At 31.8% G+C, this 72,089-nt stretch overlaps 3 protein-coding genes and 1 long non-coding RNA gene across 4 annotated transcripts; all 4 read right to left on the bottom strand.

Moving 5' to 3' along the window:
• Positions 1 to 4,935: 4,935 nt before the first annotated feature.
• Positions 4,936 to 8,746, bottom strand: LOC102665148 (zinc finger CCCH domain-containing protein 12). Its single transcript, XM_041018457.1, has 3 exons — positions 8,587 to 8,746; positions 7,209 to 8,458; positions 4,936 to 5,505 (listed from the first exon to the last, which is right to left on the bottom strand). Exons 2-3 carry the CDS (start codon positions 8,071 to 8,073, stop codon positions 5,222 to 5,224), a joined length of 1,149 nt encoding a protein of 382 aa, XP_040874391.1. The 5' UTR covers positions 8,074 to 8,458; positions 8,587 to 8,746; the 3' UTR covers positions 4,936 to 5,221.
• Positions 8,747 to 27,318: 18,572 nt separating this feature from the next.
• Positions 27,319 to 39,011, bottom strand: LOC100783579 (NAD(P)-binding Rossmann-fold superfamily protein). Its single transcript, NM_001255833.2, has 5 exons — positions 38,807 to 39,011; positions 38,358 to 38,512; positions 36,308 to 36,499; positions 28,648 to 28,982; positions 27,319 to 27,573 (listed from the first exon to the last, which is right to left on the bottom strand). Exons 1-5 carry the CDS (start codon positions 38,934 to 38,936, stop codon positions 27,492 to 27,494), a joined length of 894 nt encoding a protein of 297 aa, NP_001242762.2. The 5' UTR covers positions 38,937 to 39,011; the 3' UTR covers positions 27,319 to 27,491.
• Positions 39,012 to 55,960: 16,949 nt separating this feature from the next.
• LOC102665054 (uncharacterized) lies at positions 55,961 to 62,043 on the bottom strand. The gene is made up of 4 exons (XR_415650.4): positions 61,850 to 62,043; positions 56,699 to 57,097; positions 56,294 to 56,625; positions 55,961 to 56,159 (listed from the first exon to the last, which is right to left on the bottom strand). It is a non-coding gene; the product is annotated as an uncharacterized lncRNA (long non-coding RNA).
• A 3,298-nt stretch (positions 62,044 to 65,341) lies between these two features.
• Positions 65,342 to 69,479, bottom strand: LOC102667497 (uncharacterized). The gene is made up of 4 exons (XM_006586435.1): positions 69,263 to 69,479; positions 66,974 to 67,398; positions 65,835 to 66,232; positions 65,342 to 65,447 (listed from the first exon to the last, which is right to left on the bottom strand). The coding sequence occupies exons 1-4, from the start codon at positions 69,477 to 69,479 to the stop codon at positions 65,342 to 65,344; spliced, it is 1,146 nt and encodes a 381-aa protein (XP_006586498.1).
• Positions 69,480 to 72,089: the final 2,610 nt, after the last annotated feature.

Below are 72,089 nucleotides of genomic sequence, written 5' to 3'. Positions count from 1 at the left end.
TGGCGCCTCCTCTCACCTCTTCTCCTCTTTATCTTCTGCTACAACTCCATGGTTGAAAATCATCATTGAAGGACCTCATTGAAGCTCAAAGATCCAGCCTCCATAGAAGCTTCTCAAGAAAGTTTCCATCAGTAGGCCTCCCACACCTCTATGGATTGAGCCACACTATTGTGAATTAACCTCACATTCATTTTCTCTTCCAACGCGCCTCCCACACCTCTGTGGATGTAGCCACATCGATGTAGGGAGCGTCAGAATTCTATTTACAAATTTTTTATTGTTTTCATTAGAACTTGTAACTTGTTTTAGGTTTTAAAATAGACCTTTGAGAAAAGAATGGAGGCTAGACTGAACTCTCTTGTGACAGCTTAAGATTGAAGATCATTTTCCTATCGATTCTTCTGCTTTGTCCATTCTCAATTTCTATTTCTTTTGGGTTCTCTATCATGACTATATCTGAGTAGAACCCTATTTTCTAGAATTAGGGCTCAACCCTTGGGAACTAATTTGGTTTAACTGAAATTTTGTTTGCTTCTATTTGCTTTCCTCTCTTGATCTTTATCTTGTTGATTTATTGAGTACAAAACACTTTATCAATGCTTTTCATAATTTTATACAATTGGGGAAGAACTAAAACGTGAACCTAATTGTTGGAAACCCTTGATAAAGACTTAGGCTTTGAACCATGAAAGTAGGTTTGATCCTTCAAGGATTCAACAAATTATCATTGATAATAAAGGTTTTAATTGGACATAGCTACCACAAAAGTAAGAGTAAATTCAATTAGGCATGATTCCTTATCTTGAAAGAGAACATAGTTATTTTAGGTTAATTCACCTTTATATAGAACAAATCAAGCAATTGGTTAGTCGATTAAGCAAATTGGAACCCATTGTGCGAAAACCCCCAATCATGGAAGTTTTCTCATAATTGAATTTTATCCATTTAAATAATTGATATATCTTTATCTTTATCTCTTCAATAAAATTTCTAAATCTTTCCCAAATAAATTCTAAATATTTTCCCAATTGTTTGATTTCTATTAAATTGTGATAATTCCAAAGCCAAAAATGTGGTCCATATGGAAAGAATAATGATTTTATTACTAGAACAATATTGTGCACTTGTAGTATCGTATCAATAAAGAATCTTATAATCTCAATCAAATCTTCACATCATAGCTCAATAACCAATCATCATCACGATACATCAACTAACACAAAGTCTCATCACAAACTATAACCACAATAAATGTACAACAGAAGTGATCGAGGTCGTACCCGAATCAAATAAACATTAAAAATGCAGTATCTAGGAAGTGATCCTAGGTCGTCTCCCAAAGAGCAATGGTCAACCAACGTTCATAATAGATAGTGATAAAACAGTAACAAATTGGGGGGGGTTGTTTTTTTTTTTTGTAATTTAAACAACGAGCAAATTTTAATTAGAAAATAATAGAATTAAAACATGTTGTTTCCCCTTGATTCACAAGCAAGTCTCTTATCCTAGGTTACGAGGATTTATCCCTAACTAGTTCAACCACTTAATCCAACCTTAAATTAAATTACTAAGCGAAAATTAACATAAGGTTGTCATTATGTGATTAAGCAACACATACACCAATTAATCATGAACGAAACTGATCATTAAGCATGAACGTAAATTAAGCGCAAAGATAATTAATCAAGCACTAAGCATGCATGGATTAATAGCAACAAGTACAGAGTAATTGGTGAAGAGGAAAAACTGATCAGAATTCAATAGTAATAACAAAACCTCAAAGAGAGTTGTGTTTGATCCTCAAGAGAAAATAACGCTGGAGACTTAGCCTTCCATTAATCAGCAAAAAATGAAATTGTAGATTGAAGCAGAAACGAAATTGCAGAAAACGAATTTTATTCTACATGAACAGTGTGCATGAACAGTAAAAACTGGAATTCTAAAATCCTAGAATTCTTCTCCTCTCCAAAAAACTCTAAATTAAAACTCTAGTGTTGTTATATATGTCCTCTGCCCCAAAGCTTACAAATCTATTTTCCGTCCAAACCCATAAACGAAATAAAATAAAATCTGGACAAGATAAGATAAGATTGGATGAAATAAAATCTAGACGAAATAAAATCTAGATGAAATAAAATCTAGATGAAATAAAATCTGGATAAGATAAGATTTGATAAAATAAAATTGTTGCTCTCTTCAATTCCAAGCCCAATTTCGGATTCAAGCCCAATTGCTTATAATTCTCCTGAAATTAAATTAAAAACACAAAAGTAGTCAAGTAGGCCCAAATGATAAAACTGTATAATTAATTTGAGAATTAAGGCTAATTAGTAATTAAAATGGTGACAAAAAGGGTTAAGAAATAGCAGAAAATAATGACACATCAAGAAGTCACTAGGCAACCTCAATCATCAAACATTGACTCTACTCCATGGAGTTTCGACACCATATGGGTGCTCCTCATAGGCCTCATTGTTTAGGAAAAGTCCCACCAAAAGCTAATGTTTTAATGATAACAAGCCACTATGAAGCAAACCCAAAGTGGTTGAACTTAACTACTAATGGTTGCTTTGAGTGTTCTTTATTGAGCTAGGACATATTCAGAAGCATAGCACATATGTGGAGCATAGGCCTATAGTGGAAGATTTCCATGACATAGATTCTGCAATCAAAAGTAGGATTACCAGAAGGAGGGCTATTCAAAAGTTAAAAAGGTAGTCATGTTTTCCAGGTCAAATTACATGTATTAGAAGTTGTATATGATAAAAGGGATGATGTTGAGGATAACTTGAATCAAGGGATAGATTAGAAGCTACACATGACTTAATGATTATCAAAAGTTGCATTGCAATTGGAACATTAAAACAAACATGTCTCGAACTCCAGAAGCACACACCAGCCAAGAATGCATCAATGCTTAAACAACTTTGATTCTGAAGTTGTTTCTCTTTGTGATCCTTGACAAAGTTCAAGTCATAGGAACTCAAAGGAGACAATTGTCCTAGTCAAAGAACTAACAACCAAGTAGAAGAGAGATTTTCCTAAAGTACCAATGCATCTCTAGAAGACATGCTGCAAGAAATCTTTAGAAAACTTCCCATGATTCAAAATTTGAATTCATGTGGAAGCCACTGAGACAACAAATAAACCCCTCAATAATTACAAGGTGCAAGCTATCTAATAGTAGAGCAAGAGTAAAGATGTAAAAGACAACTCAAGAGAGTTGCATGGCAAAGGTTGAATCATAGCAAAAAGACTAGCTGTAAGAACATAGGCAACTCATGCAACATTTGAAAAATGAATTCAACTTCCAACTACCACAACAACAACTATCTCCTGATCAAGTCTATAAATTGATCAAATTCGAAGGAGTTACTTGCAAGGAAGGATTGTCAAAGTAGAGGGTAAATGTCAAGTGACAAATCCCTATCTAGAGGGATTTCTTTAGCCAAAAGCACTCTAGGTGGAGCCATTAGAGTCAAATCAGAAAAAATGTTAGTCCACCTCCTAGGTTTAGAGGAAAAGAACTCAAAAGGGAAGTCAAGAGACTGCTACTTTTGAAGTTAGTGGGAAGACAACAGATTGTTGTGTGTGTCCAATAACAGATTCTACTGAAGAGAATTTAGAAGAGTAATCAAGTAACTATTGCTTTTGAAGTTCCATGGAACACATCAAATAGTTGTCTATGTCTAATAGTAATTGCTACTGTGAGAAGAGCCTATGGAGGATTCAAAAAAGAAAGAATATCATAAATGTAAGAGCATGTTAAGGCTTTAGGAAAGAAAGAATATCACGATTGTAAGAACTTGTGGAGGCTTCATGAAAGAAAGAATATCACGGCTATAGGAGCCTATGGAGACTTCAAGAAAAAAAATATCACAATTGAAAGAGCCTATGAAGGCTTCGAAAAAGAAAGAATGACATGGTTAAAGAAAGAATACAACAATTGTAGGAGGCTTCAAAAAAGAAAGAATACTCCAGAGTAGTTGACCTTGGTGGAAAGTTTACAAGTATAGGTACCAAACGTAGCTCAAGTTAAGTAAACCACTATAAATTCTTGGTGTATTTTTTCCTTAGTGCTTATCATCTGTTGTTATTTTTGAAAAGCTTCATCTTGATCTTTGATCGAAAGATTTTATAAAACTATTTTATTATTTAGAGACAACACCTACTCTATGCAAAGAAAAGAAAAAAATATATATTTATTAACAGATTTTGTATCTTTGTGAAGTAGTAATAAGGAAAGATGTCGCTGAGATTACATTCTCACGTATGTAGTTGTCTCAAAACATACACACCCCCACCTCACACATAAAAGAAAAACTAATCATGATAATAATGTGTAAAATACACGTCTAAATGAGAAAAGAAAAAAGAAAAAATGTTTAATTTAAATAGTGAAAACAATGATACAAATTATGTATTTTAATTTATAACATAAAAATACATTTTACTTGAATTACGTTCCAAATTATACATTTTAGTTTACAATACAGGATTACGTCAAGTTAAAATGTAAGTCTAGTATTTCAGAAAGGACGTGTACTGTGTTACACAAAAAGACTACGAAATTACGAATCCAAAGGCACCATTATTTAGTACTTTTTGTAGTTATTAGATTACACCAACTCAAGTCCAACAAAAGGGAATTGAAGTATAAATTATACACTTGTCTACTGAAAACATCGTATCAATATCCACTATTTATTTATACTTCTCTCGCTTCTCTCTTCTTGATATCAAGTGTCCCACCATCATTTTTCAGCAAATATGCCAGAAATGGTTTGAACTAGTAAAAAAATTGAGTCAGTCCAATCCAGAAAACTATTTAGTTTGAAATCATTTCAGAAAATCGTAAAGACGAGATCCCCCCCCCCCCCCCCCCCCCCCCCCGGCCTCTTACGAGGTAACAAAACAATCCTAATGATCAAGTTCTTGCTAAAACAATTATGGGATACTATCATATGCAAATACAGGGGAAGAAGCTGTCGCTACATTCAGACGCCAGAGAACCACCGTATTAAGGAGAAGGTGAATACACCACCAAACATAAACGTAAAAAACAGTTATACATGAAACGATCTAAAGTGCTATTCCCGTTGGAAGTTAAGGATCTTAAGATAAATTACCGAATAAAATAGCGTGTGAATGAAAATTCTTGCGTTTTGATGGTACATAAGCCCTCCTCATCAGTCGTTTCCATGAATGGGAGATTATAACTCTATTCAATGTCTTCGATCCAATCACCATATATCCTACTGATTTTATCTGGACCTTTCCACTTCTGATGTGCTCTCTGTCCTGGCCTCTGAATAGCCATGGAAGAAGGCCTTTGTGAAGGGACTCCAATATGATACACATCAGAAATAGCAGCCAGAGTAACTGCTGCAACCACATTATCGGCGGAAGCTTTTGAAGGCCCTCCCTTATTTGTGTCGCTGGCAACCACAGAAGCAGCATCTCTATTTTCACCCTCCATAAGACCGCCTCCATATCTGTGCAATTCTGTGGTCACAATTATCAAAGTCAGTTGTGTATGAAAATGGCTGATATTTGCAACATCGGAAAATGTCCTCAAATAATCAAATGTAATACATAATAAGGCCAAGCACAGATCCACTGAAAGGTAAAAATGGTATTACAAGCATTCACAGGCAGACATTCACATAATGGGGATGAACATTTACAGGTGACAATAAGTACCACATAATTAAGCGTATGTTTTCCACACATTTTTGCATTCTCCATGAAACATTCCTAACAATATTTACTAAATTACTAAAAGGTTAATTGTAAGAGAGTTGCTAATGGTACCCAAGGAAATATAAGGATTTTGGAACCAGTTGTCTTTTGGCCAAAAGTTGAATGAGTTTGGGCATACAGGGGAGAGAGGGAGGAGAGTTTCTCAATAAAAGTACTAAAACCCTTAAATTTCTGAGACAGAGAGTACCATGGAATTTCTCTACTTTATAATCTTTGCCTTTGCTTCCAATTTTTTATATCATATCATTTGTTTTATTTAAAATCAGAAAGCAACACTGTCAAAATTTATTGATTCGGAAGCTAAAAATGCATTTGAATACAATATGCATGGTCCCTATATATGTTGATTCGGGGGAAAACAGATTTGTCCAATATAATTCATTGTTGAATTCATGGTTTCTGAACTATGTGTTGTACTGCCCTAGGGTATCTTGAGGGTAGTACTATTGTTTTAGTTGGAGAGAACCCAATGCTTGAGTAGTTACATAAATCAGCTTCTTCTCATTTAGGCCTTGCTCCATTTGTAAGTATCTTAAAGGACAGAATGTTAGCACGTGTATCTTTTAGAAAAGTTTCCTTTCTTTTAGTGTGCTTCCACTGTGAACAAAGCAATTACCAGAAATCGCATCTGTGTAAGACTTATTGTTTCCACTTTATCTACAAAGTTCTATCTTTCTGAGAGCTACAAGGATGTAAGTTGTGCCATTTATTCATTTTGAACCTGCTACTTAAAAAACTATGCTTTTCTCATCTCTCAGACTCTGTTTTCTAATAAATAAATAAAGCCTTGGATTTTGAAGCTTACAAGGCATAGAAAAAGTCACACAGTAATCTCAAATAGGGAAGCATGCAGTTAATGAGGGACACATGGAAAAAAGAGAAATCCAAATTTCAGCACTTCAAACTTAAAAGTTCTCCTCTTGCTGTAGATTTTGAGTTGTTAGTTATGCCTTTCATTGTGCAAAAGTAACCATGCATTTCCCTGATCAAAAACATGTTTCTCTGGCATGCAAACATGCTGTATCGAAACATTGCAAAGATTACTCAAGCAGCCACAACATACTTCATTGATAAGCTTAACAAAACACATGGAAATCAAATTATTAATTGATAAATGAAGTCATTCACTCATGCCATACTCCTTAAAATAAAATAAAAAAAAAAAAGAGTAGAAACTAAAGCTGTACAGACCATATTAACTAAAAAAAATTCAAGATTGAATGATACATAAACAAAAAGCAATCTAGCATCAACTGTCATAAACACAGATTTTATCCAAATAGAATACACTTATACACCCATAATGAGAAATGAGACAGCCACAACCTAAAGTCCCAAACTAATTGAGTTCCAATTCTATCAGCATTTTATACAACACACAACAATCCCTTCAATTATTATCACTCAAAAAATCTTATAAACAGGGAAAGGAAACAGGGTTGTACCTGTGGCACCATGAGCAAAATGACACTTATTGCCAAAGGGGCAATACCCTGTCATCTCCCACTTATTGCAAATCCTGGTTTTCCAATTCGAGGGCTTTGAATTAGGTCCATTCCCAGCAGCATTAACACCACCGTTACCACCACTGCCACCACCACCAACACCACCACCACCACCACCACCACCACCACCACTACCACTACCACAACCACCGCCACCGCCACCAGCATAACCACCAGGGCCCAAACTTATAGCAACACTCTCGCGATTCTTCGATTGCTCGTCGTGAAGAAAGGTGCAACTATCCCCATAGGGGCAGCCTTCCTCCGTGTAAAACTTCTTACAATGCCTTCCCTTGTAAGACCTCTGCATCATTTCTCCAGAGAAGGTGGAAGACCCCACAGTGGGAATCTGAAACTCCTCCCTCGGCTGTTGCGGCGGCTCGGTCATCACCGCCTTCTCCTCCTCGTGGGCCGCCACAATCTCCTGCCAATTCGGCGGCGGGCGGCGCAGCTCCTCAATGCTGTGAGCGAAATTGCAGTTTGTTATGTAAGGGCAGGTCCCTGCCCTAAACTTGCAGCACAGCTTCGTCTTGAAGAACATCTTCCCGATCGCCTTCGACCGGTTCGAGGAGCTACCCTCTTGCGACGAATTCCGTGACTTCTTACTCGGCGGCTCCGACGACCGCCCCTCGTAATTCGAGTTCGATGGCGTCGTTTCTGAGTCCCCACCGTTGTTGTTGTTGTTGTTCCAAAACCGGTACTCATCCTCCGTCGCCCAATCGGCTTGGTCGCCGGACCAGCTCTCTCCACCCCCGCCGCCGCCGGTGATTATTTGCACCACGTTCCCGTCCCGAGCGTAATCCATTGTCACAAACGAGGCAAAACCCTAATCACTAATCAGATTTGGACCTCAGAGTTCTGTCTTTTGTTCTGTACCAGGTTTCGGAAAATTTGAGTTCGCGGAAACTGACAGCTACCTAGGAGTGAGTGTTCGGACACAGCTGAGGAATTGGAGAAGAAAGATAGTTTTTTTTTTTTTTCTCTTGTTTAAGGCAAAATCTTATTCAAAACAATATTGTTCGAGACAATCTTGTTTGAAACAATGGCAGATAGATCCTGTTCGAGATACTGTGGTAGATAGATAGACAGGGTTGTAAGAAAATGACATGTTTGGAACGAAGATTCACATCGTAGAGAGAGAGACAGAGAGAGAGAGAGAGAGAATTTATGGCATCGAACTGAAACTAGATCTGTGGCAACAGTGGAAGAAAATGAAAATGAAAACTGTCACAAATCGTGCAAGAAAGAACTACTTTAGAGTTGAGAGAGGATCCGATTTTCAAAATGATGTAATATAGGATTGCAGAATTTTTCTTACCTGGTTGGTTAGATTTCCCGTGAACCGAAAGGAAGTGGAGAAAGTGAAACCGAGGTATTTATTTATTTATTTTTTATTTTATATTTTATTCTTTTTAAGGCTTAGATTGCCTCTCTAACGATGAAATGAGCTGCGAGTTGACGACTATGGCATTATTGCGCTGCTTAGTGTTTGTGCATTCATATGCATAAGCACATATCTGGCGGTACGTTTAATGCACATTTAATTTCAAATATTAAATGGAAGTAATTCAGTTATGCTTAAATTTAGAGAAAAGATAAAAAAAGAAAGAGAATGGGAAGAAAAAAATAAAAATAAGGCAATATCCGTTGCTCTTCTCTACCATTTATTTAAGATTATGACTCATTTAAGGTTTGTCTGCGCAATCAAAGAAAACCAATATTTTCCCGTACTAAAATAATAGTCGTGCCAAGTGTTTTACACAAATAAAAAAATATTAATAAATAGATGAATGAGAATGTTAATTTTGTATAATTAATTTTATAATTTTTAAGTTATTTATAAATAAAAAATTGTTCATAATTAATATTATAAGAAATATAAGTAAAAAAATATAATTAATTTTATATTGAAAAATTAAAATAATAATTATTTTAGAATATTTTTTTTCTTATACAACAATTTTTATAAGACTAAGGAAGTAATAATTTTTTAATTTTGATAAAATTGTTAGGCTTTTTTCTACTATATCCTTGTGAATTCACTTTTCCAATACACTTGTTTCTCATTTTACTAATACTCCAATAAAAAACTATTTATGTTCCAATGATTGACCAATAAATAACTATTTCATTTTGAAATATTCAATTATTTATTTAAAAATGAGTAAAATAATTAATGTTGGTAAGAGAATAATTGATAAAAAAAAATGTTACCTTAAACTTTAAAAATGATAGATAAATATTGTGAAGGCAAATATCAAACAATGAAATTAGACTTTTGCAAACAAAAATGTGTTTTCAAAACAAAATCAAACCCTAGATCAATTTAAAACACAGAGTGCAAAAGAATTATAAAACACAAGGATTTATACTCACTCGTCTCAACCATTAAGACTACATTCAGTTCTTGGTAAATCACCAAATTCCACTAACTTCTCAATATTACAAGTATTAATCATTATCACTTTTACCTCTTACAAACCAAGTTTTACATCAAGATTGAACAACCCAACATTTTTTGTCTTACCAAGTCACTATTGGCTTTAAAACATATCAAAGTATTTTTTTTTTTTTTGGCTCAGTGACTAGTTCTTAATCATCTCCCAAACAGATTAACAATCTAAGCACTTAGTTTTTTCTTTAAAGATGTTCAAAATGTTTCTAGAGCTTTTAAACTTTACAAAAATACACAAAAAGCTTTTTACATCAAAGAATAAGAAAGACGGCTCATAAGTTCGTAACCCATTTTTATTCACAACTTCTGGTATTTATAGGCTTTTTTCAACAAGCGTTTATTGTCTCTAAATAAATAGAAATCTTCACTTGAGCTCATATTAAATGTTTCTTGAGAATATTTTTAATCAATTTTTCATGCAAACTTTTTCATGGGGAGGTGAGTTTCTCATGTTTGATATAAATTTTAAAAAAATAACATTCCTAAAAAAGGATGTTTTTTGAGATTGTTTTTTAATCATTTTTCCACAAAAAACTTTTCCATGAGAGAGACAAGAATCTTATTTTTCCGAGTTTATTTTTTATTTTACTATGGTAAAAATATCATGTTATTCTTTATTAAATTATATAAAGTGGTAAATAATTAAAATAATTGACAAAAATATGTGTAACTCTTTGATTTCTAGAAAATTTATCTAAATATTCTTAATGATCAACCAAACAAATTTTATTTATTCCTAGGAAACATGATTCCTGAACATATAAAAATTTATCCCCTACCAAATGTCTCCTAAGCGTCAATGGAGAGAGATTTAACCATCCGACCAATATCATTTAATTCCAAAAAAAAATATAGCTGAATTTTAATTCTTTTAAGGCTTGATTTAAAAAAAAAAATTCATACATTATGAGGGTAATTTTTTTTTATAATTGCGATCAATTATTGCATCTGTTTCTTTTTAATTGTCAGATATTTTTGGAGAAATTTTGTTTATATTTGTTAAGTCAAAAGACATTTGTGACTAAAGACGAATAAAGATTCTTAATTATTTTGATTAGATGCAAATAAATACAAAGACTAAAAGTTGTGTCTTATGTGTTATTAGACTATGAATCTTGAATTTGTGTTTGAAGTTCCAAATGGAAGCAAATATATATCATGATCTAATACAACATTTAATAATGCATTTAACACTTAATTTAATACTATGTATCTAAGATTTGGTTTGCAGGAATTGTCTTATAAAATATTATCCTAGAATTTGTCGAATCCCATGAAGAACAAATTAAGTTCGGTGCTTTGGAGTTTCAAAAGAGTATTAAAAGACATGCTCTGTTGTGATAGACTTGCTTTGATGAAAAGCAGGTTGTTTCTTGTTGAAGTGTTTCTTCAAAGAAGCGAGAGTGATTTTTCAGCATAAAGAAGGACATGCATTTAATGTAGACATTAAATGTTCCAACAACCAAAATTTTTGGAATTACATGATATTGGTCGGATGGTTAAATCTCTCTCCATTGATGCTTAGGAGACATTTGGTAGGGGATAAATTTTTATATGTTCAGGAATCATGTTTCCTAGGAATAAATAAAATTTGTTTGGTTGATCATTAAGAATATTTAGATAAATTTTCTAGAAATCAAAGAGTTACACATATTTTTGTCAATTATTTTAATTATTTAACACTTTATATAATTTAATAAAGAATAACATGACGTTTTTACTACAGTAAAATAAAAAATAAACTTAGGAAAATAAGATTATCGTCTCTCTCATGAAAAAGTTTGTCGTGAATAACTGATTCAAAAACATTCTCGAGAAACATTCTTTTTCAAGAATTTTATTTTTTTAAAATTTATATCAAACATGAGAAACTCACCTCCCCATGAAAAAGTTTGCGTGAAAAATTGATTAAAAATATTCTCAACAAACATCATTTCCAAGAATGTTATTTTTTTAAAATGCATATCAAACATAAGAAATTAAATGTATATTTAGTAGGAGAGAAATTTTTTGTTTCCCCAAAATCATAGATTGAGAAACTTACGGTGTGTTTGGTTTGAGAAAATGTTTTTTATTTTTATTTCTTTTATTTTTAAATTATTTTGATTTTCAATTTTTCATCATGTAGAAAAATATGTTTGTTGGTTTTCTTTTCATATTTATTTTTATTTTCTGATTTTCTTCAATAATTTGTTTTCCACTCATTACTTTGAAAATTTATTCAATGGCATTCCAAGTACTGCACCGGTTGGCAGAGATTGCAAGTTTGTGTGCACGATCACGTTATTGGTATGGACAGTTACTAGCTTCAAAGAGATGACGCAAATGAAAAAAGGTCTAAAAAATTTCACACGTGTGCCACTGCACGATTAGTGAAAATGTAGAAAATTATTTATTTTCGTTTTCAAAAATTCTTAAAATACTGAATTTGTTTTCTAAAATTGAAAATAAAAATATCCAACCAAACATATTTTGTCATTAGTGTAAAAGTTGATCTGGTCATTGATCCAATAATGTGGGTTAGGGATCCAACCGGTGGACCAATAATTGGTTCGGTTTGATCCGATATATATTAAAATTTTAAAATTATATATGTATATATTATATATAAGTATATAACTAACATTATTTGACTAAGAAAAGTTCATTCATACCCTAAAATCCAGAGTGAATAGACAATTTAGTCCTTGAGATTGTATCTATTTTACATATTAGTCCCTAACTTAATGTTAAATTCAAAATAGTCTCTATCTTTGCATAAGTGTTGCAAAATAGTCCTTCCGTTAAATTTTAAAGTAACGCCGTTAGTGAGGTCAATTTTAGTGCCACGTGAACTATCCAACGTGGCACTAAAGGATGACGTGACATGACACGTGGACGTGCCTCCTAAAAGATGTCACGTCATTTGATGATAACAAAACGAGTAAATAGACAATTTAGTCCCTGACTTTGTACTCCTATTGCATATTAATCCCTAACTTAATGAAAAATTCAAAATAGTCCTTATCTTTTTTCATAAGTGTTGCAAAATAGTCCCTAACTTAAAAGATGCCAGAAATCGTGCTTAAAGTGTCCATGCATTGCAAAGGTTGTGCCTTGCATGATTTTTGGCGGCACAGATTCCTCCTTGGATTCCTTGTCATCTTTTGATTCCTCTGGTTTTTTCTCTTCTTCTTTCTTTTTTTCTTCCTTTGCTTTTTTCTCCTCCACTTTGTTTTCCTCTAGTTTTTTCTCTTCCTATTCAAAACACACACAAAAAAAATCAAAACCCGGAATGATACATTGATGGTAATTGAAGAAAAAAAAAGAGGAAAAGAGAATAGTTATGCATATCTTGCCCATTGGTGTTGACGACTACATAGATAAGGTTGTTGCTGTGGATTTTTGGTTCTTTTTATTTGTGCAAGTGCGTGTGGGTTCTTTTTCGTATATATGCCTCAATTGGTTCAGAACCATCAAATTTGAAGAAGCCACTCATTCTATCATCATTAAATGACGTGACACTAAAATTGACCTCACTAACAGCGTTACTTTAAAATTTAACGGAAGGACTATTTTGCAATACTTATGCAAAAGATAGGGACTATTTTGAATTTTTCATTAAGTTAGGGACTAATATGCAACAGGGGTACAAAGTCAGGGACTAAATTGCCTATTTACTCGTTTTGTTATCATCAAATGACGTGACATCTTTTAAGAGGCACGTCCATGTGTCATGCCACGTCATCCTTTATAATTAGTGCTACGTTGGATAATCCACGTGGCACTAAAATTGACTTCACTAACGGCGTTACTTTAAAATTTAACGGAAGGACTATTTTGCAACACTTATGCAAAAATAAGGACTATTTTGAATTTAATATTAAGTTAGGGACTAATATGCAAAATGGGTACAATCTCAGGGACTAAATTGCCTATTCACTCCCAAAATCCAAAATAACAATTGATAATAATGAAACATCAAAACGGTGTCATAGAGGTGATCCTTTTTTTTTTTGTAAAACTGACCGAGTCGGACCGGTTCAACCAAGATCCAATGACCTAACTGGACAAGTTTGGCCGGGTCATCCCAGGTCAATTGCATGATCGATCCAATAGTGGAACCAACTCGATTAGACCATCAAGTCCTGGTTGGACCAGTCCGACCGGCTGGGCCAAACTGGGTTTCACAACTATGTATTTTCTTACTTATTTTTTGTTTTCATTGAAAATGAAATGATAAAATCAAACAGAACCATAGTTTCCATGTTTGGTATGTGTTTTTAAAAAATAACATTTCTAGGAAAGAAGGTTTTCCAAAAATATTTTTTTAATCAGTTTCTCACAAAATTTTCTCATGGGAGAGGTGAAAATTTTGATTTCCCAAGTTTATTTTTCTTTTATTATAGTAAAAATATGTAATTCTTTATTAAATTATATAATATGATAAATAATTAAAATAATTAATAAAAATATGTCTAACTTTTTTATTCTTAGAAAATTTATATAAAGATTTTCAATGGTTAACCAAACAAATTTTATTCATTCTTAGAAAACACGACCCTAAAATCCATGATTTTAAGACATGAAAAAACTTCTTTTATAAGCTTCCCGACCAATGATTCCTCATAAACAAAAAAACATTTCTTCTACTAAACATCTCTTTAATGCATAACATTGACTAAAATATGGCCTATATGTGGTGACCGACAAATAATTTATGGTTATTTAATTATTTTTAAGGATCGACTAGATTAATGAGTTTTTTTTATCAATATACTAATGAGTTAAAATGCATTTTGATAGAAACTAAAAATAAATAAAAATACATGTGAGTGAGTACATGATTTCTTTTTTTTTTTTTCTCTTTTTCTCTCAAACATGTGAGTGAGGACCAGAGATGGATCTAGAAATTGGTCAAAGGGGGACTTAGTTTTTTTTTCTTTTATAATTAAACACCAGTAAATAATTATTTGATGAATATTCGTATTTTAAAAAAATATTATTTTATTAATATTTAATGCCATAATTTTTTATAATTTATTGAAATTTTATAAAATATTTAAATGCAAAATTCTAAACAGTTGTCATTATCGTTGTGATTAAACAAATTAAAACATTTAAGTTCGCAATAATTATAACAATAACCGGAGTTAGAATTAATTCTTTTAAAACATAAAATGGATAAATAAGTAAATAAACATTCAATTATATTATAATTATATTTTATTAAAAGAAGAAATAGGTTTCCTCATAAAATCATTCTAGCTATTACTAAAAGCCATATTTTAATTTAGTTTGGGTAAAATAAAGAAGGCCAGATTTAGTTTAGTTTAATTTAGTTATATTATAATTACTAGGGGAAGAAAGGTCTCTCAAAATTTTTTAAATAATAAAAAAATAGAAGTTAAATATAGTTAATAAAAAAATAACAAAATAAAAAAAACTAATAATATAAAAGTAGTAGGAAGTTAATGTAAGTTAGAAGAAAAATTTAAAATTTTAAAAGTAATTTAAAGATAAAATTATTCACTAAAATATGTACACCAAATAGGATAATTATCATTATTAATAATTAGGAGAAAAGAGGTACTCGGTGCCTCTCAAAAAAATTAAAATATAAAAAAATAGAAGTTAAATACATCTAAAAAAAATGAGAATAAAAAAACTAATAATATAAAGTGTCAAGTTTCCTTTTTATTCAAAAAATAGAAGTTAAATATACAAAATTGTATTTCCTTTTTATATTAGTATAGATTATAGACATTATTCCTAAAGTGTCAAGTTTTATTGTTAATCAAGACAACAATAATACCTTAAGACTAATATGTGAGGTGGACTAATGACTATATCTCATAAGTCATGGATATGAGATATCAGGTCGATGTACATGTATAAATATTAAAAGTAATACACATATTGGATTGACCCACTATGATAAGGCTTTATAATAGTCATTTAAGTGTTATAAGAGCTTCTCGTGACAACCATAATGTCATAGTAGTCCCTTGACTTAAAGTCATTGCACTACGAATCCTACATGTAGGATTTATAGGCTTTAATCCTATCAAACACCATTTGTAACAAGATGAACATAATGGTAGTTATTGGACCTACAATAATTCATGTTGAGAGATATGAGTGATGTAGGTAAGATTCATCTCTCCTACATAGTAGGAGTTATGTCATTGGGCCTCTCGATAGAGTAAGACACACAATATGTGTCCATGTGAAAATGGGTCAATATGAAATATTGGGCCAATTTGGGTTTATGTGTCTACTTGGGTATCCAGAAATGAATGATCGAACTTGATGGAGAGGACACATTTATGCCCATGTTCAATAATGACATATGGACGAAGGGAAAAAGGTCCAATAATGGATATGATTGCAAAAAGGTTACAATTAGATCACTGATTTTCTCATGGGTTAAGTAACAATGATGCATTGCTAGATGTCAATCACTATTTATAATATTCAATATTTTATTAGATATATTGTTTAATATTATTGTCAATCAAGTGGGAACTTATAGGGTCACACTCATAGAGTGAATATTTGGAGCAATTAATTAAATCGAGTCAAAGATTAATTAATTAATAAAAGGATTTATTAGATATGATCTAATCAATATTTTAATTCATCAAATATGATTTGAACTGACAAAATAATATTTGATTTGATTAGAAGATAATTGATTAGAAATAATTTAATTGATTGATAGAATATTAGATTAGATTTGATCTAATCAAATATTCCATGGGTTAGGTTGAGCTCATGTTTTCTATATAAGGAGGTACGCACCTCAAAATAGTATACATGAAAAAAAAAACACATTATTTTTGTGAGCTCTCTCTAAATCCATGACAGTCGACTAGTACGAGGCCCTGCTCTAGTTGTACCTAGCGTGGATTGAGTAAAGGCGTTGTCATGTTCGACATTTGGTGATCAAGAGGAAACTCTGTGAATTGAAGGTGCACTACAAAGATAACATCCAAACCCCCAGTGATTCATGCATAATGCATGGTCCATGGAATGTGGTTCTTTTTGCTTGTGGCCTCTATAGAAATTTTAAAATTATAGACCATGAAACCCAATAGTGGTGGTATCAAAGAATTGGTTGCATGATTGCCATAAGTCCTTAGGTGGTTTCTTTTGTGTAAAAGAATGTATGGCATGATTTAGATTCATATATGATATGCTTATCAAATAATGGTTTTAAATGCTTGATTTAATGATGTTATATATGCTTTTTCACACTGCAAGCCCTTTTGGGATTGTATTTTCGTGCTTTATTTCATTTTGGATGGAGAACATGTCTTTGGGAATGCAGTATAACCATATACATGTTAGGCTGGAGCACAACCCTGCTTGCCATGGGCACAACAATGTTGATGGTGCATTGCACACACATATGTGTGTATACACACACACACACACACACACACACACACATATATATATATATATAGACACATATATGTGTGTGTGTGTGACTGCATGCTTGTATGTTTTTTTAACGTTGTATGGTTATGTCCTTAGTTTCCTTTTGGTTTATTTTAAATATAGACTGTGTATCATGATTTATTTTATTCCTTTATGTGACCTGTGTGTTGTGGTTTAGTTTTTTGGGCGACCTACATGGTGTAATTGGTTGTAATTTTAAATACAACACGTGTGTCATGATTTAATTTTATTTCTTAAGGGTCATAACTATATCACTACAAGCTCGTATGTTTTATAGTTGGGATGAGTGAAATGTATGGGTTGTATGCTTTGTGTGAGTTGTATGTCTTATATATGAGATGTATGCATGCATATTGAGAGAGGCACCTTGTATGCTAAACAAACGTCAATGAGATAGCTTAATAAAGATTTCCCTAATTAATATTAAGTTTCATGCCTCCCTAATGTGTGGCACTCGTCAAAGCCTCAATTGTATAAGTGTGGGTTATGCCAAGGTTGCAATTGAAAATGAGTTTCCTACCTAAATAACTAAGTTTTGGGTGACTAGCCAAAGCTGACTCAGGATTAAGTGAAATATGAAGTGATCAAAATGTCACAAGAAGGGGGTTGAATTGTGAATTTACTAACTTTTTCTAAAATTTTAACCTTTCTGAACTTTTACTCAAGATTACCTTGGTGTTTAGAAAGCCTTGACATAAAAGTTTAAGAACTTAGACAACTAAGCTTGCTAAGGAGTTAGACATAACATTCATTGTTAAATGTTTGAGATGATTATGTGAACCTAATGTCAATGAAGATTTGTTCAAGTTCATAAGATCATTAATTAAACAAAAGCATTTCTAAGAATATTGTTATAATGAAAAACTAATTTTATGTTATGTAGATGCAATGTTAGAGATAGGGGAGCAACATGAAGATTAAGTAAGTTATGAAGAGTTTTGACTTTTACATGTCCAACTTCTTATTGAGTGGCATTTGTATTACTTGTTGCTTTTTATTCTTAGTTTGTTTGTGTGTACATCATGCATCATCATATAAAAGTAGGAAGATAGTTTCTTAGATAAGAAACATCTTCAATGCTATATAACTCTTTGTTTAATCGATTACCATATATCTGTAATCGATTACACTAGTTTTTTGAGAAGCTTGCAGAGAGAACATAGTTTTGGTTTAATCGATTATCATATATCTGTAATCAATTTCACAGTTCTTTTGAGACCATGTTAGTTTTCTTGGGTCTTTGGTTTAATCGATTACAAGAATATAGTAACCAATTACATCATTCTTGAAAGTGTTCCCAGAAGAGATCAAGAACACTTTAATCAATTTAATCAAGATTGTAATCAATTACATTGTTTTTGAATGTTTTCCAGAAGTGGGGATGAACACTTTAATCAATTAAAATCAGAATTTAATCGATTACTCTCTCAAGATAATCTACATTGCCAAATTAATCGATTAAATACAATTATAAATGTTTGGGTGATTGATTCAATATTGCTTTTAAATAGAAAGTTGTGATACGATCCTTGTGAAGCAAAAGTTTTTAAAACTTTTTATTTCTATTTGATTTTAAAACCAATTCAGCCCCCTTCTTGGTTTGGTGAATTCATCGTCTTTTTCACGCAATACTCAGAATGTTGTAGTTCAAAATATTGTGTTCAAAAAACTATTGTTCAAAATATTTTTTTTCCAACTTTTCATGCACAAAACTACTATCATGTTTTATGAAAAGCATTCATAATTTGATGCATAAAATTGAACCAGTTTAAAAAAAATCTTGTTATCACAAAGATTATCAAGTTCAAATATGTCATTTTATAAATTAGTTATACTTGTTATGAAAACCTTCTTATGTATGCATTCTGATGAAAGTCATTTTGATGTTCCGAATGTTCTAAAGTAGATGCAGTATATATGACAACAAATAACATATGTAAAGAGGACGAGAAGAAAGGATTTAACACAATAATTTTTATACTTGTTCACCCCAAACTTGGGCTACGTTCAATCCTCACCCTTCAAGATGAGATTTTCCACTAACACCACCAGCATGTTTGAATACAACAAAAACCACTTTCTCCCTCACCACATCACTACAACTTGGTCTTGGTTTAGGAACCTTTACAACACCGTCTCAACCACAACACCATGGGAGAGAAAAACCAAGTATTATTCACTTTTTTAGGTGTGTTTAACCCACAAAATGATTTAGTTCCTGGAAAGGAAGACATCTCACCACAAAACCACACTTATTCTTAGTAGGTAACCTTTACCTCCCACTAGGTGTCCCTCTCTACAAAAATTTCCTCACTCTTGGGAAGCAACTCATCTAAACCATAATGCTACTCTTGGTCATGGGAAAGACAATCCAAGTATTCTTTACCTCTCCAGGCTTTACAAGTATTATTTCACCCTAGCCTCTTTAGACTGCAATCTTAGAGTCTCTCTCTAAGCTACCAACCTTCCATGGGTTCTCCCTTTCACTTCTCTCACACCCAAACTGAACTCACTTGGTTAATTTGGGATATATACAAATTAAAAACAAGAAAAATGTGTATGCACTCCTGCCACAACTTTACAACACTCATTGAGGGTGAATCTTCTTTGAAGCTCTAAGTTGTATGCACTCCTGCTACAACTAATCTGATCTCAAAATGGATTTGGAGTGAAGAGAGGAGTTGAATATTCTTTTTGCATAATGTAGGTTATCTCCTACCTTATCTCTCATGTTTTGCAATCGTCTTCAATTCTTTTATATGCCCCACATGTCAAACTAGTTATCTAGTTGTTATGATAGTTGGGTGATTTCTTTTTTGAAGTAGACATATTACTTTTAGCTTTACAGTTGTCATGGATCCTTTTTTATTAGCCAATTATGATGTTATCATTTTGATGATTAGATTTTGAGTAGTTTTCTGATGGCCTCTCAAAAATACATTTCGATGTTGCTGAGGAAGACATATTCTGATGTAGGTGCCTTCAAATGAAGATAACATGATGACAATGTAGATAACTCTGCTCCATCAATCCAAACACTTCATCATAACACATGTCATTCTAAAATAACATACTTCAACATAGGTAACATGTGAAGGTTGTTGTTGTTGTGTTAGTATTTTGTCCTTGGTTCAGACTTCACAAAGTCTCTTCAGTCTTCATTATCATGTTGCATACTAGATCATCTTAAGGAAATTCTCTGCTTTCAACTTGTACATCTCATAATGCAATTAGCATTCACTTTTTGATATGTCCTCAATGTGTGTAGTAGCACATTGAAAGTGAGATGCTATCAACCTTAGTCTTCTAATGTGCCCTCTGCATGTGTGGCAACATATGAAAGATATTATGATGTCTTTGAAGTGCAGTAGTGAACCATTCTAAAGTTTAGTCTTCAGAGTCAAGATCTTCATCATTCTAATATAGACTCTAATGCAACTTCATTCTGATGTTGTCTGCTCATTGTAGCATTTGATAAATCTTACGTACAAGGTTTTCTTGATGTCTTTGAAACATGGTAAGATTGAGATATTCAAAGGGAAGCAATGACTTCATAAACAGATGGGCTTCTTTCAAATCTTATGAATCTTCTCACTTTAAAGAACAATTGAGACATTCATTTTGAGTTTGTTAAGAACTCATCAGAACACTTGCTATCTTTGTATATCTTTCATTGTATCATTTGCTGATCTTGCATAACTTTCCTCTATATGATGTTATGATTTGAGATAGTTCTCTGATGTAAATGGAAGACCACTAGATGTTCTTTTTATGAGAATACTTTGATGAGATGGCATGACAAATTTGTTTTCCTAACATTCTAGTGTGAGCTTGTTGTAGCATGTTGTGCTTGCTACTGTTTTTATTTTTATCTTTATTTTACCCTTTGAATGGCCAATATGGATTTCGATGTCTTCATGAGAGTTATATAAAATTTTATCCTTGACATTCAAGCACTTGTCTCATGTCATTTAGACCACTACAACATAAGAAATATGCAAAGCATTGCAGTTGTGTTATATTGTGAGGACATAATGACATCTCTATCTTCATGATTATTTTTTCCAAGATCCAAGATTTATTAGTCCACAACTTCTACATGAAATATGTTGGCCATCATCTTAGCTTTCAACATCCACTGAGATCATCTCAAATTCACTTTAATAGCTCAAGCAATATTCAAATTATTGCACACATATGAAGTTGCCCAGGAAGATCAGCGTTTACAACTTCAAACTCAATTATGTCCATGATCTAGGTTGTATCAAACAATGAATTGTTCATGAAAGTTGAAGATCTTTCTTCAAGATTTCCATAGCCACAAAGAAAATCTTAGTTGCATTCCTGGAACTCCAGATACAATGTCCAGAATGAACTTGTTTTGTTGATGAAATTTCATTCTAACTATGTTGCAACAATATTGCTGTTCATGTCATGTTTATTATGCAGATCTTCATGTCTACAACATTTTTCTTTTCCTTTAGTTGTTGATTAATTCTTATGGCTTGAAGTTTTTCTCTTCATCTAGTGAGTATGTTGACTTCTTCATTGTAATGCACAACCAAGGACACTTTGAGTCTTCTTTTGATCTTTCAAGCATATCATCATTTTTTAATGACTCATGACAACGTGAGTTTACTTTAGTTGTTGTTCTTTATAGAACTTGTCTTTTCCGAATACACTTAACTAAACTTATCAATAGGCGTAAACTCATAACACCTATGATTTATGTTCAGAAGGTTTGTCATAATTAAAACACCAAGGACTTTGGACTTAACAAAATATGGATCTTGGCCCACTAGAAAATCTTCTAACGGTATTTTTCGAATCAATTGTCAAGGGATATTGACTTGAGAAAAATAGTGGAGCGTATTTAATAAAATCCTTATTAAATATGTTTTAAAGTCATGATACTTAATATCTGCATGTTTAATGATTCAGAATTATCATGTCTACAAACATACCATTGAGATCGGTCCTCTAAAAAGATAAGTTGTCTAGGAATAACTTTCTAGATTGGTATAGGAACTTAAGGATTGTCCTCAAACATAAAGTAAGTTGTATGTACTTGACAAGCCGACTCCTATGCCATCCACTGCCTTCTAAATTCTTCACATTTAATTTTAGTTTGGTTTGCATGAACTCTGCACTTTTGCACTTGGTTTTCAAACAATAGTTTCTTTTGCAACAAGTTTTGTTCTTGTGTGATATTGGTTGCATGGATCAATCCTAGGTTTCAACCTAGTGTTGTTTTTAGTTTTTAATTTGTGTTTTGTGGCTATGCAGGCCAAGAAAAATGTCATCCTAATGTGATCGTAGCATGTTTTTCTTGCTTTCAAAAAAATATTGCATTTGCAAAATCATGATTTGAATATTTTTGTGGTTGCACCCTTCCTTAGCATAACTTGGATGTGTTTGTGTTCTGAGAAAAATTCAAGTATTGCATGACTTTGATGACAAAATTGTTAGACAAGTGGCCTCAAATATCTTAAGAAGGGGGGGTTGAATTAAGATATTGCAAACTATTTCCCCAATTAAAATTCTATTTCACTTTCTATGCAAGTTACAAATTCCCTTAAAAATGAACTCTTAAATAATGATTCAAATAGAACAATCTGAATATAAATATAAAGCAATAATAAATAAAAGAGTTTAAGGGAAGAGAAAATGCAAACTCGGATTTATACTGGTTCGGCCACACCTTTGTGCCTACGTCTAGTCCCCAAACAACCTGCTTGAGAGTTCCACTATCTTGTAAAATCCTTTTACAAGTTCAGAACACACAAGGACAATCCTTCCTTTGTGTTCAGAATTCTTTTACAACAAGAGGCCCTCGGTCTCTCAATCCCCTTTGAGAATTTAGAAAGAAGAGAAGAATGAATCTCTCTTGAAAGAGATAGATTGTACAATCTGAGTACTCAATTAATTCCTTATTGAATTGCAAATGTATTGGCCAAGGAATTCTTAAGAGGATAAAATGTTTTTGCTCTTTGAGAGAATAAGACTTGTTGTTGTTAAAAACTCTGAGCAAATTCGTGTTTCAAGTCACATATATATAGACCTTTGGTGGTCATGTAAAAACCATTTGAAAAGATGTGACTCTTAGAAATAATTATCTGAAAATCTCGTCTGGTAATCGATTACAGGTTTGTGTAATCGATTACAGGTTTTAAAATTTGAATTAAAACGTTTATTAACTGCTGGTAATCGATTACCAATATTGTGTAATCGATACACAGTCTAAAATTTGAATTCAAATTTTTAATAGCTGTTGTAAACCATTTTTGGCCACTGGTAATCGATTACATCCTCTGGTAATCAATTACCAGAGAGTAAATCTCTTGAAAAACACTTTTTTAACTTAAATTACTTGGCCAAACCTTTTGCTATATCAATTAGGAATTCCCTTCCTAAAATACTAGTGATCATCTTGATGTTGTGTCTTGTATTCTTGAATCATTGTCTTGAATTTAAACTTGAAAAACGCATTTGCATCATTTGCATCAAATCATCATGATCATCATCAAAACATCAAAGTCATTTGCTTCTACAAAATTAAGAATGCTTGAAAGAAATAGTTTATAAGTTGTGCGTTACCAATATAAATGATAAGTGCCACCCTTTGGGGCACAATTGATTTTGAATAATTCTCTTGTGATTAATGTTATGTGTCATTTTATACATGATCAAGGTATATTTTGTTGATGATTGTGAACCTTAGAGCCAAAAAGCTAACCCGTGAATTGTGTCCCTTGTACATAGCCCTTTGAGTCTTAATTGAATTCATTATTTCTTGATAACCCAATGAACCTAAAAGAAAAAAAATTTACCTTCGTTACTATAGGATAGGTAAGCAATTGTATGATTGAGTTGAAAGTAAGTTTGGGGGAGTGCATGTGAGGATCAATTTGGGTACAATCATATGTCACTTTCATCATTAATTTTGTTTCACAACCTTAATTGTTAAACTTATGTAAATTTTAGTCCTTTCCAATAAAATCAAATAATAAAGAGAAAAAGAAAAGAAGATTAAGGAAGTGAAAGAAAGGCAGGGTTGTACACCATCTCCACTTAGATGCCATAGCTTGCCATATAGCCCCTAAGGTGTTGATAATAAATTATGAGCTATCTTGCACAACACATCAGCATCTATGCTCACCATGGTTCTACAGCTCATAGACCACAAGAAAGCACCAAACCACATTATATTAATCTCCTTTTATAAATAATAATGGTAATGGTATCCAACGGAGTTCTAAATAAAAAAACAGAACCATATACTTGCCTTATTTCAAAAAGCAGAAACAGTTCGAAGGAGTGAGAATCCCCAGATTTTAGACAGCCAGCTTCATGTCAATCTTCTGGTGAGGATCATAGCCTATGAGCTTGAAATCAACAGCCACAAAAGAATCTATATCTTTCATTTTTGGATTTATCTCCAAAGTCTACAAGAAGTAGATTAGGGGGTCAACAAGTAAAAGAGTCAAAATATAAAGTAAAAGAAGTGCTAAACATTACACATACTGGAAAAGGTTTTGGCTGGTTATGGAGCTTCTCCTGCAAAGGCCTCACATGATTGTGGTAAACATGTGCATCCCTAATAACATGGATAAAATCACTTGGAATGAGATCTGACAAGAAAAACACAATATAAAGATTGATTATTTTGTGTTTAAATTACTTTTAATGTTGTATTTTCTCTAGTGATATTATCAAAATCAATAAGCTTCTGAACCCTGAATCTACCTAGACTGGAACTTCAATTAAAAACTTACTGATAAACTTCTGAAAACAACTCTACCAAAAAATATATAAAAATAATTGAAAAGTGCAAATAGAATACTACCAAGAAAAACAAAAGCTTTGGCCTCTAGTATGCAAAACTTTTTCAGTTACTAAAAAAAGGGAATATGTAGAACTGAATCGACCTCCACACGTAACTAAAGCCAACAATGAAGGTTTTGATTTAGATTGCGGAATGTGAAGCCAAGCTACGAAACCAATGACAGATACAGGAAGAAAAAGAAAGAGCTGAAACTTTTTGAGGAAAAAAATAAAGGAGAGGGTGAAAACATGCATTTTTAAAATACCACTTCTTCACCAACCGCAACTTCTTCACTGACGACCACGATAATGACTTCTTCTCCGGCGGCAACGACGACTGCTTCTTTTCCGCCTCCTCGCTGGCGACAACCACCACCACCACACCACCAACCTCCAAGGCCTCCATTTTGATGCAACGGCGGTCCTCATTGGAAGCAGCGAAAAACGGTGCCAAAACGGCCTCGCTCGAGTTCTTCAAACAGTTGGTATTCTTCTTTCTTCACAGCTACTTCTGAATCTAGAACCTTCGGAGGCACATATGAAGAGATGTAGGCATTATTTTTTAATTTTAATTAAACCAATTAAAGACGGTGTTTATAAAATCACCGTCATTGTCTCTCCTAGCTTCAAAGACGGTGCATATCCACACAGTCTTAAATTATTTTAAATAAAATAATTTATTTTATAAAATAAATGTCATTGAGCTTTCTACAATGGTATTGCAATACCCGTCGTTGAACAACTAATTTTAAGACGGGTTTGAGTAACACCGTCTTCGTACAGAAGTTTCAAATTACGAAAATGTCACTGCGTATATTTTTAAGATGTTTGTGTCCCAGCTGTCGTAAAAACTACGTCGTGGAAAAACCTTTTTTTAATAGTGTGGCTACCCCTGAGACATAAATCCCATAGGCAATTAGTTGATTTGAATCCAGAATTGTACATCAAATAAAGGAACATTTGTTGGGTTTTCTCCTTGTATGATAACTCCAAGGATGAGCAATTGGTTGTCGAAATTCCATGGGTCTTCCTTCATGACTTTTTGAATATCAACATGATGGTATAATTGAAAAAGGAGGGTGTCAGGCTTGATATCAGTGATGTAGACTCCTTGTAGAGGTCGCCAGATTAGAGACATCCTTTCTTTCATTATGAACGCTCGAAGAGGCTGATTAGTTAAGAAACGTCCCACCAAACACAATGCATGATAAAAGCCATCTTTGGAGATATCTTCAATGGGAATGTCAATTTCTAGGTCCTCTAGTGGTGGTATTCTTCAGAAGCCGTATTGAGGTGACTCTCAAAGGGAAACGTAGGATCAAATCTCGCTTAGAAATTGAAAAGGAAAGGGAAGATTGCTGCTGGAAAAGGAAGGATCAATCACGATTGCAGGAGGATAGTGCTAGACTTTTCACATGGAGAGAGCTTCTCATAGAGAGAATTAAAAATTGATATTATTTTTTAGACATCATTATTTAAAAACTTTTAACTCCCTAAATTTTTTAATGTGACTTATTAATAAATGCCTTGATCTTTTATTTCTATAATGTTAAGATTGAAAAAAAAATGTTAAGATAGATTTTAGACGAATGATTCAAAATAAACTTCAATCAAATAAGTTTTATTAAGCCTTTAATTTATCAAGATAAAAATATTACGTCTATTCTTGCATATTTGTGATAAACATGTTTAAAAATGTGAAAATATAAAACAATAAATGTTAGTTCTGAATTGATTTAGAATATTATCCTATCTAACTATTTAAGCTTTTTATTTGTCGTGCAAGAAAAAAAAAGTCGAAAAGAATTACTTCCTTTAGTCTGTTTTATAAGAAAAAATAATTTCACTCTTTAATTAATTTCATTAAATTATGTTAATCCTGAAACAAAAATAAATATTTTTTTAAAATTATTCTTCATTAAAATTGATATCAAATATAAAAAAGGTCTTTAATCCTATTAAATAAAAGATGCTATATAAAAATAATCTCATTAAATAAGCCAAAGTTAATTAACTTTTGTTTATATTTAGGACCAAAATATATGATTTTTTTTTTCTTATAAAAGAGACCGGATGAAATATGATTTTAATTTTTTAATGTAATATTAATTATTTTTTTCACTTATATTCCTTATGATATTAATTATGAGAAAAAAGTATATAAATGAATTAATTATGAGAAGGTTAATTTTATAAAATTATTTTTTTATTCGTTTATTAGTTTTTAGGGAAAATATTATGGGATGGAGAGAGTAATGTATGTATATCATATCACTAAACCAAATTTACATGTACATTAATATTTTAAATAGAAAAGGATAATTATCTCTAAAATAATTTTATTTGTAGTATTTTATTGCTATTATTTTTTCCCTTAAAAAGTTAAGATGTCTGAACGACATGCTTGTCCAATTACAGATTTATTTTTCGACTATATGCGCACAAATAGTTTCGCCGCGCACGGAAGAGAAAACCTTTCAAAGCGAAGACCATAGTAGTCAACTCACAAAATTGACCATCAGTTCGTTCAATTTCTTGTTGCTTATTCTTTGTTGGATAAACTCTTTCCCTGGGTCACAGCTGTAAATAAGGATAAAATAGAATTTCAGTTTCACAAACAACTCAAAAGTACGTACCAATAAGCTATAAATTTCCCTCTTTTTTTAATCCATAAAAATTGATTTATAACACTCATTTTTCTTGTTTAATCAATTAAACTACATTTTTTTATTGCCAGTCTTTAAATTCTTTTGGGATATTATTATTTTATGAATTTTTAAATGTTTATATTAATCATTAAATTTTATAATAAATACTTGGAAACAAAAAATAGTTTTAAGAAAATATAATTATTTTTCATATTAAAATTTTCAAGTAAAGACAAATTAACTCCTATTTTCATTATTCAGAAAAAAACATCCATTGTAATTAGTTCTAAAATAAATACTCTGAATTTCTTGAACGTTTGTTAATTCCGTGGTAACTCACAATAAACTATATGAAAAAGAGATAAAAATTCTCATAATAAAATTTTACAAAAAAATATATAATAATAAAACGAATTTTGTAATAAAAAAATAGACAAATTAACTCCTAGTTTCATTATTCTGAAAAAAATACCCATTGTCCTTAGTTCTAAAATAAATACTCTGAATTTCTTGAACGTTTGTTAATTCCGTGGTAACTCACAATAAACTATATGAAGAAAGAGATAAAAATTCTCATAAAATAAAATTTTACAAAAAATTATATAATAATAAACGAATGTTGTAATAAAAAACAATAATATTAAAATAATCTTAAATATGACTTTTAAAATAGTACTTATTTCGAAAATAAAAAAAAATTCGTTTAGAAAATTGTGATTAAAGACTTGTTTAGATAAATTTTTCAATAATCAGAAACAAAGAAAAAGTCAAATGAATTAATTAAGTTTTTATGCAAATTAAAATTAGTACGTATATACACAAACAAATTTATAATTTATTTATTTATATTTAATTTTGGAAAAACTAACTTTAACTTATGTATAAACTAGCTGTAATAATTTATAAGAAAAAAATGATTTTACTATATTTTATTTCCTTATTTTCTTTTTCTACAAAAAATTTAGGTATAACGCCAATGAAGCAGTGTGCGAGTGACATTGATCACCTTAGAGGGGTGGTAGTCTTGTGGGCGAGCTGAACGGCGTCGTGTTGGGTGTTGATGACGTGGTTGAAGCACAAGTAGCGACCATAGGATGAGATATCTTCGTAAACACAGATGTGGGTATCCACCAAGATTCCTAAGTCTACGGTCACCAACACGCCATCTTCGTACATCTCCGAAGCTCCTCTGAGGTAGGGGTTTTTTTGGATGCAGAGATCTTGGTGTTGGTCACTACTCATCAACAAGCCTGCGTTTATGGACACCATGTTCACCTCTCTGTCCATTGCTAGGGCCCACGCTGTCCTCTCTGCCATTGTCTTTGACATCCCGTGCCATAGCTGTTGTTGTACACTTGTGAGTTTGGCAGAATCAAAAGAAAAAAGAAAGAAAAGAAAATAAAAAAAATATTTGAACTAAAATAGAATAATAGAAAGGTAAGATGTACACTAATTGTTTTTTAAAAAAATCATTTTCATTGCTTTTCTTCTCTATCAAACTCACTAAAGTTTTATTCATTTTAATTTGAACTCTCTTTTTAGCTCTCATTATCTATTAGAGTATCTTAGAGAGTTATTTAACTTTAAATAATGTTGTTTAATTATTTTTTTTCATTAGAGCATATGATGATGTGGAATTGTTTATATAAGTATTGTTGCTTAATAATATTATACCATAAATATCATATCTTTAAATATCATAGGACTCAAATTAATTTAAACATTCATTTTAACTATCTTAACATTTGAATGAATTTTTACTTAAAATACTTAAATCTATATGGAATTGTATGACTAACAAAATTATTATGATAAACAACTTATATAAGCAATTATGTAGATACTCTTAGAACATCTCTAACAGAGTGCTTACATAAGTTGTTTAACTTTCATATCCTGTTAGAGGGGAAAAAATTTACAGAAAGAAAAGAAAATGGCTCTCTACATTTGGAATATCATACAACCAATCTTTTGATAAACCCTTTCATCATCATTCCATTATAGTTAATCAGTACGCTCCCCCGTAGTTCGTTTTCATCATCATGTTGAGTATGGGAACACAAAAGGGGTTCTATTCATCTCTCTACAGTAATTTCTCTCTACATGAATAGAAAACATGTGGTTAGGTTTAATGATTGTCTGTTATAATCAAATTAGGCTGATTGATTGAATCCCAACATTTGGAATTGAATCCCAACATTTGGTATCAGAGCCACCCATACTTGATTCATGTATAATGTTTGGACAACATACACACATTAGATACAATGTTTTTTGAGGAAACAAATATGATTATCACATGACTGCGGAATGAACAATGATATAAAGCATTTGGTATAAATTTAAGTGCATCATTTATGTGTTTGTTCTTACTTTTAGAGGCCGCTCCATTATATTAAAATAATAATCATGGGCCTCTAAAATTTAAAATAAATAAATAAAGTTAAAAATAATTTACTCAAGAAACATTTTAATTTTGGATTTGGTGTATCAATGTTCAAAATTCAGTTATGGTATATCATTTTAATTATTTAACATTTAAATGAGCTAATTGAATCAAGATATCACCAAAGCGACCTCTCTTGTGTAGATTGTTCATGAGAAACGTTAAATGTTAACGTGTGTGATTATTTATATGATGAATGATGACTAGCCCAAAAGAGAAGTTACCATTTAACTAAGTTACATACACACCTGTGATGTATTAAACTTGTGATAATCATGTGGTTTTGCATGTGGATGATAAGTCACATCAAATATGTGTTTGTTATTTGATATGTTTTTATTATCAATGTTTGAACATTACAACAAGGATATCACTAGCAATTAATATCACTGTCCAAAGACTTGATATTAATGGTGCACTAGATATCTTGAGATGAGATATACCATTATTTAGATGCATTGATGACTATTATGTGAGCTTATTTGTATTATTTGTTTTGATCTTTTCAGTTGTTGCTTCTATATCTGCTAATCTGAATTCGATTCTGATTCTTAATGGTACAAATTTTAAGGACTGGAAAGAGAACATGCAAATTGTTCTTGGCTACACAGATCTAGATCTTGCATTAAGGATTGAGAAACCCCCTTCTCCTACGGATTCCAGTACCTCTGAACAGAGGAAAATTCATGAGCAGTGGGATCACTCAAATCGCATGAGTCTTATGATCATTAAGCGTGACATTCCCGAGGTCTTCAGGGGCACTGTTTCAGATGATATAACTAGTGCCAAAGAATTCCTTGCTGAAATTGAAAAACGCTCTAAAAAAAGCGATAAGGCGGAAACAAGTACTCTCCTTCAGAACTTGATTTCCATGAAGTATCAAGGAAAAGGAAATGTCAGGGAATACATCATGGGAATATCAAATATTGCTTCAAAATTAAGGGCACTAAAGCTTGAGCTATGAGAAGACTTGCTTATTCATTTAGTGCTAATTTCTCTACCTTCACAGTTTAGTCAATTTAAGATCTCTTATAATCAGAAGGAGGAATGGTCTCTTAATGAGCTCATTTCATACTGTGTGCAAGAAGAGGAAATGCTGAAGCAAGAAAGGGCTAAAAGTGCTCATGTTGTGAGTACCTCTAAAGGCAAGGGCAAAAGAAAAAGAACTGAGGAGCCCAAGAATGAAGGTGCTAAGGTCCAACACAAAAGAAACAAAATCAAGGTGACAATTATTTCTTTTGCAGTAATCATGGACATGTAAAGAAGAAATGTACCAAATATCATGCTTGACGTGTAAAGAAGGGTATGTTTCTTACTTTGGTCTGTTATGAGGTCAATTTAGCTTCAGTACCTAGAAACACTTGGTGGTTAGATTTTGGTGCCACTACTAACGGTTGCCTAAGCTACCGGAAGCCAATTGATTCTGAAAGATGGATCTATGTTGGAGATGGTAAATCGGTGGAAGTGGAAGCTATAAGGCACTTTAGATTATTATTATGTATTAGTTTTTATTTGGATTTGAAAGACACTTTTGTTGTACCTTCATTTAGAAGAAATTTGGTTTCAGTTTCTTATGTGGACAAATTAGGTTATTTGTGTTCATTTGGAAACAATGTGTTCAGTTTGTCTTTTAATTTAGATATTGTTGGAACTAGTTCACTCTTGGTTAATGATAATCTATATTTACTTGATACTGTAGCTTCCTATCATGAATCCTTTAATGCAGAATTGCGTGGTACTAAGTGTAGAATTGATAATACAAACTCAGGAGCATTACGGCATAAGCACTTAGGTGACATTTCTAAGAACAAAATTGAACGACTTGTGTCAAACAGAATCTTGGATTCCATTGATTTCACAAGCTTTGATGTTTGTGTTGAATGCATTAAAGGTAAACAGACTAAAAGCAAGAAATTAAGTGCATATGGGGCTACAGATGTCTTGAAATTGATATATACGGACATTTGTGGGCCATTTCAAACACCTTCATGGAATGGTCAACAATATTTTATATCATTCATAGACGATTACTCTAGATATGCATACTTGTTTCTTATACATGAAAAGTCACAATCTCTGGATGTGTTCAAAACATTTAAAGTTAAAGTTGAAAGTCAACTCAACAAAAGAATAAAGTGTGTCAGATCTGACCGTGGTGGTGAATACTATGGCAGATATGACGGTTCAAGTGAACAACGTCCGGGGCCTTTTGCCAGGTACCTAAAGGAATATGGAATCGTCCCACAGTACACCATGTCGGGGTCACCTAGCATGAATGGTGTGGTTGAAAGACGTAACAAAACTCTTAAGGATATGGTAAGAAGCATGATTTGTCATTCTAACTTACCAGAGTCAAAATGGGGAGAAGCACTAAATACTGCAGCTTACATTCTAAATAGAGTGTCAACTAAGGCAGCTGCCAAAACACCTTATGAGCTTTGGGTTGGGCGAAAGCCTAGTTTGAAACATTTTCATGTATAGGGATGTCCAGTTGAGGCAAGACATTATAAGCCAAATGAAAGGAAATTGGACTCCCGGACAGTGAGCAACTACTTTATTGGTTATTTTGAAAGATCCAGGGGCTATAAATTTTATGATCCCAAATTAAAGACAATTTTTGAGACAGGAACTGCCACATTTTTTGAGGATATTGAGTATGGGGGGAAGAATAAGGTTAGAGACTTTGTCTTAGAGGAAGAATCAGTAACAATTCCAGAACTAATTCATATAGTTGTTTTTGATAAAAAAAATTCGGAACCTCTACAAGACATTGTTATTGAATAAATAAGGTTGGAGACTTTGTCTTAGAAGAAGAATCAGTAACAATTCCAAAACCAATTCAGACAATTGCTTCTGATAAAGCAAATTCAGAACCTCTACAAGACATTGTTATTGAATCTCCCACTCAAGATAATTTGGTCGTTCATGAAGAACAAACTCAAGATCCTCAAGAACCTATGCTTCATGAGGAAGTACCTTTGCAGAGATCTACAAGAGAAAGGAGAAGTGCTATTCCAGATGATTATGAGGTATTTCTCCAGGAACATGAGGAAAATAATGGTATGATGGAAGATGACCCAATCAACTTCCATCAAGCCATGCAAGATTCCAACTCAGAAAAGTGGATTGAAGCAATGAATGAGGAGTATAAGTCCATGCAAGACAACAAGGTTTGGGAACTTGTCCCATTACTAGAAGGTGTGAAACCCATTGGTTGCAAATGGATATTTAAGACCAAGCGGGATTCCAAAGGTAATGTGGAGAGGTATAAGGCTCGTCTTGTGGCGAAGGGCTATACCCAAAAGGAAGGGATTGACTTTAAAGAGACTTTCTCTCCAGTTTCATCAAAAGACTCTTTTAGGACAATCATGACTCTTGTTGCACATTATGATTTAGAGCTTCATCAAATGGATGTCAAGACGACATTTCTCAATGGCAACATCGATGAGACAATTTATATGGTGCAACCAGAAAACTTTGTGTCAGGAGACCCAAAGAATATGGTTTACAAACTGACAAAATCCATTTATGGGCTAAAACAAGCATCTTGTCAATGGTACCACAAATTTCATCAAGCAATTCTCTCATTTGGTTTCGAGATGAATCTTGTTGATGATTGCATGTATCACAAATTCAGTGGGAGCAAGTACATTTTCCTGGTCTTATATGTTGATGACATACTGCTTGCCACTAATGATATAGGCATGTTGCATGAAACCAAGAGATTTCTATCAAGAAACTTCAAAATGAAAGATCTTGGGGATGCCTCCTTTGTATTAGGAATTCAGATACACCGAGATCGATCTCGGGGTATTCTAGGATTATCACAAATAAGTTATATCAAAAAGGTACTTAAAAGGTTTGGCATGCAAGAATGTAAATCCGAGATACTCCAGTTGCTAAGGGAGACAAGTTTAGTCTTAAACAGTACCCAAAAGGAAATTTTGAAATTCAGGAAATGCAAAAGATTTCCTATGCATCAGTTGTAGGGAGTTTAATGTATGCCCAAGTATGTACGCGTCCAGATATAGCATACATAGTTGGGGTATTAGGCAGATATTTAAGCAATCCAGGAATGGATCATTGGAAAGCAGCTAAAAGAGATATGACGTATTTGAAGAGAACAAAGTATTATATGCTCACATACAAGAGGTCAGATCAGTTGGAGATCACTGGGTATTCTGACTTGGATTTTGCAGAATGCCTAGATAGTTTGAGATCCACTTCAGGTTACATTTTCATGTTAGCCGGTGGTGCGGTTTCTTGGCACAGTGCCAAGCAAACCCTTACTACTTCATCCATCATGGCGACAAAATTTGTGACATGCTATGAGACATCAAATCATGGAATATGGCTGAAAAATTTTGTCACAGGGCTGCAAATTGTGGAAGAAATTGAAAGACCACTTAAGTTATATTGTGACAATAAATTAGTTGTATTGTATTCTAACAACAATAGGAGCTCGACCAAGTCAAAGCATATTGACATCAAGTTCCTAATTGTTAAGGAAAGGGTACAGAGTGGACAAATTTTCATAGAACACTTAGGGACAAACTCCATGATAGTAGATCCTCTTACTAAGGGACTTCCACCCAAGGTCTTTCATGAGCATGTTGCTCACATGGGTGTTTTACAATTCGAGGAATCTTTGATTTGATGTGAGTTAGACACTTTTATGTATTTTATGTTCTATGTTAGATTTTATGTATGCATACATTGACTTTGGATATATATATATATATATATATATATGGCTTATTATTTAGTTATTACACTTTGTACATTAAGGTTATTAAATGATCTCATTGAGGTAAAGTAGGACCAATTGAAAATAGACGTGTATAGACCACCTTTAAGTAATTTTCTTGTTACACATTTCATGATGAGTCTATGTCATTTGATTCTGTCAGCATTAGTGATCATTGATGGGTTTAGTTGTGATTTGATACAATGAAAATTGCTTTGGTTCTACATACAAATGTAATCAATAGACAAGATTTTTGGAATATGTTCAAGGCATGTAATGACAAATTTTGAGCTCATAAAGTCTAACACATTCATAAGGATCGTAAGAATATATATATTTGTGACCAGTGGGAGATTGTTAGCAATTTTGGGTCATATATATATATATATATATATATATATATATATATATATCACATGATTGAATAAGTTAGGGCCATTATATAATTAGCCAAAATATTAAAGTGGTCTACTCAATATAAAAGTATGGTTAATTCTGTGTTTGAATTCCAACATTTAGAATTGAATCCCAACAATTATAATCGAGTCAAAATAGTTAGGGATGCTAATTAACCGTTCCTCACAACATTGATTTTATTACATGTGGAGAATTTTTTTAAAAAGAAAGCACTTTAAATTTCTTAAAGATAATTTTTTTTTTATCTTCAACTTAATATATATATATATATATATATATATATATATATATATATATATATATATATATATTTGATTTTCATAATAATTAATTAACTAATAAATTATAGTTCTGATATTTTTATTATTATTTAATTGTGTTAAAACTTTACAAAAATAGTTTATATCGATTAAACTTTTTCCTTTTTATTTTTATTTCTCTTACCCAAATAGATTATTAAATCCTTTTATAACAGATTTTTAGAATTAAAACAGTGTTTATAAAAAAAACGACATTGAATTATATTAAAAATCACAATAGGATATTTGCGATTTTATGATTTGTAAAATGTTTTACTTTTAATTGTTTAATCACTATTTTAAAGATACTTAATCATATGTTTACATTTTATTTAACATTTTCTTAATAAAATATTAAAAGGATATTATTGTAAGTGAATATTATATTAATTAGAAGTTACAACTAAATAAAGTGGTTTTTAAATGATCCTGCGACAGTTTGTAATGGGGGTTTACGAGAATAGAGTTTGACGTGTTATTATTCACCCTATTCATTTGGATCATTTTGTTTTCCAATAATATAATACTAGTAAGTTTTTTTTTTTTTTTTAAATCATGATGATATTGTAATGAAGTTTTTTTCCCTTAAAATATAAGATAAATATTTTGAATCCAATAAGATTTATTCTATATATAAGTATAAATTGTAAATCACTCGATTAAAAGATAAGATACAATTTATTATCACTTAGGCCAATTATTTGCTCTAATAATATAATAAGTTAAACAAAGGAGATCAGGGTATAATTAATTTTACCTTGAACTTCCGACAGAAATTGATATCACTCCAATGTTTCTCATCCATGTTCGATTCCATGGCTTTGCGATCCTCCCTCCAAACGACAGCTGTTGCAGATGAAGTGAAAACCACTTTATCTATTGTTTCTGTTTGAGCGCAAGCTTCAATCACATTGTGTGCTGCTCTGACCTCTACGTCTGCTATGTATTCCTACAATAAACAAAAGACAGTGTCATTTTTAGACAAAATTCTGAGATTCAATGAACAAGTAATAAATCTTCGCACAAGTACGTTTTGGTCAAACTTTCATAAAATAACATTATTAGGATGGACCTAATTAAAGTAACCATGCTATAACTTTTCTTCACCAAATTTTTGCTTTTGCTCAGAAAGTCGGGTCTAACATTGCATGGAAAATGGAAAATTCGTTCCTGGTGTTTGTGATACATATATAGATGAAATTAATTTACTAAAAGCCTAATATATATCAATATCACTAGCGAATTAATATAAATTTCAGTGGACAATATGTATTGGAATTATGTTGTTAATACCTTTCGTTCTAATATATGTTAAACAAATAAAACTATTTTAAAGTTATTCACACTAATTAAAATTAAATGTTGCTTAAAATTACTATCCAAATAAAATACTAAAACTCTGGTGTTCTATTTGAAAAATTGTTACATGGTTCTTGTTTGGATTAATTTATTTCGAAGTAAGAAAGTAATTTAAAAATAAAATAATTTTTTAAATAAATATTTTGCATGCTGATACTCTAGTAGCAATAACTAAACACGATTAAAACAACTAATAACTTCAATTTAATATTTGAGTAATTTGAATTATTAGATGCATTTTCATCACACGCAATTGCTAATCTCCCTGCTTTATACTACAAAAAATTGAAGTGACTTAAAGTGGTAAGAATATAATTATGGAAAATAAGCAAATAGTCGCCATGTTGATTTGGACAACCCAAGTGAATGACAATGACACATAAATTCGATATCATTCGACTACGGATGATTAACCAGCTAGCCCACTAGAAAAGAATCAATATTTGCTTCCTTGTCACGATCCTCGTGTTAGAGTCCGAAAGAAAAGGATTGGAAGAAGAGGAGTGGCGAACCCAGACTCAAATTAAACTGGGAAACAAATTGGAGTAACGAATGGAAATTTGTAAAATGAATCATGGTTAATATAAGTGGTGGCAGTGTACATTCATGATCAAGATTTCAATTTTAGGTGATCTTTTAGTATAAAATAAATATTTCAATTTTAGGTGATCTTTTAGTATAAAATAAATTATGTTGAGAAAAAAATATTCACTTTTCACCTTATATGTACCCTACAAACATTAATCACTTTCCATCAAATAAGAAACTCAGGCAAACTCTGGGTCTATGCTTATCATATCCACCACCCACCCATCCAAGGAATTACTTATAAGACTAGCATATACAAAGTCTAATATTTCACCCAAACCATCATCTCCGCCCAACAAAAAGTGCATGCATTAACTCTTTTTCAATAGCACCAATATTAAGTTGATTGTTTGATTAGAATGTGACTCAATCTCTTAAAAAAAAATATTAAATTCTAATTTTATGGATGAAAATATGTCCTTATAAAGAGACAGATATGAAATTAAATGTGATCAATTAAATTTTTTAATAAAAATTAGTCTTAGTAAATTAAGTTGATAAATACTTCACACTAATAAAATGCTTAAGAAAAAGAAACTCTTCGATATCACTTTTACAGTAATACAGGTTTGACATATTCTTCACTCACCATCAAGGTTTTAAGAAATTTCGCAATCAAATCACAATCCTAATTGTGACTGCATCATTGCATTGGTTCACCATTTTTCACAATATTAAAAATAATCGCAACAAAACTGTAATCATGGTGCTGATTGCAGTTTAAAATCATGGAGAGAAGATTAAAAGATTATGCAAAATAAAATCATCATCATGCAAGATACAAAATTAATTACGAACCCCCATTAGATACTAAATAAATAAAAAAAAAGCTACGAATTACAAAGAAGGGGGTTACTTACATCATAGTAGGGTTGGTCCTGAGGTGGTTCAAATACATAAAACAAGCCAGAGCAGCCTCTTAGAGCATCGGTTATGCTATGGTAATCAAATGGGTCTAAATGGAAAATCTTGAGCCTATTGGGGTCAGCAGAAATCCCATTGAGTTGCTCGTTCCCTGAGAAACAAAAGCAAAGTCAATTTCAATTTCAATGAGCCATGCAACACAACATATAGGAAATTTGACTAAATGGTTTTCTTTTAAACTAAATATTACTTTGGGTGATATTTAAACAATTTATCAAGTGTGCTGACTCACCACCAATTACATGCCTAACAGAAATTAATGAATCTGATAAATTATTTAAAGATTACTCCAAAGTAGTATTTAGTTTTTTTTTATAAAAAAAACCTATATTGGTCAAATTCCTGCAACATAAAGGTAGCAAAAGAGCCAAAAAAAAACAGCAACCATGTGATTGAACAGAGGCATGGACATGGTATCCCCGTAGAAGTAATTGTTGGACCAGACTGGCACCTAGCTGACCCGAAGCATCCATCACGCAAACTGTGCTTGCACTTTGATCGAACGAGGGCGCCATATATATTTCTTCTCCAAGAGATAAAAGAGAATAAAAATGAGGAACGGAACAGGAAGTGTTTCAAAGGTTATTTGTAATTGAAGATTGAAAAGGTGGGTTATAAATAAGGGAGGCCAACAGCAACAACATTCAACAGAATTGGTAATTGGTTTTATCATTTAACTAAATAAACTAAGATTCGGATCCTACTTAGTCATTGGATATGAAATAAGTTGTCAGAGAAAAATAAGGGAGGCTAGCTAGCATTCAAAGAGTGTGTAGGGTAGATAGGTAGGAGGTAGTTGCGTTATAGAGGATGAAGAGAACAAGGTGGTCACCGGGTAAGGCAACTGGTTTTTCAACAGTGATAAATGGAGTTTGGTGGATATGCACGTGGCTAGTTACTAGCTATCCTACCAGTGCAGCACAGGGATATTGTTTTTCTTAATTAATCTTATCTTATATTATAATAAAAATAGAGTTTAATAATCATATATTATTTTATATCATTATACAATCAAAGATTATTATTTAAATTATTTTAAAATAATTATTTTAAAAGTTAATAAATTTATAATACATAATGATTTATGATTAAATAACTGTGCATATTCTTTTTAAGTTGTTTATCAATACATAATTTTTTTTCTCTCTTAAATATATTAATCAATTAGTTACAAACCAAAATAATTATTTCATTTGCAAAAAAAAAATATATATATATATATATATATATATATATATATATATATATATATATATATATATATATAAATACTAATATTCACCCTAGTTGGAATGTATTAGCAACCAATATCAAAATATTTTTTGAAAAAATATCTCTCACATCTTTTGGTTTTGTTAATTTATTATAAGAATATTTTAATATTTAATTAAAAAATAAACCAATTTTCTCTCCTATCACAACTTAATATTACTTTTATTTTTTCTCACTCCATATTTATTTTTTACACTAATTTCTCTTATCTTTCTCTTGAAACACCTTATTTTCATTTCCCAACAAAAAGTATCATTAAACAGGAGAAAGAAAATAGTATTTTATATTTTTTAAAATTAAGTAAAATACTATCATGTTCTTAAAATATTATTATTTTTTGTCCTAAAAATTTTGACATTAATTGTCAATGCATTCCAACTAGCTTAGAATGGACATTAGCACCCCCATATATATATATATATATATATATATATATATATATATATATATATATATATATATATATATATATATATAAAAGATTGTAAAACATTAAGAAAAAGAATTAGGTGGTAATTTGACATTTAATCCATCGTGCAACATTTGTTTGTAAACACCATATCATATAATTAATAAATACACCAAATATATGAATATATAGTTATATATTGATGATGTATAATTATATTTAGGGAATCACAAATTTTATATAAATTACCAAGTACTGTGAATTTTATATATCTTGGCTTCCTTAAGGTTGATTTCCATTTTTTATATTTATGAAAAATAGTACAAATTTTTGTTCAAATTGAATTTATATTAATAACATAAAGTACAGAAAAGTTGGACAGCATGAACATCAATAAATACCATTAATTAAATTCTAAAAATGACAGTGTCAAATCTCCTAGCATACCAACATATCTACAATCTAGAATGATTAAAAAAAATCGTAGAAACAATTAAAACATATAGGATGATAAACATATTCATATTAAACCATTTAGAGTGAATTAACTAAATAATTTAATTACTTTTTAAAAGGTGAGAAAAATATAAAAACGACTAATAATAGAGTTTGAACGTTAAGGAATATAATTTTTAACACATTTATTTTTAATCTTATTAAACAATGTCTGATGATAAATACTATTGACCGCTCCCACAATTTATCAGTATATTGTAATATTTTGTTATAGGTAAATATTAATGAGTGTCCTTAAAATATTAGTTAAAAAATTTAAAATATAAATATTATTATTAAAAGATAAAAAATTATATCATCTATAATTATTTATAATTACTTTTACATTTTTTTTATAATTTTTACAATAAATATTTTTTTAATCTGTTAATCAATATTCTTAAAATACTCATTATCAAGACCCTTTACTATATTATAAATTAAATGCGAGGGTGACATAAGTTTCTGATAAGCTGCTGAATTTGGAAATTTACACTGAAGGGAGATTAAATTGAAGTACTAAAACAAACCAGCATTACAGGGTTATACTCAGGATATGGGTCACTTAATTTAATGATTGATTCATTTATTGAATGAAAGAGGTGACAGATACTACTAAATAATAAATTTGTAAAATTATAATTGAAGACTATTTTCAATAAAGACCACATAACTGAGAAGGTATACTAAAAATTTTACCTGGTTCTTACAAAGTGAAACTCATTGTAAAAAATACCCTTTCAGACATCCGGAATTGTTCTCTGATAAATGGTTAATACTACGAACAAGCGCATACCTACAATAGTACTACTTCCGTTGTATTATAATTACAGCTTTAGTTTATTTATATAAAATAAAAATATCAATAAATAAATAAAAAAATAACAATTTTACAAATGAATCTTATCATGATTAATTTATTTTTTGTTTTTTAATCTATATCATAATATTACAGGAGATTTTTCGTCCGACCTCAAATATAAGAAAAAAAATGTCACCCTAATTAAAAAGAGCCATTAAACTTAACACCGCAATTAAATAAAAAATATTTTAAAGATAATAATATTAAATAAAATAAAATTAATTAAAATTTTCTTATATTTAATATTTATAAAAAATCATTTTTTTCTTATGTCTGAGAACAAAGAAAGTATAAGTAAAAAAAAATAATTAATGTTATATTGAACTATTAAAATAATAATTTTCTTGCATAATTATTGTTATGGGATGGAGGAAGTATTATTTTATTTTATATTAATTCTTTTAATTTTTTTTTCATAATTAAGCACTTTTAAATATGGTCCAAATGTCTAATATAATTCAGAATTGCCCATTGAACACAGGCATGGGCAGTGTATTTAAAGACTTCAGATATTAAATGTTTCCGTTTTCTCTAATTTTATTTTCCAAGTTGGGATCCAATCAATAAAGTTTGGTCAAATCATGTACAGTGCATATATAAGTCGTGTAGACTAAATTAATGGTAGTATTTAATGCGTCACTATGTACTTATATTTCTACCTGCTTCATGTGTATTTTAAGTTTTAATTAATTCATATTTTTAAAGAAAAATATTAATTTAATTAGTCATGTTAAATTTGTTAATTATTTATACTGTTATTTTAAAATTATTCTTTATTTCTTTTCTCACTTATTTGTTTCTCATCAAGGAATAATTGATGTTTGGAGAGAAAATATTATAATTAATTAAAGATATTATAAGAAAATAATTAATGTCCAAAACTTTTAGAAGATCTTATGAAAAAATAGTCTTATACATAGGAATGAAGATAAGAAAAAGTATTCCTTCCCTACCATTATAGTAGTAATTGTCGTCTAAAATTTTGTACCAAAATACTGCCTCTTTTCTTAAATGTAAGACTAGTTTTTTAAATTTTGTGTGTCCTTTGTATAAGACTTTTGAATTAATTATTTTTTGACCAAATACTTATAATTACTTTACAATAAATGCCATGTATTTTAAAAAATAAATGCATTATGACTATGTTGGATAAAACTATTTAAAAAACTAGTTAGAAGTTAGAAGCTAAAAAAGTAACTTATGAAATTAAAACTGTTTGATAAAATTAGTTGTTGAAGTAGGCGAAAAGTATAAATGATTGAAAAATAATAAAATCACAATTTATTTAAAAATGATAAGTAGAAAATTTGATAAATTTATTAAGAAAATATAAAAAACTAAAAGTTAGAAGTTAGTGTTTTAAAAAATATTACTCCAAATAGTGTTTCAAAAAATATTAGAAGATGCTAAGTAGCTACTAAAAAAAGCTTGTTCAACAAACATTCAAATGGGTTTTTTAACTAGTAAAAAAAGCTAGAAACTAAATAAGATGTCTTATCAAACATAGTCTATCTCTCTTATAAGGATTGGATGAAAAAGCTAACACACATTAATTAATTAGGTTGGAAAGTAATTAAATGGAAAGAGAGGAATTATCAGGCCCAATAATTTTAAGGATAATTTTGGCAAAATAATATAAATTGTTAACAAATTAAGTGCAAATCATATTGTGGACAACAACAATGTTAATGAGGTCTTCATTGATCTCACTAACACTAACGTCATGGACGAGGAACCAAACACGTCCAAAGAAGTTAAAGCTAATGAGGTTATGAAGTCCATTCAACAACTGAACCTACATCCAAGTAGTCAGAGACCTTACATGAAGCTACATTTAGAGAGCAATTGATGCATGATGCAATCATTGTTCTTCCAACCAGCTCCGGACCCACCCCAATCAACTACGTGTTGTTGATGGATTGACAAGTACACCAATTTGTCTCAAGTAGTAAAGTTAAAATGAAAGTCTGAGTATCGTATCCACATGAACTTTGTTTGTACTTAGGTAGATGAAGATTTGAAAAAGTTGTAGAAAAATAGAAATTTAATTTGAGAGAAAATTAAATCAAACAATAAAAAAATTAAACATGATTTAATTAAGGACAGAAAATCCAATATTATTGTAGAAGGAAATTCAAAAGATGGGAATGTTAAAAACTTAGCTTATCAGAGCTACTTTTTGATGTAATGTTAATAATTTTTCTCTATTTATAATTATTCCAATTTACACCTGCATCTACTAGTATACTCTAACTTTGGTCCCCCGCATGAAAGAGCCTAATTTATCTATTTTCTCTCCCAACTCCCTTTGTAGAGCTAAAATAGTAAATTGTATTAAGAATATAGATGTATAACAGACTAAACAAATATCAACACATCTCTAGTGATGCCTTTATTTAGATACCTTTTTTCAGTTCTATTAGAAAATAACATTTTCCAATGCTACCCCTAAAACTTATCATGCAAATGGGTGATCAAGCCACAAGCTATAGTATTAAGCACATGAAAAGATAATGAAAATGTAATATTCATAAATAGATAAGAAGAGAAATTACATCAAGAGTAGTTGGCTGCCAAGTTCCCAAAAAAAGGGTGTTAGCCTCTCATTGTCATGAAGACTTTACAATTGCAAGAGGGAAATATTTAGTAAAAGGGGAAAATAAGAAAGAGAATAGAGGCAAGGAATGAATTCCATTGCTTACTTCTCCTTCTTTTAGTCTTTGTCTTCTATAAGAAATTGTATTGGAATTTATGTGTGTCTTTTCCTTCTTTTTTCATCTTCTTTTATAGGTGTAGATTAGCAGGTTTTTGAATTAGTCTGATTTCCTTAATTATTCTGCTTTTCTTAATTAGTCTTCTTTCCTTAATTAGCCATTCTTTCCTCAATTAGCTATCTTTCCTTAGTTAGCTATAATTTCCTTAATTATTCCTACTTTTCTGGGCTTTATTTTATTCATTAAGCTTCATAAATCCATCACTTTTAATATTCACTGCACAAAAACTTACATGATGTTAATTTAACAATTATTTTCTCAAAAATAAAAAATTAGAAGAGAAAAATTACAAATTCCTCTAATATGATTGGATTGGTCATGGACACCTTTGTTGAACGTCAAAGGATTGAAAATAAGTTGTTTAGGAGATCCATGCAAGATGCCATCAATCAACAATTCATGTCTCTTGGGGCCAATTTCATCCAAAATCTCTAGCAAGCTCAATAGTCTCTATTTAGCGTTGCTGCTGCTGCACCTATTGCTCCACCTCCACCTGCCTAACCACTTCCACACCCCTATCCATCCCCAAACACTAAGTGTTACCCCTCCACCACAAACAACCAACTCTGAACCACCTCAACCACCACCTACAAACTTTGATACCCCATGTCCACCATCACTAAATCATCCACCACCATCTCAACCACCTCCACCACCTACTCAAGGACAACAATGATGTCCTTCATTATTTCTTTCTCCTTCAAACTCATAGTCTTTTTGTTAATGACAAAAGGGGGAAAAGTTTTATTAAAGAATTTTGATGTATTTGCCAAAACCACTTAATAAAATGAGGTGTTTGAAAGTCCATTTGCATATGTTCATTTTAATTTTTCCACTCTCATATTTATATGCTTGCATGTATATTATTATCTCCACTTGTATTGTCAAGCATAAGATTGTTGGACTCGGGGGGAGTTATGGACAATCTATCATCATATATATATAACTTTGATTATTCATCATACATAAGCACATCATATTCACTCTGATAATTATGATAATTATGTTTTTCTCTTAATCAAAATTTATATGGTTTGTCGTCATCAAAAAAGGGAAAATTGTTAGAACTGGACGATCTGTTCATCTCTGAGTTTTGATGAAAACAAAACTATAAATTTGTGATGACTAATGGTTTAAAAGTGTAAACGTACATCACTTATTAGTGGAAGCAAACATTTGAATTGATATATGAAGGACAAATTTACAAAGTATTGATTCTGGATCAATCCAGACATGCATCATCTATCATTAGTAGGAATCAAAGAATCAAAGATTGTCAACAGTCATATTCTGATTAATCAAGACCCCACATTGATTCGCTCATACTGTAAGCATAAAAGGGGCATCAAGTCTTTTCTGAAAACTAACAAATTAACATAGAACACTACCAATACTTAAGTCCAAAGCATAAGAAAATAAGAGAGAAACATTGTACTTATAGAGTCAATCCTTTTCTTACCAAGGTTATCTAACTATACCTTATTGTAAACACACTCTCTATGTGTTAGAATATGTGATTCTACAAATTGTTGTTTGTGAAAGACAAGCTTAGTGACAAAATAATACTTGGGTGTTCTTAGATTCAGGGGGAGTCTAAGCATTATACCAGTAGTGGCCTAGAGAATACTTATAAGTCAGGAGTGGCAAGTCAGAATACTTGTTGTAATAAAGATTGATTAATGGAACCATTTATTGGTTGGTAAAGGAGAACTGGATGTAGTTTAGGTTGAGTGAACCAATATAAAACAAAGTGTTTCTATTACTTTCCTTTAAGCTTGTCAAAGTATTTTTAAAGTACACTATTAACACATCTTTGTACACAAGTTTTACTTCAAAACATTGTTTATAAACCGTTGGACAATAGTCCATTACTTTCTGTGAAAACATAAGACTTGTCACTGGACGAAAATCTTTGTAAACTTATAATTGTTTATAAAATCACTTCCATTGTGAAAAATTTTCAAAGTTTATCTAACACACTATTCAACCTCTTTCTAGTGTGATTTATTGTATTTTAGTTGGTATCAAAGCTCACCCTCTTGGGTTGAGTATTCTAACAAATACAAAGGAAGATCCTGATGGAAGAAGGTTACTCCACCAACAAGCCTCCATTATTTAGAGGAGCAAATTATGGTTACTTGAAGGAACGTATGATATCTCACTTTGAGTCTATTCATATCGACCTCTAGGATGTGGTAGAAAATGAAAACTACACTCCACTTGATGAATAACTTAATGAAGTTCCTAAGAACATGTGGATAGACACTTAGAAACAAAGGTTCCCGCTAAATTCCAAAGCCTATAATGCACTGTTATGCACCCTCAGAAGAGGAATATATTAAAGTCCATAACTTCAGAAGTGAAAAATAAATGTGGGATGTAATGCCCTTGATTCTCAACTTCTTGGTTGCTTACACTATGACACCTCACACTATGACACTTCATTCAACTTCTCATTGGTCAGAACCATCCACCGATCAGAACCATCAGTAGATAGCCCTTTCTGAGACCTCAACAATATGCTTCGGCTGCTTTCAAGATCAATGACTGTCCCCACAAATAAACACAAGACTTTTTAGGATGCTTTGTCCTCACTCACATGCTTTCTAGGAAATTTCCCAAAAGATCACCCATCCCATAATTGCTCCAAGCCAAGCACGATTAATTGTGATGTTCTTAAGTACTAGGCTACCAAAAAGTAGATGCATCTACTTTTTGGTAGCATATCACTTAAGAAATCCACAGTTAAGTGTGTTTGGTTTGAAGTAGTTATAGGATGAGTGACCTTTTGGGAAGTTTCCTAGAAAACATGTGAGTGAGGACAAAACATGCTAAAAATTATCATGTTGGTTTGTGGGGACAGTCATTGGTCTTGAGAGCAGTCAAGCGGTGTCAGAGTTGGTTGTTAATGTCTTAGAAAGGACTACCTACGGAGAGTTTTGACCAGTGGAGGATTCTGACCAACGAGCAGTTGAGTGAAGTGTCACCATGTGAGGTGTCGTAGTGTGAGAGGTGTCAAGAATGTAGAAGCAAAGCTTCCAAGCTTATTTTGATGATGCCAAAGACTCAAGTCAAGAATCAAGATTCAAGCAAGTTTCAAGAATCAAAGAGTCATTCAATCAAGAATCAAGATTCAAGTAAAGAATCAAGAGAAGACTCAAGATATGCAAGAACCATTAAGATAAGTATAAAAAGAGTTTTTCAAAATATTGAATAACACATATTTTCCAAAAGAATGTTTCAAAGAAATATCTTTTATCAAGAGTTTTTACTCTATGGTAATTGATTACCAAAAGGCAATAATCGATTACTAGTAGCCAACTTTCTTTTCAAACTGATTTACAAAGTAGTAATCTATTACCATGTTCATGTAATCGATTGCCAATGTTTTTGAACGTTGGATTTCAAATTTCAAGAGTCACAACTTGTGATAAAACATTTTCAAACTTGTGTAATCGATTACACAACATTTGTAATCGATTACTAGTGTTTCTAAACGTTGGTTTTTAAAATCTAAACATGAAGAGTCACATCTGTTGATGTGTAATCGATTACCCTATAATGGTAATCGATTACCAGTGATTGGTCTTGAAAAATAAATTGCCAAGAGCCACAATTTTTAAAGTGACTAGTTTTTGAAGAATTTGCCAAGAGTCACAACTTTTGAAGTGACTAGTTTTCAAGAAAGTCACAACTTTTAAGTGACTAGTTTTTCAAGAAAGTTACAACTTTTAAGTGACTTGATTTCAAGAGAGTCACAAGTTTTAAAAGTGACTAGTTTTGAAGAAATTGCCAAAAGTTACAACTTTTAACATGGTTTCTTCAAGAGCCATCAAATGGCTATAAATATGTGACCATGGCACGAATTTCAAAAAAACTACTGATTACTGAATCATTCTCAACTTCTTTCTAAAAGTTTTTGTTCAATACTTGCTTTGTCAAGAAAAGTTCATTGGGCAAAAACTTGTGCTATTCTATTTTCTTCCTCTCCTCCATTCTTACAAAAAGCTTTTCAAGAGACCTACTCTTGGTGACTGTTTTTCAAGAGAAGGTCTTCTTAGTTAAACATTGGACTCAAAAGGCTAACCGCTTTTGGGTTCATTGCAAGAAGCGGATTTGCTTCTTGGTTGATCACTAGATCCAAAAGACTAACCGCTTTTGGGTTCATTGCAAGAAGTGGGTACAACTTCTTGGTTGTTATCACTGGACTCAAAGCGCTTTTGGGTTCATTGCAAGAAGTGGGCATAACTTCTTGGTTGTAATCACTGAACAAAAAGGAGAGGATTCCTTTGTGGTTCATTGCTTGTAAAGGATTTTACAAGGATAGTGGAAATCTCAAGCGGGTTGCTAGGGAACTGGATGTAGGCACGAGTTGTGGCCGAACCAAGATAAATCCGATTTTGCATTCTCTCTTTCCTTATCTCTTTTACTTTCTGTTATCTTTACATTTCCGCAAGTTATTTTCCTTCATTTATTATTTTAGTAATTTGTTAACAAAGAAATAATTGAATCTAGGGAATAATTAAGAAAGGGAAAATTTCAATTAGGAATAGTAAATGAAATCTTAATTCAACCCCACCTTCTTAATATTTCTGAGGCCACTTGTCCAATAGAGAAGTCGACAATCGAGGATGTTACATGGGACATATTAGCCATAACATATGAAGGGTCAAAACAAGTAAAGTGTAACAAGCCCGACTTGTTAACACGTAAGTATAAACTCTTTACTATAGAGGAAGATGAAGACATACAAAGTATGTTTGGACACTTCCAAACCATATTGAATGAACTACAATCTCTTGGTATAACTTATGAGAGAAGTAAAAAATCTTGATTCCATGTCCATGGAAGAACTGGTTAGAACCTTAAAGGTTCATGAACTGAACTAGAACCGGACGAAGGAGTTAATAAGGGAAAATCTCTAGCTTTGAGTGCATAAAAGACCAAAAAGTCCTCAACATCCACCTCTAGACTAATTCACAATAATGCTCTTAACGCAATCCTATCCTCCGATGATGAATTTGATAAAGAATCAAATAAAGATGATCAACTAGCCTTCATATCCATAAAGATATGGAGGAAGAAAGGCAAATCAAATTGGAAAGGCTCGTCCAAGAAGCCATCCAGAGACAGTATGGACAAAGAAAAAAAACTCCATCATCTACTACGAGTTCAAGAATCTAGGACACTTCAGGTCTAAATGTCTAGACCTGGATAAGACAAAGGACAAGAAGAACCACTTTTGTAGAGTATGGCTGCATCCAAGTCACATTGGATTGTACCAAACAATTATATTCCTATGGTTTTGATGTTAACAAAGTATAAATTTTATGTACTAATCTATCATGCTTAAGTTACAAATTATTTTATCTCTTTGAGATATAAGCAGAAAAGCATGAACAGAAGGGTTCTAGACGATAAGCAAAGTACTAGTCATTGGACGATATTGCTTTTGTGTCCAACCTTGAGAAGACAACTGCTTTCGCACTTGGCTCGTAATGCAAAAGTAATGGAACAATTACTCAATCCTCAAGAACTGAAAACAATCACAAGAAAGTAATGTCCACAGGCTCTAAGGAACTCATACTTTAACACACAAAAGGAAAGATTTGAAATGTCTTATCTCGACATTCTTAATTCCTTTTGTTTTATGTTGTTAATGTTTCTTTTGATCTGTATGCTAAAAGTCAGCTCTGAGCACTAGGTGGCCCTAACAAACTGTACTTCTCTGAATATATCCTACAGAAAGCATTTATGGTCTCCACTCTCTCTCTGTGCACTGTAGCAACCTCGTGTTAAGCGCCAGAGCTATTTGAAAATGGCTAGTTGAGATCTCTCAACAGATCCAACCTCTAAAGTCTATATAAAGCATGAAAATGTTCATGTTAAGGATCTCAAAAAACAAAAGAATATTCAAAGAAAAAACGAACAAGTGTTGCAACGTTGTTAGTCCACTAAACGAAGGAAACTTGAGTGAATTGAGTGAATCTTAGCATTGCTAAGTTAGCGAGTTTCATAGTATTCAAGATTATTGTGCAAACACTTACTAAGTGATTAGAATACTTTTTCTATCAAACATATACTATTTGTGAAAGCCAGGAGTGGCTTAGTGACAATGAATACTTGGGTCTTAATCTCAATAGGAGATTAAGTGTAGTGCCAGGAGTGGCCTAGAGAGTACTCATTGCAGTCATAAGTGACATAGAGAATACTCAGTTGTAATCAAAGATTTGATTAGTGGAATCCTTTAAGGTTTGAAGGAGAATAAGACATAGCCCAAAGGTTGGGGTGAACCAGTACAAAACCTTTGTGTTTACATTACTACTTCTATATAACTTGTTCTTTTCTTTAAGTCACTTCAACACTATCATATCCAAGTTTTGCGAACTGGTTTTCCAAGCATAAAGCTATTTTGAACCCTTTGGACAAAACCCTTCATCCATTGATATTTTCTTTAAGAAAAGTCTTTTATAGATTTTGAAAGACCAAGTTTTATCCATCACACTATTCAACCCCCTTTCTAGTGTGTTTAAGGTATTTCTACTTTAAGTCAAAAAACAAAAAGATGCTCATAAGCGTGTGGGTAGACTTGGACAACACATTGTCCTATGAAGAAACACAAGAAGAAGCAAACTTTTGCTTAATGGCTGACACCACTTCAGAAGAATCTGTGTTAGACTCAAACGAGGAGGTAAATCTCGATGACCTAGAATATTAAAAATTGGCTTATCATGAACTTCTTTCCAACTCGTCCATTTTGTCTAAAGCTTACAAAAACTTGAGGAAGGATTTCAAAAACCTTTTCAAAGATCACACCAAGCTAAAAAAGGGTCATCAAAATATCAGTTCCCCAAATGAACATAATCAAAATAGTATAGCTTATGACACCTTTAAGGAATCATAACTTATTGGAAAATGAGAAGGTACCAAAAGAATGAGATATATTGATGAGGGACTTTAAGATATTGGAAGAAAAGGTCTAGTCTCTACAAACAGAGCTAAATCGAGTAATTGATCTTCTTGATCATCTTAATAAAGAAAGGTATGACCTATAGCGAGAGTGTTCACAAGCAAAACATGATTATGATAACTTGAAAGAAAGTAAATGTAATCTATGGGTTGAATGTGAAAATTATAAAAAAACCCTAAAGTTTCTGAATGATAAGCTTGAGAAGAATGATAATCTCAAGGGACAACCTCAAGATGTGGTAAAACTTCATTAAGAGATTGGATAGTGACTCTATCCAAGTTTGGTGGAAGTACGGGGAATTTTGATAAAAGGTTAAGATATAACAAATGTCCTTCTCATAGGATTGGACATGGATATAAGGGAAAAACTTATGATCATGATAAGAAAACTAGTATATGTTATTTCTGTGGAAAGATTGGACATATGATGTAACACCTAATTTTTCGTAAAATAAATTAAAAAGAATTTTGTTTAAGAATAAATAGAGTTTTAAAAAATAATGAAGTTTTTATAATTAAATAAATAAAAAAACATAATTTTATTAATTAAAATAATAGTTTTAAGGTAAATAAAATAAATATATGTCTTTAGAACAAACGTAATGAATTTGTTGTTTCTGTATAAATTCTCATTATTTGTGAAATTGATGGGTAACACGCCTACCTAACGTGTCTCTAAACACACGCTGCATTGTTTTTGGTTTTGCTAAGCAATATGTTGTACATGAATTAATTAGCCTTGTATTTCCCTTCATATATACTTTGTTGTGTTTCGATTGATTATTTTAGGCTTCTACAAAAATTTGACTTGCTGGTCTAAACATGGTTGCATTGCCAAATTTTAAATGGTATATGATGTTGTTAGCTGGCAGGACCTATTGATTGGTATCAGCCAAGATAAAAGAAACATATTTATTTAACTTGAACTTTCTTGGTTGTGGCACAATTTGATATGTTTTATGTACAATACTCTATATTTATATTCTATACATGAATGTCTCGGGAAAAAAAATGATTACATGTGTTACCACAGTTGCATTCAAAGATATGTGTAGTACGTAATATTTTCAGCTTGTGTGCATTTTCATCTTAAGTCGATGTTCTTTTGGAAGAATGAAAGTAATTTTTTTGTCCTTATTGTGTAATTGTAAACTATCGGCTTTTATTATGAAACAAACTATCTACTTGTTTACAAAATTGTCACTTACTATAGCGATGGATGTTTGGGATTGAAAAATGTGCATAGGATATGATTTACAAACTAAACTTGACTTGTATATTAATGTTTTTTGTTCTTGATATGATGTGATTCTAGCCCTAATCCAAACAATGAAGGCCAAATATTATAATTGATCTTGTTTGACTTGGTTCACTCCCCTGAGGCAATTTTAGATGCCAAGCATGGAGCTTTTCTCTAACCATTTAGTTTTAGTAAGACAACATGTCCAAGGCCTTGTACAAATGGTACATAACTGTGATGCTATTTTTAAGTTGGTATTATTTAGGAGAATATCTTAAAAGCATAGGTCTTCAATTGTTGATGTTATGGTTAATACTTCTCTTTTTCCTTTAAATTTTTAGCCATTGACCTTTCCTTATCATGCGAGTTTTCTAATGCAAATGTATATTGGGACTTTATTTTTAAGTGAATTAGGCTGTGTGATGAATTAAGCCGGTGCAAATTTTGCTGTAAGGATTTCTTCGTATGTCCATTTCTTTTACTTCAATGTTGTATACCCATGACAATTAATCTATTACGATGACTGTGCTTTTGAAACTCTGCATCTATATTTATACGGAAAACAATAATGGATGACATAGTGCTCCTAATTTCAATGAAATTTTGGATATGAAACCCAAGTATGAAATGTGTGTTTGTTGTGGCCTCAATGGGATTTTGGATTTGAAACATAGTTCCTATATATTTTCACTTGACTACCTGTCATTAACTTCTTATGGTGTGATCCTTTATGCTGAAACTTTGGTTTTGGAATTTTCCCAGTGTCAAGTTTCATCATCTGTAAGCTATGGTGTTTCCTAATTGATTGTGAAATTAGCTTCACAGATATGAAAAATGTTGCTATGCATTTCCTAAAATAAAAGAAAAATAAAATGAGGAAGAAAAAATGTAATGGCTCGTGGGCTATTATTTTGTTCAGTTGGGATAGATAAAAGTCTTTTTAACTTGTTAGTAAATGTATTTTTGTTTTACCAATTGTCTCTGTTCAGTCATTCTGCCTACATGTCTCCCCAGATTTGTGTATTTGATCCTATCTCCCTTTTGTATCTCTACCAATATTATGTGTGTTGTGTTACTGTAGAACTGTGAATGTAAGTCAAGTTTGTTATAAGAATAACATTTCTGTCATATCAGTGGTGGCGCTAGCCACTAGCCATTAAATCATCATGGTTTGAGATTCTCTGCAGCTTGGGAGTCTAGAGGGGGATGCATAAGGAAACAAATGCTGTATAAGAAAAATAGATCCTAAAATTTTTAAGACGAGTCAAGTTTCCCAACCTGTTACTCAAGGTGCTACCTTTGGTTGTTACTCCTTCATCAAATATGATCATAGCAAGTCAAAACCACATCAACCCTTAATGACATCATCACTTCAGAAAATACTCTACCCTTCATTTAAAGAACTTTTCAAACCCAATTTTCTCAACCATTTTCCAATTAACATATCCACTTAACATTATACAATTAATAAACAAACATTGAACATACAAGCAGCTGAATTACCCTTAACAGGATTTTCAATTTAACAAGAAAATTATAATCTTGTGTTTGAATCAGGAATTTCAAAATTTCAAGGAATTTAAAATACCTAGAATTTGAATTGCTTTGATTTTAATTTCCTTTACTTTTCAAATTTTTTGTTTGGATAAATCAATTCAAATTTTTTCCATTTTAAATCCTTTGTTTGGATAGGGCAATTCAATTTCCTCCATATGCAAATTTTCAATTTTATATTTTAAATAGATGAAATTTTAATATTAAAATTTATAGAAAATAAACACAATCTAATTTTGAAATATTAATAAAAAATATTTTCAATTTTTAATAATTTATAAATATAAAATATTGATTATTTTAACTAGGATTGTTTTGCCTGACCATAACCAGTGATGTTTTTAAATCGACATCAACCAAAGCTATTTTTTGGTCGACATCAAATAGAGTTTTTTTTGTCAAAGTATGCATGGAATATTTGTCAACTGACGTCAATCAGGGACATTTTTTGGCTAACGTTGGTTGAGTCTATTTTTCAGCCGATGTTGGCTAAATTTTTTTATCAACGTCGGCTAGGATTTGTTTGGTCGACACCGACTATGGTCTTTTCGAATGACATTGACCAAGGCTATTTTTAGTCAACATCGGCCTAAAAAATCTTAGCAGACATTGACAAAAATATCTACCCAATATCGACTTAAAAATAGCTTGGTCAATGTCGACCAATAGAACCTACTCGATGTCGGCCGAAAAACATCAGTGGTCAACGTTGGCCGAAAAATCCCTAGTCGAAGTTGGTTAAAAAATAGCCCTGACTAATGTTGGACAAAAAACCCTACCTAACATCGGCTAGAAAATAGCCTTGGCTAAAAAATAACTCTGACTAATGTCGATTGAAAAAAAATCTAGTAGATGTCGAATTTAAGAACCTAATCGATGTTGACTAAAAATAGTCATGCCCGATGTCGGTCAAAAATACCTAGTAGGTGTTAGCAAAAAGAACCCTAGCCAACATCAACCAAAAAAACCTAGCTAATATGATTAAGAAATAGCTCTGACTGATGTCAGCCAGAAAACCCTAGTCGATGTCAGCAAAAAAATCCTAACTAACGTCGGTTAAGAAAATCTAGTTGACATCAGCCAAAACACCCTAACTAACATCGGCTAAAAAATAACCCTAGCCGATATTGTCTAAAAAATAGCTTTGGCTGATGTTGGCTGGAAAAAGCTAGCTGACGTCGGCTGAAAAACCCTAATAGGTGTCTACTCAAAAGTTAGTCATGATCGATGTCAGTAGAAAAAATCTAGCCAACGTCGGCCAAAAAAATCATTGGTCAACATCAACTGAAAAAACCTGGAGGACAACAGCCAAAAAAAAATCCTTGGTCGACGTTAGCAAAAATTTCCCATGACCGACGTCAGTGAGAAATTAACCCTAACCAACATCATCTAAAAGAAAAAAAAATAGCTTTGGTTGACATCATACAAAAAAATTTTGACCGAAAAATCTCGATCAACGTTAGTGAAAAACTACTTATGTTGATATCGGTCGTAAAAACTTTGGTCACCCATAGTTGTGAGTGTTGATGGAGAAAGAGTCGTGAGGAAGAACGTGAATTAGAGTGAGCATCTCCGAAAAAAGAATTTCAAATTCTATATTTTTTGAGAGAATTTGAAATCCCACTGTTTTAGTCAATCAAAATGATTCATAAAAATACCAAAAATTAAATCTCCTTTCAAATACTCTATCCAAACAAGCTATTTTATCATGAATCATTTTAAATTCCTTGAAAAAAATGAATTTCCTTGCTAATTGAGTATTCATAAAAATACCAAAAATGAATCATTTTAAAGATGAATGATATGTAATTCCTTGTTCTTGTTAAAAAAAAATCAATTATCTAGTCTCACAGTAATTTTAAAAAACATATTAAAATTAAACAATTACATAATTTAAGGATAATTATCTCATACAAAATTCAAACATTGATATTAATTTCATTGTTTGTAAGAGAAGAAAATACTTCAATCCATATCAAGACCTAAAATTATATATCATCAACATTGATGTCACTTCACTTATAATACTCAATAATTCATGAATTATTTTGCAAATTAGAGGGTCCAAAACAAACAACATAATCAAACAATCTTAGAATAATCAATTTTTTTCTTGCTTTGTAAGAATGAAATTTCTCCTCTCTATTCTTTGTTCACAATAACCTGACATAGAAGAAACAAAATAATATAAGTAACAATAGGAAAGACAAATAACTATACTTCAACTAGGCATAAAAAAAGACACAATTTTATAATTTGAAAGTTGAAATTGAAAATGCAGACAAAAGGTTACTCACCAAGTTTCATTTTGCAAGATGTGTTAAAACATAATCTGTCTTTTCGTGAATTGGAAGTATTTCACAATAACTAATTGCTTTGGGTCGTCAGTTAACCATTTAATAGCTTTAGCCCATTGTTGTCTATTAAAATCTAGTATCAAAGTTGCCTCACGTAACACTTCTTGAATATCTTCATCATCGACTTTACCATCTATTTTTTCTAGCATTCTGTCAAAAGAGTTGACCATTTTATCCAAAGAAGCTGCTATTCCTTCTTTTTCTCCAATCCACACTATGTCATCCCAGTTTTGAAGCACCTTGAATTGAAACGGTTTAGCCGATTTGTACGACTGGAAAAAAAAAGAAAAAGTCAAATCCAATCTACTTTGAATAACAAATAACAATATATTAAAGAATACTTACAATACAATATTCATTCCAAGCATTTTCATTCTCAACTGTGATCATGTGTTTAGTGCCATCCCAATCAAACCCACTCTGGCCAAGGATGTCACTTACAATACCATACCACGATCTCCATAATTTGATACGGTTTTTGACATTATCTGATCTGACATTAAACATTGAAGCTTGTAGACAACACTGCGGCTGCAGTATTCAATGCTGACCTTTTCCAACCTCCGTCACCCTTGTTGCCCAAATTCCTTTGATCTCTCAGTACATCAGTTAATACGCTTTCCATCTCCAAATTCCATGTAAAATAACTTCTTGTTTCCTCATTGTTTTTTCCTAAAACTTTTTTTTTTGCTCGTCATTTTTTTAGTAGATGACTCCATTGAAATTAATGTCACTTATTTTAACCTGCACATAACAATTATTAGATACAACCTACTTTATTCATTTGATTAGTACACTGCACAATCATAGAAAATATTTCAAGCAAAGTTTTTATGTAATAGCAAAGTACATAAAAGTCTATCTTCAATAGAAAAGTACAATAGTAACAAAGCACACAAAGTTTGTCTGCAATAGCAAATTATATTTAAAAAAGAACAATCCATAAGCAAAGTTTCTTCTAACTTGATAGTTAGCAAACATATTCATCGCTAATGTATCTCGAAATCTTGTCCATTCCTCAATAGCTTGAATAGTTGTGATATCATCTATGACATTGTTTTGAACTCTTTCCCTTGATTGATGGACTAACTCTTCATCAACAACAGATAAGAATTCTAAGTCTTAAACTTCTAAAAGTTGATCAGTTTGTTATTCGTCTCTTATGAAATTGTGTAACACAAAACAAGCATTGATAATTCTTATTTGTGTCTTTATATAAAAAAATGAAGGAGTTCTTAATATACTCCATCTTTTTTTCAAGATCCCAAATGACTTTTCTATTGCATTTTGGGCACTTGCATGACTAAGATTAAATAACTCCTTGTAACTTTGAGGGGTGTTTCTAATCCACTCATTGAGATGATATCTAGTCCCTCGATATGGTGCTAAAAATCCTGGACCATTGGTATATCCCGCATCCACAAGAAAGTACTTACCTACAATGTTTAAAATAAAAATCATAGGCTTAAACTAGAAAAAAAAAAAGAAAAATATTATTTCCAAGAAATATTACCAGTTGGAATTTCAAGTTTGTTTTGACGATGTAATGCATCTCATAATACTCGAGAATCTCTTGCAGATCCTTACCACTCAGGTAACACATAAATAAACCTTAAATCTGAACCACAAGCGGCTAACACATTTGTAGAGACATCACCCTTTCTATTACGATATCTAGGTCTCTCATCAGGAGAAACTGTAACCGGAATGTGAGTCCGATCAAGTGTTCCAATACATCTCTACAAATAAGACAATTTTTTTAGATTCTAAGAAAATTTTATAATTAACTAATCTCTCCACTTGTTTGCTTTCGCACCTTCTAAAGTACAAGGTTGAAAATTCAAATAGTCTTTGCTCACTTTCATTACCACTCTCAAGACATCGTTGAATTGCCTACTTATGGTTTTTTTAGATCTACAATAACTAAATTGCACTATCCTATGCTTTAGGTTGTGAACAAGAATATGTAAAAACATTGCTACTGCTTCAGTTGTTGGAACATTTCTTGTTCTTACTAATCCACCATTTTCTTGTAAAATTCTACAAAGGTTAAAAAATGCATTTTTACTGAGCCTCAGTTGTTCAATGCAATCTTTCTCTGTCCCTCTATAAAGACGATTAAGGAATCTGCGACGTTCTAGTTCTCAATTACGGGTTTGTTCCTTAACAAAATAATTATTATGATGCCATGTCACTACACCAATGACCATATGAACAACACAAGTAGCAACTAATAAGATTATCTTTTTATACTCTTCTCTTTTACGTTTTCTTGAAGTAATTACAGTGTCAACTATGCTAGGATCCATTTCTTCTCAATTCAAACCGCACGATAATGATATAAGATAATATGTGCATATACTATTTTGAGATTTAAAACAAATATCTAGGTAAAAGATGTAAAACAATGATACTAGTGCAATTTAAAGTATAGATAGAGATGATCAACTAGAAAAAAAAACTAACAAAGTTTCGTATATTAGGATCAATAAAATAATAGTAGACAGAGATGTTGGACAGCATTGCAGAAAATGATGCAGTTTTTTTGGCCTATGAATGATTTGTACATTATTATCCTATCACACCTTTTTTATTGATTATGATATATATTTTTACTCAAGAACTGCAGATTAAGGTGGATAAGTTATCTCAGGCCTGATTTGAAGAGAGGAGCATTCTCACAGCAAGAAGAGAACTCCATTGTTGAACTTCATGCAATCCTTGGCAACAGGTACTACTATATTTTGTTAGTTAATATTTTCCATAGGCATAGAAGTAGTTAATATTTTCCATCATTATTTTTGTCTATATTCAAGATTTTTTTTTCTCTTTGTTCACATCTGATGTTGCTGTCTAGTTTCCTCAACCAGATCAGCATCTGCTCGATCAAGTATATATATTTAATTTCTTGATACTTAGTAGCCATATTGTTATTGTTATTCTGGTCTTTGAATAGTATCTGAAGGCATCTAGTTTCATCAAGAGAAATAGCACACAAACACGCACACACGTATACGAACATGCACACACACACGTCACGATGATGAGTAAGATCAGCAACTTGAGTTCTGTAATCAGTTCTGATCTCATAGATGCCAAGCTTGAAGAGGTTTAATTTTCCTTTTTAATTTTATGCTATTGCTATTGCTAAAGTTTGAGCATAATTCTTTGTTAATTAAAGGCAGCTGCTTCACTCTCTTTGTTTTCTTTTTCCCTTGTATTATTCTTCTTGTTCCTCTTATCTCTCTGTCTTTAGCTTTAATTTTGGTTTTTCACTTGAATTTTCAATGGAGACTTCAGGACTGGCTAGGCTTGCCCGCAGGAGTGAAGTTTGATCCCACAACCAAGAACTAATAGAACATCTTGAAGCCAAAGTGGAGGCAAAGAACATGAAATCACACCCTTTGATAGATGAGTTCATTCCCACTATTGAAGAAGAAGATGGAATTTGTTATACCCATCCAGAGAAGCTTCCAGCTGTGAGATATACACTGTGAAAATATACTAGAAAAAAATAAATTTAATTCACCTCCCGTTAATTTCTAACTCTCATTATTCTCTAACATGCAGTGTTAATTAGTGTTGTTTTCTAACTATCTTATTCAAAGTTCCATAAGTAACCCTTTCTAAAACAATGACAACCAACTCTGATATCAATTAATAAGCACCCAAGCAAGCACTTGGGAAACTCTGCCTTAAAAGTTAACTGTCAAGGAGGGAGAACCAAAGCCACTCAAGTACCCCACTGAGAATTCCATACTACTTGATGTAACACTTAGGCAGGCACCACCCTATAATACCCAAATCTCTATCAAAAGAGGAAATTTTCTCCCTATATTAAGAGTGCCATTGTTCGCAACAAGTGTTACCAGATTACAATTGTTTTATGTATATTCTGATAATTGATAAAGCATAAATGGACAATCCAAATATTCTATTCTGGATATGTGCCAGCAAACAAGTAACCCATAACCATCCACATATTAGCTAATTGTTAAGAATCGGGTATTTTATTAGAAAGATAGGGAAATCTCCCTTGAAAAAAGCTACAAATATTTAGAACTTAACCTCCCCAGCCCGCGGGTCCTAATCCTCTCTCAAATGAGAATGACGATATAGCCTTTCTTCCCTATTGCAGCCCAACAAACTAACAGATATTAACAAATAATTACCACTCTCACCAACAGATATCAACAACAAACAGATATTTATAGACACCTAACACTAACCTTGGAAATAGACTGCAGAACCTCAGTGATAGTTTTAGGTTTGTTACACTGATCAGGAAAATCTTGGTAATCTATACCAGCTTGTTGGGCCCACTTCTCTAGGGACTGTTGTGAAGCAACTAACCATCTTATTCACTACTCATCATCCTTTGGATATTCAACAGCTAAAACCTTTGATGAGGTATATATACACTACAACTAACTTCTATGCCTATAGCTACTACTGCAACTACTTCTATGCCTATGGATAGATATCCCCTTGAAGTTTCTTCCACCTCCAAGATCAGCAGTGGCAACAACAACAGCACCCTAGACAGGTTTGACAACTCCACCACTAGTTCTGATATGATGGGAATGGGATATTTTCCTTTCCAGCACCTCAACTATGGACCAATCATGGGACTCACTACTACTCCCAACAACACTCCACTTTGCTTCATACCAAGTTCCACTTCTTCTCAAATGATGTCAGAGCTGAATTCCACCATGTTCCATTCTATGTTTCCAACACATAAATTTTACCTTAACAACCTTTCTTCAGTAAAACTAAGCACCCTTGTTTTCCTTTTTCTTGTATATTTTTAGTCTTTAGGTGAAGTCAAAGCAATTTTATTGCGAATTGGAAATTTTCTTGTAGGAGTAACATTATAAATATGTTTTATATTGCTCCTCTTTGAATATATTGAAAAAGGTGAAGTTAATTCTGACAGTTGGTTTGTGTTTGCAGTTCATGAGAGTGAAATGCAATAATCACATTAGCCCCAACCAGACATTAACTAGGTCTAATATTACATTTTCCTGTAATTTAGTTATTATCTGGTTTACATCTCCTCTTAATTTGCTACAAGTAGTTACTTATACATGCACAGCCAAAGGGGTCCGCTGCATCTCTCTCATCTCTGCTTGATATGCCTCCTCTTGACTCTCAATTGAAGTACAAGTTGGGACTAACAAAGTGAAGAAACCAAAGTTCTTATAAAAGAATAAACACAAGCACCTACAATGCAAGGTCTGTTCCTAACAAATTAGTAAAAATGTCCATAGTAAAAATTAACGAAATCAAACAATGAGCAATGAGCAAACATATGGTGCTCACAACCTATCTCAACTCCAAACCCATCCAATTCCACACCCACCAACATATCAAAATCATTGAAACAAAATAAATGAAATAGAAAACGAAACATAAATCAATAAAATCAAGCGACCCTTGTAGATACAAAAATGAAATCAAAATCAGAGATGAGCGAGCAAGAGAGAAACCTACCAGTGAGAGGAAGAAAAGCTACGGAAAGGGAGGTGGTAGCTCGTGACGTTGCTGAGAGGGGAAGAGAGAGCTACGCGTGTGTGCGCTGAGAGGGAGAGAGCTGGTGGTGTGCTGAGAGGGAGATAGAGCACTACGGAGAGTGTTTCTATAGACGGAGGAATTTTAATTCCTTTTCTTTTGATGAGAATTTGAAATTCTGTCAAAATTAGTAGATTGAAATGCTTTATAAAAATGATATCATTTTAATTACTTTAAAATATCTTATCTAAACAGATTACATTATAGGAAAACATTTTAATATTCTTATTGAAATATTTTACCTGATTTAATTTTACCATCCAAACACATACTTATGGTGGCAAATGTGAAAAATTATGAAAATGCTTATGGAATCCCTTCATGATAAAATCTAGTACCCAAAACTCAAACGTAAATCATGGGTTGTTTATGTTTTGGGTAAAATGGTGCTTGCGGTGTTCTCATGTAACTTAATACTTGGAGAAAAAAGTTAATGGAGTTGGTAAAAAAATGGGCAAACAACCTCCAAGTGAAGTAATATAGACTTGGAATACTTTGAATATAGATGCTTGCCCTATTGAAGTTTTAAGAAGCACAAAAAATAAGTTACATGGGCATTTAATGTGATACTAGGACACATATCTAATGGTTTTTGCTACGATCCGAAATTTTAGGTACCTGTTGGCATTATTAATATCTAGACTCTTTAATAGACATCATATATGATGCATTGTACGATTTATTGTAGCTAATTCTTGTTAGGATTGTGTTTACTGTGTAATTTGTTAATAGCAAATAACTTAAGGTGATTTGATGGTTTAGGGAGAGTGGAAGAGGGAAAAGGTAACGAATGGGTTTGATCCCTTTGACTAACGAAACTAACATTTTAAGTTTTTAACAAATTAACATTTGCCGATAAAAAAAAACTTTTCTTTCAATGATTCTTGTTTTTTTAATCTGGTTTTCTCTTTCCACACATATGTGTGCATGGACATTTGTTTGCGTCCTGGTTTTAGCAGATTTTGTTAACTCCTGAAGGGTATTATTATGCCATCTTGATTTTCTGATAGTCTCAGCTTAACATCAAATTGACATACGGGAAAAGAAGCTTCCATTGTTTATGAAATAGGGGCACTGGTGGATAAGTATGTGAAATGAACTTTCGTGACACAAATCATATTAGAGGAAACTAGTTTAGTGTTTCGTACCTTGTACAGATATTTAAAAAAAATTGAGAATTTCAATCGAAATTGGTCTTGGAATATAAAAAAATTACACTAAAGGATATCCTTCAATCAACGATTGTACTTGTATACTAACTCGTTGGAGGCGGAGTATTTGTCTCCCCACAAAATCTTCTTCGTGTACACAGTCAAAAATCAAAACCTAAAATGTCCAAGGATGGACAATGGCTTGGAATTCTGTTCAACCAAATTCAATGAATTTGTAGAGATGAATATAACAAGATAACATATTGTATGCTATATACTCCACAAGAGAACAAAATAGCTGGAAGAATGAATATGACCTTGTTGGAAAATGTCAGATGCATGTTATCCAATTTAGGCTTGAATAAGAGTTTTTGGGTTGAGGCTCAACCAAACATGCTATCTTGTGAATCGCTCACCATCTAATAGTTACTATAGAAGGTGTTTGGATGTCCAACATACTATCACATAAGTGAAGCTGAGTTGGAGCTCAGAGCCAAGAAGACATTCTTTATGGGCTATGGAGATGGAGTCAAAGGATTCCGAGTCTACTCTCCATCTAAAATAGAGGTCATTATTAGTAGAGATATACTCTTTGACGAATTCTCTATGCTACATTCTAAATCTAGTGAAGATTTGGGCAAGGCTGAGGATGTCACCAAGCAGGCGGAGTTTGAGAGTTCCATAATAAAAAAACATTAGTGATTGAAAGTAGTTTGAAGCACATGATAAGATTGATCAGGATCTTCAAATGTATTATCAACACCAAAATACAACACACCAATTGAGGGGATTGACTGAACGAGTCAAAATCATTCAAAGCAGCCCAAAACCATAACACCCAAAAAATCCACAAAGACAAATCAACTCTCTCAAAAGATATAACTTGTATAATAAAACTTTTTTTTTAAAACTTGAACTCAAGTAGTCTAAATAATTTTTAAAACTTGTATTGTAAAAGCTACCTTAATCAATTAATTAAAATTTTATCTGTAATGAAACATTTACAATTTTTTTTAGAAGAGTTACATTAATAGGAAAATTTTAGAAATTAAATAAATTTAACTAACATGCAAAAAATTTAATTAATTTAAAACACTGTAATAAATATTTAAATAAAACACTACCAACAATTCAATCACAAACAAATTTAATTACAAACAAACAATTCAACAAATTAATCACAGAAAATTTAATTACAGAGAAATATATATGTGGTTTTATAAATTCTTCAACTTAACCATTAAAAAATACCCAATTTATTTATTTTCCTTAATTACTCAATTGATTACTATTTATATTTAATTATTCAACCCATGTTCTTTTCTCATTAAACACAAATAAAGTTCAAATAAATTCTAACCAAATCATTTAGACCCGTTTGGGGGTGGTTTTCTGTTTTTTTTTTTAAATTAAAACCAGTTTTAAATTTGAATTTTTAATTCAACTTTGATTTTACAACCCATTGCAAAATAGAAAAGTAACTCTCTCTTCCTCAACTTTTGTTCTCCTTCACCGTCAACACTCATGGCGGCAACCAGTGCAAAATAACACCAACACCACACTTTCACTGCTGTCACCACCCATTCCTCCCTCCGATCGGGCTTCCAAACTCATCTTGACTCCACTGCCTCAGTTAGTGTTAGGGTTGTTGGGTAAAATCAGAAACAATAAACAATAGACCTATTTTCTTTTCTCAATTGGGGTAAAATCTGTTTTGAAAATGTGTAAAAAATCAACTCAGACCCTTTTTTGTTGAACAAATTTTCGTTTCAAAAATGTATTTTAAAACTGAAAACGGGAAACTCAGAACCACCCTACTCATTAGGTTGTAAATTTCTGGGTGTTATAGGTGAGTCCCATCAATTTTAAAATTATTTCCACCTTATTTCTCCCTTTCCAATCATCAAAACATATTTCCATCCACCATACAACACAAGTGAGACTTTAATGATTAAACTTGCTCGCAAGTCACAACTACTTTTAGAGTTCTTTTTAATTACTTTTATAGCTAAAAGTACATGCCATAAACGTGCAAAAATAGCATGTACCATGAATTATTTGCAATGAAAATAAAATTTGATCATTTAGGTAAAGTAAAAAGGGAAGAAACAAATGCATGGGCCAAAAACAAAATGAACTTGTGCTTACGTATAGAAGCAAGCAACGGCTATGCGTTCTAAACCAACTGCACAATCTTATGGAGCAGCTGGGGAAATGTATGTACATGTCTGATACTACAGTAAAGTTTAATGATATATATGAATTATATGGCTATAGGGAACAATCTTTCAGAATTTACAGCAAAGAAGATGCTGCCTCCAATCCCGCTGCTTCCTGCGATGCCTCTGTTATTAAATTCAGGCTGTAATCTGCAAGCACCATAAGCAAATCATTGTATTCAATACATTACTGAACGCTTAAAAATAAGACTTAATTGCACATTTTGTGATACAACTATCATCATTTTACGAATTTTACTATCCAAGATTTTTTTGGTGCATTTTGCCACTATATCTTTCATTGTACATTTTAACCATCTGTTAAATGGGTAACAAAGTGTTCACTTGTCCCTTAAAAACGTCATTTTGTCATCAATTTTTGCTAAATAATGTCGTTTTGTTAACAATATGATGGTAAAATGCATGAAAAAAATAAATTTAGTAGTAAAATTTGCAAAACGATATAGTTGAGTGATAAAATGTGCAGTTAAGCATTAAAAGAAACCAACGAACCCAACAAATTACCAGGCATTTTACATGGGAAAGGCAAAGGACCAAGTGCTATCTATGCTGCGATCTGATCTAAGAGAGATGCTACCAGAAAAAGGTAGAGGCCCTGAGTAACCTATAGAGGAGAAACTCAACTCGCATAATCTTTGATGAACTTGATTTGTTACACCATAGTCATCAGACTTCACATCTGCATTTTGAGTTTGACCACAATTACAGTCACTAACTTGACTACTTTCCTCTTTGCCACTAGTTCCAGAAGCCGAATGATCAAACCGATGTGTGATGCTTCCATTCTCCTGCAGAAAACTACTAGTGTCATGGATATCAATGTTTGATTCTGAAGCAGGACTAGATAACACTGCATCCTCAATCTCATTTTTGGACTTCTCAGACTGAGAGTGAAACTCGGGCTCACTAGCAACCTGTAACAATAATAATAAGAATATTTAAGAAATTTCTTCACATAATAGTATTTTGACTTAAATATGTTTGAAATTTTTAACATATATCCCATTTTTGTTGTTTTTAATACCTAATAAAAATTTTTGTTGGTCTGAGTTCCTGATATATTAAAAGTTTTATTCTGAGTGATTATCATTAGTTAAGTGATGATGTGAAATCATCTCAACGACTCTTCTAATATATACCCGTTGTTGGAATAATGCTAGTCATCACTTCACTGACGACAAAGATGATTCATAAACAGACTAAAACTGTTAATATATTAGGGACTTAGAACAATGAAAAAATTTACAAGATTCAACAAAAATCAGGTATATATCAAGGATCTAAAAGTTATTTAAGCCTAATATTTTTCTAAAGAAATCATTTATTTTAAGGAAGTATAAAGAAATCATTTATTTTAAGACTCAACAAAAATCATTTATTTAAGCCCATTACTATAATCACTGCAATCCCAATTAAGTTAGCATTCCAGTAATTGTCCATCATTTGCAGTACATTATAATATTAATAAAGAAAATACAAAAGATTGGGGAGGCAAGAACCTGACCCAATAAACTAACATAACCTAAAAAACTGTAAATCACAAGATATGAAGGATAACTGATGACATTGGCAGTTCACTTAATAGTATGTAAATTGCACATGGAAAAAATGTTGGAATTGTTTTTGAAATGTGGAAAAAAAAAATGTTGGAATACCTTGGCATGGTTCTGTTTGATTTCATCACCCTCAAAACCTGATGTCCTGGATCTCTTAATGTCTAACTTTTGTAACAAAATCTTATCTTCAGGCACAACAATCTCATTATACACATTATCAGCAAGTTTTCTAGTTGCATCTTCATCTTGCTGCATCAAATCCTTGGACTGATCAGGTTCCTCTTTTGCAAGTGGATTTAACACATTGATCCCAATATTGTCTTTCACTGTTTCTTTATTTTCACAATTCCAAGAATAGATTTTGTAGATCTTTTCATCTACTTTTGTCCTTATAAAAATCTTATCCTTAGTAGGGTATCCTTCATCCACCCAGGTATCCTTAATAATGTTGTAACTAGTCTCTTTGTGACAAATCACAAGTTCTGCTTCACTTTCAGTAACACTTTTGTCCATATAGAAATCAACTTATTCCTTAAATGAATTTGTTTCTTCTAGTGGATCATGGATTGGTGAATTTGGGGACTTTTTCACTGATTCCATATCACTGTGAAACATCCCAAATGACTCTATTTCCTACAAAGAATGGAATGCTGAATCAACAGATTCCCTGACCTGTGCTTCATAATCATTTTTCAAATTAAGTTTCATTGTAGTAGTGTAATCTATTGACCCCATGTCTTAGGGTGATAGATTTGAATATATCTGTTTCACCTCTTTATATGAATGGAGACTCTAGCTTCACATTCCTATATTTTGTGGTTCTGTGATTTGTGTATCCATTCCAGTAATTTTACATTGCTGTCATTGAAGTCAAACGATTGAGATTCACACCCAAGGCCACTGTTTGAATGTAAAGAAGCCAGTTCTTCTTCTGTACATACATTTTCAAATAGCAGAAAATAAATTTGCAAGCTTCGAATTTCACAATAATAGTCCCTTATAAAAACAAACACAATATACAACAAAAGAAATTCAGTCAATTCATGTCAAGAATGGTTATGCCAAGGATTTGGAGGAATCTTATTCATCAATATATGCATGGGACGCTATGAAGCACTGACTCTGACATGGACATCGGACACGACACGGATACTTCAACATAGCTAATGTCTAAAATATAAGACACAGGGACACCACATACACACAAACAAAGAAATTCTAATTAAATGAAGTATGAGTAACAGAATAAAATAAGGTGACAGCTTAAGTATTCAAGTCAATAAAAAATAATTTTGGAATCAGACACCTAATGAGAAGTGTCGAACAAGTATTGAATAAGTGTTCGGGTGTGTCAGTGTTAGAAACGTGTTCGACACAGTAACACTTTAAACAAGAGAGGTGTTCGTGCTTCATATATAATACGGAAAGCAAACCATGTAATGACATTTTTGAATCAGGGCCTAGATAACCCGTGTCTTACAAAGAGAAGATATAAGCATAGCTACCGGAGAAAGTAAAGGAACCAAAAGCAGAAATCGAAAATAAAAACAGCTTGTTACCTAGTTTCATGATTCATGTACAATTCAAACCAATGGGAAAATTTTCTCTTTTACCACCTGTAGCATTTTCAATCAAAGAGACTAGCCAGATCATTCAATATTTTGTAGGACCCTGAAAATCAGAAAACAGGAACAACTAGGTTACCATGTATGATGTAACAAATCTTACAGTCATTAAATGACACAAAACATAGCCTTGTAATAAAGAAGACAAAAGAAAAGTGCCATTTCTCTATTCATAAAAGAATTTAGATATATGTTTGGATTTCAGCCGAAAGAAAACCATGTCTCTGTTGCAAAAACTGTAAGACATTTCCCCCCCACATATATTACTAACTTTTGATGCAAATACTATTGATCAGAACCTAATTTGATTCATGCGCTTGAATTACTAGAGTGCATTAAAAAATGGGAGTGTTTATCACTAACTTTAAGAATATTGAGAACTAATTAAATGGGGGTTATCATATTATGAGTTAAGCATCTGATCTGCACAACCTTTCCAATCATTTTTCTCTTTATCAAAGAATATGAGTTGCCAGCTTATGGTGATATTAAAGTTGTAAAAGCATGTACGTACCAACTGCCTTTTTCTTTTCTAAGTAAATGATTTGAATTTTGGACTAACTGAATAGAATCCTAGGGCAGTACTCTATGTATAAAAGGACAAAAGAAAAAGCTTAGAAATCCTAAACTTGTAGCAAAGTTTTGCAGTTACAAAAGGCAAATTTCCCCATCTGGGGTTCTTTTACAAAATATTTCCCCAGATGGGGTCTTTTTAAAAAAATTTGCACGATGTGGCTGTTTTTTACGTGGCATGCATGCATACAGCACCCAAACCGCCAGTACCACTGGCGAGTTTGGTGATTCTGAAGGAATCGCTGGTTGCAATGGCGAGATAGCCATGCATAGGGAACTGCCAGTTTGACTGGCGAGTTCCTAGGCTGAGGGCTAGGCTCTAGGCGCGCAGGTGCAGCAGTGGCGCAGGTGGTGCAGTGGTGCAGGCGGAGCAGCTTGGAATCGCCAGTACGAATGGCAATTTGCATTGAGAAGGAACCGCCAGCCAGGCTGGCGGTTCGCTTGATTTAAAAAAATCAGCCTCGTTCCCTTATAAAAGAAGAAGCTCGTTGTTCATCACAGCGCCTTCCTTGCACTTCTTTCTTCTTTGATATTGTTCCTCATAAGTTCTCCCAGCCTTCTTGTTATTTTGTTCCTGCGTTTTCTGTTTGGTAAGTATTTATCAATGATAAATATTATTATTTTATATAACTATATATGTTAACTTAATTTTATTTGATACGTTTGTTTATTTTTGTAGGACAATAACTCTCTCCTAAGTAGTTTCTCTTCTCTTCTTAAGTGGTTGCTCTTGTATTGCTGTTAAGTGATTGCTCAAATTGGTAAGTTTTTCTTAACTTGACAACTTTAGTTGATATTAGCTGGAACTTTTAAATTTTAAGTAGTATATGTTACAAATTTGAGTTGGTATATTATTATTTTATACGTTAGTTGTAGGTTAGTTGATTTTAAATTCATATGTTATTATTTGTGATAAAATGATTTGTACCTTAATTTTAGCTGTTATATTATTATTAATTGGTTTAGATTTATTAGGTTTGTATGATATTATTTGTATTTTATATATGATATTTTTAGTTTTAGTTAGACAGTGGATATTATTTAATTGACTTATTTATAGTTTTTACTGAAATATATGATATTTTATTAATTTTATATATGTATGTTGTTTAAATTTTTGATTCCATGGTAATTTTTTGATTTAATGCCATTTTTTGTGTATAATATATGTTATTTAATTTAAATTTTAATAATTGGAAAAAAATATGGTCATTTATTTAAATTTATGTAGATATTTTAATATTTAATTTTGTTATTTGTAGAGTATTTTAGTTAGTAAATTAAGTTATGTTGTGTTAAATTTAAGTACGTATTTTATTTTATAATTTTGTTATGTAAGTATTTTAATGTGGTCATTTATTTAAATTTATGTTGGTATGTTAATTTTTAATTTTCTTATTTGTAGAGTATTTTAGGTTGTATTTTAAGTTTTTTTTGTGTTAAATTTATGTACGTGTTTAAATTTTTAATTTTATTATTTATTTTAATTTGGTCATTTATTTAAATATGTGTAGGTATTTAATTTTTAATTTTGTTATTTGTAGAGTATTTTAGGTCGTATTTTAATTTTTTTTGTTAAATTTATGTAAGTGTTAAAATTTTTAATTTTGTTATGTATTTTTAATTTGGTCATTTATTTAAATTTTTTTAGCTATTTAATTTTTAATGTTCTTATTTGTATAGTATTTTAGGTAGTATTTTAAGTTTTGTTGTATTAAATTGATGTACGTATTTAAATTTTTAATTTTGTTATGTATTTTTAATTTGGTCATTTATTTAAATTTTTGTACATATTTAATTTTTAATTTTGTTATTTGTAGAGTATTTTAGGTAGTATTTTAAGTTTTTTTGTGTTAAATTTATGTACGTGTTTAAATTTTTAATTTTGTTATGTATTTTAATTTGGTAATTTATTTAAATTTGTGTAGCTATGTAATTTTTAATTTTGTTATTTGTAAAGTATTTTAGGTAGTATTTTAAGTTTTTTTGTGTTAAATTTTTGTACGTGTAACAAATTTATGTATTTTAAGTTGGTCATTTATTTTAATTGGTGTAGCTATTAAGTTTGTAATTTTTTTATTTGTAGAGTATTTTAAAGCATTTATTTAAATGTAGTTAATTTTTTTAATGTACAATTTTTGTTGTTAATTTTTTGTATTACATTTTACTTTACAGTATTAATGGCATCTTCATCCTCATCTTCATCTGGTATACACATTAAGTCTGGTCCAATAGATGGAGATGTTTTATGGCTGCAACCTAAACATGTTTCCGAACATGTTTGGAATGGAGAACCAGACAGGAAATTACATATCAGACGAGCTGTACCCATCTATCAAGGACAAGAAGAAATGCCAGAGGAAATTATTCCTCTGCTTCACCAATCAGGATTCTATTGGATAATGAAAATGGGGTACCTGAAAATTAATTCTTCATTAATTACAGCCTTGATTGAAAGATGGAGGCCCGAGACACACACGTTTCACTTGAGATGCGGAGAGGCTACGATTACTCTTCAAGATGTGTCAGTGTTGTTAGGTCTTCATACTGAGGGGGCACCATTAATTGGTCAGACTAATCTTGATTGGGCTGAATTGTGTGAAGAATTATTGGGAGTCAGACCACAGGAAGGTGAACTTCAAGGCAGTGTTGTCAAATTAAGTTGGCTGGCTCACCATTTTTCAGAAATAAATATCCATGACGGGAACGTAGAACAATTACAAAGGTTTACCCGTGCATGGATCCTCAGATTCATAGGAGGAGTTCTATTTGTTGACAAAAGCAGCAGTAAAGTTTCCCTAAGGTACCTCCAATTTTTACGGGACTTTGAACAGTGCAGCACGTATGCATGGGGACCTGCCGTGCTTGCTTATTTATACAGAGAGATGTGCAGCGCCACTGATTACAAAATAAAATCAATCGGAGGTATGTGCATCTTAATCCAAATGTGGGCATGGGAACGCTGCACGACTTTGGCTCCAAAGAGAACTCCTCCTATAATGGAAAACAAACCACTC

Source organism: Glycine max, chromosome 8, assembly GCF_000004515.6.
Source record: "Glycine max cultivar Williams 82 chromosome 8, Glycine_max_v4.0, whole genome shotgun sequence".
Taxonomy (NCBI): domain Eukaryota; kingdom Viridiplantae; phylum Streptophyta; class Magnoliopsida; order Fabales; family Fabaceae; genus Glycine; species Glycine max.
The sequence above is the reverse complement of the archived record's forward strand: the minus strand, read 5'-3'. Positions and strand labels throughout refer to the sequence as shown.

What these genes read in the sequence shown, in the direction of transcription:
- LOC102665148 (XM_041018457.1), bottom strand. Translation starts at nt 8,073, where the DNA reads ATGGATTACGCTCGGGACGGGAACGTGGTGCAAATAATCACCGGCGGC. An exon ending in TTTTGCTCATGGTGCCACAG is followed by an intron (nt 5,506 to 7,208) that starts GTACAACCCTGT and finishes TTGTGACCACAG; the next exon opens with AATTGCACAGATATGGAGGC.
- LOC100783579 (NM_001255833.2), bottom strand. Translation starts at nt 38,936, where the DNA reads ATGGCGCCCTCGTTCGATCAAAGTGCAAGCACAGTTTGCGTGATGGAT. An exon ending in AGGACCAACCCTACTATGAT is followed by an intron (nt 36,500 to 38,357) that starts GTAAGTAACCCC and finishes TGTTTATTGTAG; the next exon opens with GAATACATAGCAGACGTAGA. An exon ending in ATTTCTGTCGGAAGTTCAAG is followed by an intron (nt 28,983 to 36,307) that starts GTAAAATTAATT and finishes GTACAACAACAG; the next exon opens with CTATGGCACGGGATGTCAAA.
- LOC102667497 (XM_006586435.1), bottom strand. Translation starts at nt 69,479, where the DNA reads ATGCAAATTGCCATTCGTACTGGCGATTCCAAGCTGCTCCGCCTGCAC. An exon ending in TCAAACAGAACCATGCCAAG is followed by an intron (nt 66,233 to 66,973) that starts GTATTCCAACAT and finishes TTATTGTTACAG; the next exon opens with GTTGCTAGTGAGCCCGAGTT. An exon ending in TGGTCCTTTGCCTTTCCCAT is followed by an intron (nt 65,448 to 65,834) that starts GTAAAATGCCTG and finishes TGGTGCTTGCAG; the next exon opens with ATTACAGCCTGAATTTAATA.